The 60,948-nt window shown below is 48.8% G+C and overlaps 3 protein-coding genes and 1 pseudogene across 6 annotated transcripts; 3 read left to right on the top strand and 1 right to left on the bottom strand.

Moving 5' to 3' along the window:
- The first annotated feature begins 28,975 nt into the window (after window positions 1-28,975).
- Window positions 28,976-33,987, top strand: Coro1a (coronin 1A). 3 transcript variants are annotated; one of them, XM_041666421.1, is made up of 11 exons: window positions 28,976-29,180; window positions 30,574-30,772; window positions 31,625-31,747; window positions 31,837-31,966; window positions 32,047-32,231; window positions 32,346-32,465; window positions 32,664-32,768; window positions 32,855-33,000; window positions 33,078-33,135; window positions 33,245-33,460; window positions 33,775-33,987. In XM_041666421.1, exons 2-11 carry the CDS (start codon window positions 30,575-30,577, stop codon window positions 33,877-33,879), a joined length of 1,386 nt encoding a protein of 461 aa, XP_041522355.1. In that variant the 5' UTR covers window positions 28,976-29,180; window position 30,574; the 3' UTR covers window positions 33,880-33,987. The 3 variants fall into 3 exon arrangements, with proteins under 3 accessions (XP_041522355.1, XP_041522356.1, XP_041522357.1); XM_041666422.1 differs by lacking the exon at window positions 28,976-29,180 and adding an exon at window positions 29,289-29,396; XM_041666423.1 differs by lacking the exon at window positions 28,976-29,180 and adding an exon at window positions 29,629-29,791.
- Window positions 33,988-36,873: 2,886 nt separating this feature from the next.
- Window positions 36,874-38,111, bottom strand: Bola2b (bolA family member 2B). Of its 2 annotated transcripts, XM_041667300.1 has the most exons (4): window positions 37,972-38,111; window positions 37,453-37,830; window positions 37,274-37,371; window positions 36,874-37,012 (listed from the first exon to the last, which is right to left on the bottom strand). In XM_041667300.1, the coding sequence occupies exons 2-4, from the start codon at window positions 37,513-37,515 to the stop codon at window positions 36,913-36,915; spliced, it is 261 nt and encodes an 86-aa protein (XP_041523234.1). In that variant the 5' UTR covers window positions 37,516-37,830; window positions 37,972-38,111; the 3' UTR covers window positions 36,874-36,912. The 2 variants fall into 2 exon arrangements, with proteins under 2 accessions (XP_041523234.1, XP_041523233.1); XM_041667299.1 differs by lacking the exon at window positions 37,972-38,111 and having other exon boundaries at window positions 37,453-37,900.
- Slx1a (SLX1 homolog A, structure-specific endonuclease subunit) lies at window positions 37,778-41,157 on the top strand. The gene is made up of 6 exons (XM_041667298.1): window positions 37,778-38,108; window positions 39,801-39,852; window positions 39,958-40,296; window positions 40,580-40,707; window positions 40,865-40,949; window positions 41,024-41,157. Exons 1-6 carry the CDS (start codon window positions 37,930-37,932, stop codon window positions 41,051-41,053), a joined length of 813 nt encoding a protein of 270 aa, XP_041523232.1. The 5' UTR covers window positions 37,778-37,929; the 3' UTR covers window positions 41,054-41,157.
- Window positions 41,158-48,096: 6,939 nt separating this feature from the next.
- On the top strand, window positions 48,097-50,109 carry LOC121457666 (annotated as a pseudogene).
- Window positions 50,110-60,948: the final 10,839 nt, after the last annotated feature.

Consider the following 60,948-nt stretch of genomic DNA (forward strand, 5'->3'; position numbering starts at 1 on the left):
AAACAAACAAACAAAAAGCAGCTGGGGGCATGTGCCATTAATCCCAGCACTTGGGAGGCAGAGATAGGTGGATTTCTGTGAGTTTGAGGCCAGCCTGATCTACAGAGCAAGTTCCAGGACAGGCTAAAAGCTACAGAGAAATCCTGTCTCCAAAAACAAAAACAAAAAACAAAAACAAAAAAAAAAAACCCAAAAAACAAAAACACAACAAACTTGTGTGTGTGTGTGTGTGTGTGTGCGTGTGTGTGTGTGTGTGTGTGTGAAATGCACATGTGTGGCGGTCAGAGGACAACTTGTAGAGTTCTCCTTCTGCCCCACAGATTCCAGATACTGAACTCAGGTCATCAAGCTTGTCCTCAAGTGTCTTTACCTGTTGATCTACCTCCCTGGCTTTCCCAGTTTGTGCATAGCCTGGGCTACATAGGGAAACCCACCTCAAAACCAAAGCAAGCAATGCATGCCTCTAATCTCAGCTATAGGCTGGGGCAGGGGGACACTGTGTTGAAGGGCTGTGTGGTCTACACAGATATTGTGTGAACAAACAAAACCCCCACATTTGTGGCATAAAACAAGACTTTGTTTTTTTGTTTGATGCTCCTTGGCTCTGTGAGTGGAGTCTAGAGTGTAGAGGAGATAAACCTGCACTCTGCTCCCCAACTCAGCCTCACTGGGACCACTGAAGCCTGGAGCAAGAGGAAGGATGCCACAGCTGGGGTGGGAACCTGCTTCCTACCCGGCTTCCTGGCTGCACACTTGTGATCCGGGCTGCTGAAGGGTGGGACTGGCAGCCGTAGAGCCAGTAAGAGTTCTCCCCTGTCGGCTGTGTCAGCAGCTGTACCGTGAATATTTCTTTTTCCTCATTCTCCTCCTCCACTTCCTCCTCTTCTTGATACAGTGTCTAGCTGTGTGTCCCAAACTGTAGAACTCACTACACAGCCCAGGCCAGCCTCAAACTTACAATCCTCCTGCCTTCTCCCGAGTGACGGGGTTTTAGGTCTGTGCACTGTGCCCAGCTTAGCTGTATTTCTTCTACAGGCTGCGGGCATCCCAGACTGCAGCAGTGAGTTTGCAGAGAGCACGGTGAAGAGCCTTGAGAGTCCCATACACTGTTTCCGCCACATTCTACTCAGGGATGATCATAAGCCAGCTCAGATTCAAGGGACGCCCTGTGGACCTCTTGATGGGGAGGAGAGCCAAAAAAAAAAAAAAAAAATTACGGACCAGAATTGTCCAGCCCACCCGCTGAATTGAAAACCGAATAAAATAGATATATTGCTTTGTCATAAAAATCATGATGATACTTTATCGCTGCAGCTTTACAAATGTTTAGTCATAAAGATAAACTATGAATCATCAAAAAGCCTCCGAGTTATTTGTCAGGGATTTTTCTTTTCTACCACCTTCTTCTTTTGATAGTTAAGACTGTGTGGCCCAGGCTGGCCTCAGATTTGTGTCCTCCTGCTTCGGACTCCCAAGTGCTAGAACCACAGGCATGTGCCCTGTCAAACATGTTTTGTTTTATTGAGACAGGGTCGTTCTAATGTAGTTGGCCTGGAACTCATTGTGTAGACCTGCCTCTGCCTCCCAAGTGCTGGGATTCGCATCTGGTTTAAAATTTCTTTTTATAACAAAACAAGGGCTGGGGATTTGTCTTAGCAGTACAGTTCTTACCTAACATGTGTAAGGCCCTACACTTCAATGAAGCGCGATCGAAACTTCTGCTACACTTTAATTTTTTTTAGATTTATTTATTTATTATGTACACAGTGTTCAGCCTCCATGTATGCCTGGAGGCCAGAAGAGGGTACCAGATCTCATTACAGATGGTTGTGAGCCACCACCATGTGGTTGCTGGGAATTGAACTCAGGACCTTCGGAAGGGTAGTCAGTGCTCTTAACCCCTGAGTCATCTCTCCAGCCCTACACTTTAATTTTTTAATTATATTTCATAGGTATGGTTGTCTCGCCTGTGTGTGTGTGTGTGTGTGTGTGTGTGTGTGTGGCTGGTCTGTGGAGGCCAGGAAACAGCATGTGACCCTGGAACTAGAGTTACACATGTGGGTGCTCGGAACCAAACCTGCCGCCTGGGAGAGGGTAGCCCGTGCTCTGAACTGCCGAGCTGTCCCTCCGGACCTGAGAGTTCTCCTTCAATTTCCTTTTTTTGGACAGGGTCTCATTATGTGACCTCAAACTCACAATGATTCTGCTGCCTCGGCCTTCCAGCTGCTATTATTACAGTTGGGGCCAGCACACTCAGCTGACGTTCCCTGGTGACTGTCAAAAGCCTCCCCCTCTCTCTCTCTCTCTCTCTCTCTCTCTCTCTCTCTCTCCCTCTTCCTCCCAAGACAAGGTTTCTCTGTGTAACCTGGCTGTTCTGGAACTTGCTCTGTGGACCAGGCTGGCCTTGAACTCAGAGACCCACCTGCCTCTGCCTCCAAATGCTGGGATTAAAGGCGTGTGCACCACCACTGCCCAGCTTATTTTTATTTGCGAGTTCTGTGAAGGTAGAAATGTACATGTCAGAAATCTGTGTGGTTTAGATGAAAAAACTGGGGCTCCCCAGACAGCCATTTCCTGTTCTCTAGAAGCAGCTGGCTCAGCCCCTTTAACTTATTCGTCTGTCCTGTAGCCTCATGTGGTACTTTTGTTTTCCGGTTTGGGGCGTTATCTCTGTGTGTGTGTGTGTGTGCGCGCGCACGCGCGCACACGCTCATGTGCACACAACTCTTTGCTCCTCCAGCACACACACCTATGCAGGATATACGCACTTTGGGTCTGCCTTCCATCCCAGGCACTAAGTTGCTTTGTGTGCTATGGAACTCTGTCCTCTGGCTGACAAAGCTTCTGCACCAGGCTCTTTCTGGAGTGGGAACACTCCTTCATGGAGAGGAACAGGGTGAGTGAGGCTCCCTGGGCTCAGGAGGCTCAAGAGGCCCCTTCTCTCCCTGATAGTATGTATTCAGTTACAGTTGCGGGGGAGCTGAGACTCTTCTCTGGTAATGTCTGCCAAGCAGTTGCCAATGACTTGGTGTGTTATTTTGTGACCATTGACTCATCCATCTCAGACTTGAGTAGAAACATTCCTGGACTGCAGTTGCCCCAGATGGGGTAAATAGAAAACAACACCCCAGTAAAAGTCACATCAGGACACGGCAGGGGCAAAGGTGACTTTGGGAGGAGCAGTTGCCCTGGCCCTGCTGTGGGTGATATAAAATGGGCACCTGGAACTGTGCTGTCTGAGGGTAGAATGTCCATGGGGACAGTCTCCATGTGGCTGTTCTGCCCCATATGATCTGGAACGGCTGGCCTTCTTGGTGTAGCGGTGAGTTTATTGCCTCTGCTCTGGGTGGTGAGATCTGCAACCAAGGCTGCTTCTCATATATATGGGGATCCTAGGGTGGTCATCTTGTCTGTGGTATGGAGCGGCATGCCTCTTTGATGAATGGAATCTTCCCTGGCAGTATCGAGATATTCCCGACATTGCTGATGGACTAGAGAAAATGGCAGAAAGTAGCATCAATGGGCAGGACCCTCAGGTGCTGCTGTGCTGGCTGTGAGTCACTGGACATGCAGTTCATGCACCCGTGTAAGCCAACAGTCACGAAGCAGAAGACAGGAAAGAACCAAATGACGAGGAGGGAGAAACGAGGTAGAAGTGATGGAAGATACCCTTCAGGTCCAATCTTCAACACAGAGGAAGGGAAAATCCATACTCAGCAAACAGAAGCCCCAGTAAAGGCCTGGCACAGGACCTGTGATACTCAGGGACACTCAGCCTCTGAGCTGCCTGGATTGGGAAAGACTTTAAACACACTGGAAGAGTCTCACAATCGGGCTCATGAGGCTGCCAGACATGATGGAGATGGGAGGGGTCCGAGTGCCATCGAAGCAGACCGACCACATCACACAGTCACCCACCTTGAGACAAAGGCCCCATCATCTGAGGCAAATGAGAAAGTTAGTTCTTGAGCTTACTCGTCATTAGGAACACTTGGTTGTCACTGGCTGAGGTCACTGTGACTATGAGGGGTGGGAAACCATGGAGAAAGAACAGGAATTACTGGGCAACTGGGCATGGCAGGGTAGCATTTGTGCCCAGTTCATTGGCCAAGATAGGATTGTAAGTAGTTACCAATCCCTTCTCTTGTTTTTGTTTTGAGACAGGGTCTCGCTGCATAGACCAGGCTGGCCTGGAACTCACAGAGATCCATCTGCCTCTGCTTCTTGAGAGCCGGGACTAAAGGCGTGTGTTATCATACCTGACTAATTAGTTACTTTTTCTGTTGCTATGAGAAGACCAAAGCAACTTATAGAAGAATGAGTTTATAGCTGGGCCGTGGTTGTACACATCTTTAATCCCACCACTTGGGAGGCAGAGGCAGGTACGTCTCTGTAAGTTCAAGGACAGTTTACAAGAGCTAGTTCCAGGCTCAACAAACAAACAAAGAGTTTATTTGACTTTCAATTCCGTGGTGGTGAGGCATGAGGCATAGAGCAGGAACAGGAAGCTGAGAGCACACAGAATCTTATAGGTCTTTTCCTGGGTCTGTTTTACTTACTGTGTTTTGTGATTCCATCTCAATCACCAGTTCAAAGCAGAAAGAGCCAAATGGAAGTAGTGCAGGGCCTTAAGCTCTCAAGCCCACCCCCAGTGACTTACCTCCTCCTGTGAGGCCACACCTCCTCCTGTGAGGCCACACCTCCTCCTGTGAGGCATACCTCCTCCTGTGAGGCCATACCTCCTCCTGTGAGGCCACACCTCCTCCCAGGAGGCCATACCTCCTTCTGTGAGGCCACACCTCTTCCTGTGAGGCCACACCTCCTCCTGTGAGGCCACACCTCCTCCTGTGAGGCCATACCTCCTCCAGAGAGGCCACACCTCCTACTGTGAGGCTACACCTCCTCCAGTGAGGACACACCTCCTCCTGTGAGGCCACAACTTCTTCAGTGAAGCCACACCTCCTCCAGAGAGCCACACATCCTCCAGAGAGGCCACACCTCCTGTGAGGACACATCTCCTCTAGTGAGGTGACACCTCCTCAAGAGAGGCCATACCTCCTCCAGTGAGGCCACACCTCCTCCAGAGAAGATACGCCTCCTAAACCTTCCCAAACTCTGCCACCAACTGGGAACTCAGTGTTCAAATGCCTGAGACTATGGAGAACATTTCCATTCAAGCCACCACAAGCACTGTGTTTACCAGAGCATTGAGAAGCAGGTCAGGGGGCTGGAGAGATGGCTCAGTGGTTAAGAGCATTCCTGCTCTTCCAAAGGTCCTGAGTTCAATTCCCGGCAACCACGTGGTGGCTCACAACTATCTGTAATGAGGTCTGGTGCCCTCTTCTGGCCTGCAGACATATACACAGACAGAATATTGTATACATAATAAATAAATAAATATTTTTTTTTTAAAAAAAAGCAGGTCAGTTCAGCAGGGACCTCAGGGCTAGGCTGGGGTTTCCCGTGGCTTTCCTGAGTCCCAGGGTAGGTCATGAGCAGCTCTGGCAGGCCTCAGTAATTTAGATAGGCTTTCAAATTGGGCTTATAAAGTGCTAAAAGAGTCAGGAGGGGATAACAAAAAGTAAAAGCAGACAACGGGGTCTGTCTGGGCCACCCAGAAACAATGTCACAATAATTGTGCCAAACCAGAGTTCCTAGGGAAAAATGACAAGCCAACTCAAGTTCCCGTGAGTGCCTGGGCACCTGTCAGTGAGAGGAGTTGGAGATAGAAAGAGCAGCATGGAGACAAAGGTTAATTCTGTCCCAGGAGAGATGGCTAGTCCCCTGACCATGTACTGTGCACACTCTTCTCCTGGTGATACAGCGGTTTGCCTAGTATCCCAGCATGTGGGAGGTGGAGGCAGGAGAATCAGGAATTCAATGTCATCCTTGCCTGTATATGAGTTTGAGTGAGGCTAGCCTGGGTAATGTGAGACTCCGTCTTCTTTGTTGTTGATTTTTTTTCTTTGAGACAGGGACTCTCCATGTAGCCCTGGATGTCCTGGAACTTACTATGTAGACCATGCTGGCCTTGAACTCACAGAGATCTGCCTGCTTCTGCCTCTACCTTCTGATGGCTGGAATTAAAGGCATGTACCATGCTAAAACACAGACACACACAAACACACATGCACGTGCACACACACACACACACACATTGGTGGTGAGAAAAGAGGGCGAGGAGGGGGAGGGCAGGAGTGCGATCTTGCTCTAGGTTATGAAACCCTCTGGAAGCCTGTGGGGTCTTCCTTGCCCAGAGAATCCTCAGGTCTCGTTCTGGGTCTGTTTGACTCACTAAGCTGGCTGAGTGTATCTGGGGACTAATTTCTGTTTTTGTCTACTATTACAGAATTGGGTGTGAAGCTGTGTGAGGACGGTGCAGGAAAAGCCCAGTCTGAATTCCACTTCTCAGGAGCAGTGATGCCCATGTTCTGCTGCCACATCCGGCTGAGAGTGTCGTACAGTGAGTCAGTCAGCCTTCCCTTCCTCCCCTTTCCCCTTGAGACAGTCTCACTATGTAGACCAGGCCGGCCCGAAACTACCAGGAATCTGCTCACTCTGCCTCAGTGCTGGGGTTAAAGGCATGCACCCCTGTGTGAAGCTTTCTTCTCAACCCTGGCACAGAAACTGGGTTTCATTCGCTGCCTGCACCCTGAGAGCGGACTTCCTGGCCTCCAGAAGGGTGAGCTGCATGAATCTCCATTCTTTTTTTTTTGGATTTTTTCGAGACAGGGTTTCTCCGTAGCTTTTGGTTTCTGTCCTGGAACTAGCTCTTGTAGACCAGGCTGGCCTCGTGAATCTCCATTCTTTATAAACCATCCAGCCCCCAGTGTTCCAAACAGAGGACAGATAAAGACATTACCCCTTGGGGGAGGCAAGAGGGGAGGCTGGGGTTTTGTTAATTTGGACACATGGATTTTACATCAGATGCTTTTTTAGTGTCTGGTGACTTGGGTGTCTGCTCATACTTAGCATGGGCCTACTGGAAGCTGGGTGAATGTTTTGTAATAAGATTTTGGGGTGACCCATTGGTACTGGATAACCAGTTGAGGATCTTTTTACTTTTTAATGAAATCAAGAAAACAATTTTTATATTTCTGTCTGGGGCCAGCGAGATGGCTCAGTCAGCCATTACGACCAATTGCTGAGCTTGCAGAAGACTTGGGTTCCGTTCCCAGCACTTACCTGCTAGCTAACAGCTGCCTATAACTTCAGTTCCAGGATCCAGTGTCCTTTTCTGGCCTCTACAGATATCACAGACACACGCTACACAGATATAATACAGACAAAATACTCATATATATAAAATAAAGAGATATTTTTCAAATGTGTGTGTGTGTGTGTGTGTACATGTGCCTGGCTGTATGAGTGTACAGAGACCATAGAGGGCATTAGATCGCCCAGAACTAAAATTTCAGGCATTTGTGGACACCCCGCGTTTACATGGGTGCTGGATCCCAACTCTGGCCCTCGGGATTCTAGAGCAAATACTATTAACCACTAAACCCACCTTTCCAACCCCACGACCCTGTCTCAAACAAACAAAAAAACCCAAAACAAAAGGTCGAATCAAGTGTGTGTTGATAATACACCTTTAAACCCAGCACGCAGGAGCCAGAGACAGGTGAATCTCTGAGTTCCAGGCCAGCCTGGTCTGTACAGCAAGAGAGATCCTGTTTCAATCAATCAATCAATCAATCAATCAATCAATCACCTAGGGAGTAACACCCAGTGTTGACCTCTGACCTCCATTTGCATCTGCATATAGGTGTACCTGTGTACACGTGTCCACAAGCATACTAACACACACACACACACACACACACACACACACACACACACACACACGCAAAGTAGAAAGGCCTAGCGGGAAAACCAAGATGGCAGAGTGAGTAGCAAATGAGGCTGAAGATGGTTCTTAGTCATGGAACAAAAATATAAATAAAAATAAAATAGAAATTCCCTGTCGACTGAGCCTGTGAGGCCTTTGCTGTGGGGTCACCCTGACACAGTTTCAGGGTGCTCCTGAGGTCTTCTCAGGCTCTTCATGTCTCTTCCAAGAAGGCTAGCCTTGATTGAAGGGGCCAATGTCTATCTTTTGAAAAGAAAATCAGGAGCTGGGCTTGCCGATGCACACCTTTTACCTCAGTCCCCAGGAGGTGAGGCAGGAGGATCTCTGAGTTCCAGTCAAGCTTGGCCTATGGAGAGGTTCCGGGATAGCCAGGGCTACACAGAGAGACCCTGTCTTGAAAACAGAAAGAAATCTGTCAGGTCCTTCCCGGCTCTGACGTCATAGGAGCTCGATTTTGTTTCTCGGTCTTGTAAATAACTCCCCCTACGTTGGTCAGCTACCTGACTCTAAAGGGTTCCTTCGGGGTCAATGAATGTCCCGAAAGGAAGGAATTAAGATTTATGAGCTGCGAGGAGGCCACGGAGAGCTAGGATGAGGAGGCCAGGGCCTCTGTTGGTAGCAACGGGAACAGTGAAGATGCCAGTCAGCTCCTGGGTGTCACAGTGACACATTTACACATTCCAGTGCTGATGAAGACATCTACAAATATAGACAAAATGTGGCAATTCGTGCTGTTTCCTGATAAGAGCCTCAGCTGGTGTCGGTGATGTCACAAGATCCCACCAGTCACGGTGGGTGTAAAACGTAGACACTGCCAAGACGATACCCGATGTTTGAACAGTGGATGTGAGTTTTAAGGAGAAAGAAACTATGATCTCAGGCGCAACCATGCTGGGAACAGCAACGTGGACCCTTTCACCTGTCATGGTTTGGATACAAAGTGTCCCTGTGTCCCTCGAAGGACTGTGTGATGAGGACGTGGTTCTGAGCCATGAGCTATAGAGCAGCATTTGGATCATCAAACCGCTAAACTCATCAACGAAAGTCATAGCTGGGTGGGTTGTTAGGAGGCGGGACCTAGTGGGAGGAAGTAGGTCACTAGCTGGTGCCCTGGAGGAGTAGGTCATATTTGGGCCCCTTTGCTCTCTGTTACCTGGTTGCTGTGAGGCGAGCAGCCTATTCTGCCACGCCCTTTCTGTCTCTCCATCAAGTGAGAAAGCAATTGTGTCAGCTGACCGTGATGGAGGCTTTCCTCCTGTAACTGCGCCCCTCCTGCATCTCAAGAGTATTTCTCACAGAGACAAGCAGCGACAGACCACACAACAGATTTGAGACAGAACTAGCTGGATGCTCATTTATTGGAAGGGTGGAGTTGGCAGGACAAAGTACACAGTTACTTGTAGGCCGGCCTTCATCACAGATTAACAAGGAGCTCTGGCTGCCCTGCCTTCAGGCCCCACCATGATGAAGGGGACCATGAGGTTCACAAGATCCTGGTCCTGGTTCCTGAGAGCTGAGGTCAGGCCTGCAGGGACAGATTGTTCCCTCAGCTCAGTCTTTGGAGTAGAAGCCTCCAGAGAAAACCAGGTCTAGGAATGTTGGCGAGGTCAATACAAACATTTCAAGATGGTGCCATGGAACATAAAGACATTTCCAAGTTATATTTAGTATAGAAACTTCCAGAAGTATTGCTTTAAAAAAAAAACTCCGGTAGAAGGAAGATACAAAGTTGTATTGGCAGCCAGTGAGTGGCATATCCCTGTAATCCTAACCTTTGAGACATGGAGGCAGGAGGATCGTTAATGTTTTAGGTCTTCCTTCACTACATGGTGAGTTTGAAGCCAGCCTGGGCTACATGAGACCGTCTCAGAGAGAGAGAGAGAGAGAGAGAGAGAGAGAGAGAGAGAGAGAGAGAGAGAGAGACTTTTTCACAATTTTCACAGTTTGAAGGAACAGAGGAGAAAGACAGGGAGTGGGAAGTCTCATAAACTCTGAGTGTCAGGTTTGGCTGACGGGAGACATGGATGAGGGAGCAGTAGCTCTCACCGGACTCACTAAGTAAATCCTCATAATTATTAAAACACACTGTACAGTCCTGAAGAGATGGCTCAGTCACTAAGAGTATTTGCTGCTCTTGCAGAAGGCCAGAGTTCAGATCCAGCATCCACAGTGGAAGTCTTAAAGCTGCCTGTAATTCCAGTCTAGGGGGTCCAACACCCTCTTCTGGACTCTGAATGACCCCCACACACAAACAAAATAAATTTTTAAGGCTGGGTGGTGGTGGCACACACCTGTAATCCCAACACTCAGGAGGCAGAGGCAGGTAGATCTGAGTTCAAGGCCAGCCTCGTCTATAGACAGAGTTCAGGAAAGCCAATGCTACACAGAGAAACACTGGAACCCTGTCTCAAAAAACCAAAACCAAAACGAAAATATAAATAATAAATAAAAATAAAATAAAACGCTTCACTGTTCTTTAAAAAAATTTTGTTTTTGTGTTAGAATGTGTATTTATGTGTGGACTCACATGCCCCACAGTGCATGCACGTGTGTGTGTGTGTGTGTGTGTGTGTGTGTGTGTATGTGTGCGTGTGTATCACAGAACAACTTTTGGGAGTTGATTCTCTCCTTCCACCATGTGTGTCCAAGGGATCAAACTGAGCCATCTTGCTAGCCCACTGAGCTAATTTTTGTTTCTACAGATTTACCTATTTTAGATAGTCTATATGTGAGCTCTCTCCTAAGACATGTGAGCTAATTTTTAGTTACTGTAGTTTGACAGCTAACGTTTCACTGAGTAAGAAATGACATTTAGATCTGGGCACAGTGGCGAATGTGCACGATGCTGGCATTTGGGAGGCTGAGACAGAGGGCAGAGCAAGGGTAGCGTGGACAACATATGAGCCTAGAGAGAGAGAGAGAGAGAGAGAGAGAGAGAGAGAGGAGGAAATTAAATAGTACCTGGATTCAAGTGATTTATTTCTACTACCACTTAATAAAAGTAATTTTCTTTTAGAGACCAGGTCTCACTATGCAGTCCTGGTGGGCTTGGAATTTGCTATCTAGGTCAGGGTGGCCTTGAATTTACAAAGATCTGACTGCCTCTGCCTCCCAATTTCTGGGATTAAAGGCATTTCCACACCTGGCAAGATGATGATTTATTTCCTTCCTTCCTTCCTTCCTTCCTTCCTTCCTTCCTTCTTTCCTCCCTCCTTCCCTCCCTCCCTCCCTCCCTTCCTCCCTCTTTCTCTCCTTCTTTCCTTCCTTGCCTGGAGATCAGAGGGCAGAGCTAGCCACTACTTAACCATAGAGGTGTGGAGGTCTGTACAAACAGTGACAACTTGGAGTGGAAACAGGAAGTGATAAGGCGGACGTAGACAGGATCTCAGCCCCTTCAAGCATAGGATTCAGAGAGGTAAGAGGTGAGGATGGTTGCTCCTTTGCTTCTCCCTTTCAAGTTTTACCCCATAAGTGACTCCGGGATTTTATTGATAAAAGACCAATTAGGCTTGTGCTTCACTGGCCCTGGGAGTGAGTAGTGCAGGAAGATGAGGTGAGAGCCCTCACCAAGGCAGGAGCAGGCCTCACTCAAAAGCACCCACTAGCCAGTTGGTGGTAGTGCATCAAGCATTTAATCCCAGCACTGGGGAGGCAGAGACAGGCAGATCTCTATGAGTTTGAGACCAGCCTGGTCTACAGAGCGAGTTTCAGGACAGTCAGTACTATTACACAGAGAAACTGTGTCTTGAAAAACCAAACCAAACCAAACCAAACCAAAACAAAACAAAAGCAACCACTACACTCAAACGGGTAAGATACTTTGACTCTTCACCTCTCCTCTTCCTTCTTTCCTTCTTTCCTCCAAATCCAATCCCACAGTCTCATCCCTAGCTCTGCAGCAGACCACCTGCTGTGGCCTCTCCTGTCTGCCCCTAACTCCTGCTGATCTTTTCCTCCAACCTTCCACCCTACTCAGCCTATTATCTCAGCCCCCAACTCCAGCAGGCCTTCCCAGGGGACCTGGCCCAGCCAGTAGCCAAGCTTCAGCTCTCCACTCTCCCCCAAATCCAGACCCCAGTCTCACCCCCAGCTCTGCAGCAAACCACCAGTTGTGGCCTCTCCTCACTGCCTGTCCCCATTGCCAGGGAACTAATCTGGTGGAACACCCTGCTTTTCTCCTTCCCACCTCAGCCTATCCCTGTTCCTAGGGTCAGCTGCCAGTACCCAGAACTGCTACTGGCTACACCTAGCAGGAATCCAGAATTTTCTACCAGGAACACACAGCTAACACACCCTTCCAAGAGAGTGCAAAAGAAACCAAAGAACAAAACACCCACCAAACAAAGACAAGACCAATTATCAGCACTTAGAATTCAATCTTCCCAAACCTGGAAGCCAGGGTAAAAGCCCAATCAATAATACCCAGACAAAATGTCGCCTTTAGAGCACAGCAGGTCCTGAATATCCTAACACAGCTGACATACTCGACAAAGACCTTAAAACAGCCTGTGTGGCAGTGAGAGAGATCCTTAAGAAGAAATTAATAAATCCCTTAAAGAAATCTATGAAAATACAAACAATGGAACGAAATGAATAAAACGGTTCAAGACCTGAAAGTGGAAATAGAATCAATAAAGAAACCCGCCGGGCAGTGGTGTCGCACGCCTTTAATCCCAGCACTCGGGAGGCAGAGGCAGGCGGATCTCTGGGAGTTCGAGGCCAGCCTGGTCTACAGAGTGAGTTCCAGGACAGGCACCAAAGCTACAGAGAAACCCTGTCTCGAAAAACCAAAACCAAACAAACAAGAAACCCAAACTGAGGGAAATCTGAAAATGAAAAATGTAGGCTTTCAACAGGAACCTCAAAGGTTGTAACCTAACAGGATACAAGAAACAGAAGAGAGAATCTCAGGCATTGAATTCAGGATAGAAGAAATGGATACCTCAGTCAAAGAAAATGTTAAATCTAAAAAGTTCTGGGGCTGGAGAGATAGCTCAGCGGTTAAGAGCATTGCCTGCTCTTCCAAAGGTCCTGAGTTCAATTCCCAGCAACCACATGGTGGCTCACAACCATCTGTAAAGAGGTCTGGTGCCCTCTTCTGGCCTGCAGACATGCACACAGACAGAATATTGTATGCATAATAAATAAAAATTAAAAAAAACAAAAAAAGATTAACCACCGCACCCAGAAAAACACAAGGAATAAATAATCCCAGAGAAAAAAATCAAGAGAAGAAACACTCTTTCTTTCTCTCCCTTTCCACCACTGCTACCACCACAACAAAATAACAGGAATCAGCAAACATTGCTCATTGATGTCTCTTTACATCAATGGTCTTGATCTCCCAAGAAGAAGACAGACAATAGAATGGATTAAAAAACAAGATCCATCCCTCTGCTGTATCCAAGAAACAAATCTTAATGTCAAGGATGGACATTACATGGGTAAAAGGACGGGAAAAGATATTTCAAGCATAATGGTGTAGCCATTTTAATATTTGATAAAATAGATTTCAAACCAAAGATAGGGAAAGACACTACATACTCATCAAAGAAAAAATTCACCAAAAGGATATTGTAGTTCATAACATCCATGCACCAAAAACAAGGGCACCCCAGTTAATAAAAAACAAACAAAACAAACAAAAAACACTACTGCTACAGCTTAAATCACATATTGATCCTCACACACCAATGATGAAACCCCACTCTTACCAATAGACAGGTCATCCAGACAAAAATGAAACAGAGAAATGCTGGAACTAATTGATGTTATAAACCAAGTGAGCCTAACAGATATTTACAGAATATTTCACCCAGACACAAAAGAATATACCTTCTCAGCATCTCATGGAACTTTCTCCAAAATTGACCACATAATTGGACACAAAGCAAGTCTCAAAAGGTACAAGAAAATGGTAGTAAAATAACACCCTGTCTTCTAACTGACTGCCGCAGATTAAAGCTGAATATCAACAACAACAGAAGAAACAGAAAGCTTATAAACTCATGGAAACTGAACAACTCTCTACTGAGCGAAAATAGGTCATTACAAAATTTAAGAAAGAAATTAAAATTGAATGAAGATGGATATTCATACTTAAACAATCACATGGTTCTAAGAAGCAAGTTCATAGCATTAAGTGCATGAATCAAAGAAATTGGGGAGATCTCATACTAACAGCACACCTGAAAGCTCTAGAACAGAAAGAAGAAATCACACCCAACAAAAGTAGAAGGCAAGAAATAAACTCAGACCTGAAACTGATAAAATAGAAACACACACACACACACACACACACACACACACACACACACACACACACAAAATTGCAAAGACTCAATGAAACGAAGAGTTGGTTCTTTGGGAAAATCAATAAGATTGACAAATCCTTATCCAAATGAACTACAAGGCAGAGATAGAGGACCCGAGTTAACAAGATTAGAAATGAAAGTGGGGGACATAAGAGACACAGAGGAAATCCAGAGAACCGTAAGGACATACTTTAAAAATCTCTACCAGATTGACAGACAATAGTTTTTGGTCAGACAATATTTAGATACCTTGGACTGGAGCAATGTCAGCAGTTAAGAGCACTGGCTGCTCTTCCAGAGGTCCTGAGTTCAGTTCCCAGCACCCACATGGCGGCTCACAGCCGTCTGTAATGGGGTCTGGCAGAGGGACCCGGGGTGAACCTTCATGGATGCAGAAGTATCTGATCTCCACCCTGCCCTTCTTTAAGTAGTTTCCTTTTGTGATTTTTTAGTGATTATTGTGTGTGTGCACAATGCATGTGTGTCCGTGTGCGTGCCGGGGTGTCAGACAGCTGTGTGGAGTCAGTTCTCTCCTGCCACCTTCATATAGGTTCCAGGAATCCAGCATGGGTCTCCTGGTGTGCAGGGCCACCGCCATCACTAGCTGGCTCATCTTGCTGTCCCCCGATTCTTTTACAATTGTATTTAGTCTCTGGTTGTAGACGTTGAGCAAAGGAAAAGAGAGGGGTTTGTTTTGTTTTAAAGTAAGGGGTGGTTGGCTTTCCTGGAGGGCTGTGCCGAGGTGGGATATTTTTTTAAGGCAGCACACACTGCCAAATGATGCCATCTTTGTGGTTCTGGGTCACCAACCCACAGTTCTGTTTTGTTACAGACTGGAATCCAGAAAAAAACTTAGGGAATTGTTCTTCTGCCAACCCTGGAGAATGCCATGTTTTTATAAAACACTTTGGCAGATGGATATATTTTCTCACTCTCTTAAAAATATCTACTTTATTTTTGTGTATGTGTGATGTGCACATGCGTGGAGGTGCCTGTTGAGGCCAGCAGAGGGTGTTAGATTTCCTGGAGCCAGTTACAGGCAGTTGGGAGTCACCCAACATGGATACTGGGAGACAGATTCTGGTCCTCTGCAAGAGCAGCACGTGTTCTTAACCAGTGAGCCATCTCTCTGGCCCGCCCTCCCTTCTTTCTTTTTCTTTCCTTTTCTTTCTCTATCTCCCTCCCTCCCCTCACTCTTCCTTTCTTTCAACAACGCCTCACTTTGTAGTCCTAGATGGCTTGGAACTCACTCTGTAGACTAGGCTGGCCTTGAACTCACAGAGATCCATCTGCTTCTGCCTCCCAAGTGCTGGAATTAAAGACCTGTGCCACTACACTTGCCGTCAGTCTTTTTTTAAAGGAGATAATGTTTACTGGGTTTGAACCTCCAGATTGGATCTCAGTGAAGATGCTGTTTTTGCTGTTGATAGGAGTAAAGATTTAACCCTGTCTAAGTTAGAGAATGAAAGATTCTCCTCTAGGCTCGAGGAGAAAAGCCACCCGTGCTCTTCCCCAGGGGCGAGTCCTGCAGGCAAGATATGCCCAGTGGTGCAATGGTGGCATGACCATTCTGGGGGCAACCAAATGCTTTCTGATTGGATTTGAAGCCTACTTCACAGAGGGGAATTCTTTATTTTTTTTTTTAAGTGCATGAGTATTCTGCCTGCATGTATTTATGTGTATCACATGCATAAAGTCCTGCAGAGCCCAGGAGTCAGAGCCCCTGGGACCAGTATTAAAAACTAGCACACACGAGTGCTGGGAACCAAACCCGGAACTCATGACCAGAAAGTGCTCTTTAAAAAAAAAAAAATTATTTATTTATTTATTATGTATGCAGTGTTCTGCCAGCATGTATCCCTGCAGCCCAGAAGAGGGCACCAGATCTCATTATAGATGGTTGTGAGCCACCATGTGGTTGCTGGGAATTGAACTCAGGACCTCTGGAAGAGCAGCCAGTACTCTTAAACTCTGAGCCATCTCTCCAGCCCCCAGAAAGTGCTCTTAACCACTGGACAATTTCTCCAGGCCCAGGAGGAACTTCTTCCTCATCTGTAAACCTGGTTGAAAGCCATGGCCCTGGACTTCATAGGCTCTAGGTGGAGGGAACCTACCTCGAACCTCGAACTCACAGAGATCCGCCTGCCTCTGCCTCCCGAGTGCTGGGATTAAAGGCGTGCGCCACCATCGCCCGGCCGGCAGGTGGATTTCTGTGAGTCTGAGGCCAGCCTGATCTACAAGACCTAGTTCCAAGACAGGCTCCAAAGCTACAGAGAAAACCTGTATCAAAAAACTAAAAAAAGAAAAAGAAAAAAGTTGAGGTGAATTATTGAAAAATAAATTCTATCTAGGAAAACTAAAGAAGAAAATGATGCAAAAGGTGCCTAAGAATGAAAAGCACCGCTTGCCTAGCGTGCACAAGACCCTATGTCTACACCACAGAAAGGAAAATAAGGCACCTATACTGGAAAAGAAGTAAAACTACATTTGCAAATGACTTGATTTCATACACAGAAAATCCTAGGTAATCCACTGAAGATCAGTTATTGTGGAAAAGACCTGCTGATATTTCACCTCACAGCTGTTAGGATGACTACGATAAGCATGAATGGACAAAATCAGAAAACCTAAGTGTTGGCAAGAATGTAAAAAAATCTGGGCATGGTGGTAGCACCCACGCCTTTAATCCCAGCACTCAGGAAGCAGAGGCAGGTGGATCTCTGAGTTTGAGGTCAGCATGACCTACAGAACAAATTACAGGACAGCCAGGGCTACACAGAGAAACCTTGTCTTGAAAAGAGTGTAAAGACACATAAACCTTTGGACCAATGAGATGGCTCAGTGGGCAAGTGTGCTCTACTCCAAGCCTGAGGATCCATGTTCAATCCACATGACCACACCGGTGACAGGAGAGGCATTGACCCCTGAAAGTTGTTGTCTTTTGACTTCTACACATGTATGGTGCCCCCTCCATGGACACTAAACAAATACCATGATTTTTTTTTTTAAATTCAAGTACCGTTGTTGGGAATGTAAGCTGTAGTCATAGTCGCAGGCTGGGAGAGACTGGCTAGAGCCCAATGCTGTGCAAGAGTCTGAGCCCAGGTAAGCGTGGGTGCGGTAGGGCCTCTGTAACTCCAGCACTCCCACAGCAAGACTGAGGTGGAGACAGCAGAATTCTCAGAAGTACACAGGCCAGCTAGGCTTAAACACAGAGCAACAGACAGCAGCAGAGAGACCCCGCCACAGATAAGATGGAAGATCGGAAGATCGGGACCCCTGTCCTCTCCATACGAGCCTCCATGTGCCCATTCTCACGTGAACATGCACACACAGACGTTCTTTCAGTGTGCATGTAGGTCAGAAGTCAGCTCATGAGAGTCTGTGCTCTTCTTCCTCCCCGTGGAACCCCGGGATCAAACTCCGGTCATCGGGCTTAGTGACAAGCACCTTTACCTTCTGAACCGTCTTGAAGGTCCACCAGAATAAAATTTTAAGAAGTGTAGTTGTCCTGGAGAGAAGTGTAGTGGTTGCTTCTAAAGGTAAAAGCAGAACAGCATCTGCTCCAGAAATCCCCCTTCAAAGGGCTCGGAAGAACTGAGCTCAGGGTCTCCAATCGCTCAGAGGTGGAAACAGCCTACCTGACTACCGGCAGATGAATAAAGCGTGGGGTTGGGGCGGTGGCTCAGTGAGTTAAGTGCTTGCCAGGTAAGCCTGACAACCTGGGTTCAGTTCCCCAGAATCCCTGTAAAACTGGACATGGTGGGGTGTGCCCGTAATGCCAGCACCCCTAAAAGAAGATGGACAAGCAGCGACAGGAGAATTGTTGGACACACATGGGCTAGCCTGGTATATGTGGCAGTGAACAAGAAAGACCCCAGCTTAAACAAGGTAGGAGGTAAGGACTGGCACCCATGGATGCCCTCTGACCTCCACAGATGTGCTGCTGTGGCATGCATGTGTGTCACACACACACACACACACACACATCTTGAACAAGGAATTGTGATACTTATGTACACATACGCTATTATTACTCAGCTACAAAGAGAATTTTTATCATGTGCTACCATGTACCAAGCCTTGAAAACATTGTATCTATTGAAGTAAGTCAGACACAGGATGATAAGCACCACAGGTTCTATTTACCTGAGGCATCTAAAACAGTTACACTCAGAAACAGAAACTAGAATAGTGGTTTCCAGGGTTTGAGGAGCTGCTGTCCTCTGGGTATAGAGTTTCAATCACAGAAGATGGAAAAGGCTGGATTTGTGCTACACTTAAACCCTGATTACAAAGGTACACACACACTCCCATACACACACACACACACACACGCACGCACACACACGCACACACAGAGGTATGAACTATCTAAATCATCCCATAGTCACCTTATTTTATTTTCTTCCTCATTTTTTTCTTTTATTTGATTTATTTTGAGACATCTCACTATGTAGCCCTGGTTGGCCTGAAACTCTCTATGAAGACCAGGCTAGCCTTGAGCCCATGAAAATCTGCCCATCCCTCCTAGGGGCTAAGATTAAAGGCATGAGCCGCTGTGATGGTTTGAGTGAGGATGTCCCCAGAGCCTCCACTATTTGAACGCTTGGTCCCCAGCTGGTGATGTTTGGGGAGTCTGCGGAGGAATCTTGCTGGAGGAAGTGCATCACTGGGGCGGGCTTTGAGTGTTTAGAGTCTCACTCCACTTCCTGCTTGCAGTCAGGGATGTGACCATTCACTGTCTGCACGTGCCAGCACACCTGCTGCTTGCCTCTCTGCCACCGTGAGCTCCAATACCCCGGAAGCATAGCCCAAAGTCATCCTTCTACAAACTGCTTTCGATCATGGTTCTTTAGCAGAAAGCGACTGACACAGCCACCAAGCTAGGCTCTTGCAAACAAACAATCTGAGCCAGACATGGTGCACACCCTTAATCCCAGCACTTGGGAGGCAGAGGCAGGTGAATCTCTGTGAGTTTGGGGCCAGCCTGGTCTACAAAGTGAATTCCACGACAACCAGGGCTCTGTTACACAGAGAAATCCTGTCTCAGAAAAAAAAAATCTGGAGTGTATGCTGTATGTGTGTGCATGTATGCAAGCATGTTCATGCTATGCCGTGGTGTGGGTGCAGAAGCCGAGGACAACCTGGATGTATGAAGTATTCACGCATGTTCATGCTATGCCGTGGCGTGGGTGCAGAAGTCAGAGGACAACCTGGATGTATGAAGTATTCACGCATGTTCATGCTATGCCGTGGCGTGGGCGCAGAAGTCAGAGGACAACCTGGATGTATGAAGGATTCACGCATGTCCATGCTATGCCGTGGCGTGGGTGCAGAAGCAGAGGACAACCTGGATGTATGAAGGATTCACGCATGTTCATGCTATGCCGTGGCGTGGGTGCAGAAGCAGAGGACAACCTGGATGTATGAAGTATTCACGCATGTTCATGCTATGCCATGGCGTGGGTGCAGAAGCAGAGGACAACCTGGATGTATGAAGTATTCACGCATGTTCATGCTATACTGTGGCGTGGGTGCAGAAGTCAGAGGACAACCTGGATGTATGAAGTATTCACGCATGTTCATGCTATGCCGTGGCGTGGGCGCAGAAGTCAGAGGACAACCTGGATGCTAGTTCTGCTTTCCACCTTGCTGTCCCTTGCTCCTCTCGGGATATGCCAGGATTCTCTTGTCTGTGTCCCACATTCTGCTGCTTGAGCTCTGAGACCACAAACCACGCTCGTCTTCTGCTTTCCATAAATCCTAGGGATCCGAACTCAGGCCCTCATATTCGCCTGGTGAGCGCTGTCCCCTCAGATCTCTCTCCCAGTTCCTTCATCGTCTTCTTTCTTTTCTTTAAAAAGGTATCTGTCTCTCTTTTTTAAAAAAATATCTATTTATTTATTATGTATACAATATTCTGTCTGCGTGCATGTCTGCAAGCCAGAAGAGGGCACCAGACCTCTTTACAGATGGTTGTGCACCACCATGTGATTGCCGGGAATTGAACTCAGGACCTTTGGAAGAGCAGGCAATGCTCTTAACCACTGAGCCACCTCTCCAGCCCCCAAGTATCTATGTCTTATGTGTTTGAATGCATGCATGCATGTATGTGCACCTTGAGTGTGCCTCACGCTCAAAGAGACCAGAAGGGGGTGTCAGATCCCCTGGAACTGGGGTTACAGGCAATGATGAGCTACCATGTGGGTGCTGGGAAACAAACCTAGGTCCTCTGCAAGAGCAGCAAGTGCTCTCACGCACTGAGCCATCTCTCCAGCCCCATCTCCTTCTCCCCCTTTTTTTAAAATATTTATTTATTTATTTATTATGTATACAGTATTCTTTCTGCGTGTATGCCTGAAGGCCAGAAGAGGGCACCAGACCTCATTTCAGATGGTTGTGAGCCACCATGTGGTTGCTGGGAATTGAACTCAGGACCTTTGGAAGAGCAGGCAATGCTCTTAACCGCTGAGCCATCTCTCCAGCCCCCTCCTTCTCCCTTTTTTGAGACACGACTTTACTCTGTAGTCCAGGCTGACCTAAAAGCCATGGTGACCTCCTAGCCTCCACTTCCCGAGTGCTGGGATTACAGATGTAACCTGCCCTGTCCAGGCCACAATAGTAATCTTGAAAAGGAATAAAGTTGACAGATTTATGCTTCTTATCTTTAAAAGTTAACAACTTAGCCACAGATATGAATACCTGGTGGCACTGGCTTGAGAATGGACCCACAAGCTAGGCATGTTCGTACACACCTTTAATCCCAGTCCTCGGGAAGCAGAGGGCAGGCGAATCACTGTGAGTTCAAGGTTTAGTTAACATAGCAAGTTCCAGGCCAGCCAGGGCTACATAGTAAAAATTTGTCTCAAAAACAGAACACACAGAAAGAGGCTCTCCATAGACAGATGAAATAGAATAGAGAGTTCGGGAAGAAACCCACAGTACTAAAGTCAATTGTTTTTGGACAAGGACGTCAAGATAATTCCATGGAAGAACGAACAGCCTTTGAATAGATGGTGTTGGAATAGTCAGAGATAAAGCACGCACACATTAAAAATAAATCTGGAGTTGTGACTTTACGTCATATATAAAACCCAATTAAACAGACGAAACCCCAAAAGCTGAAGTGGTTAAAAACTCGTCAAAGAAAACTGAGGCTGAGTCTCTATAGCCTCGAGCTTGACAGCGTCTTCTCCCACGTGTCACCAAGGGCACGGGGGGGGGGGGGGACATGAAGCTGGACTTCATCAGGACCTTAAAGGTTTATTCTTATTTTCTCCAAGATTTACTTTATTTTCAACTTTTCCTTGACATGGTGGAGTCAAGGAGGCAGAAACTTGGGCACACTGAAGATTTAGCTTCACCCGAAACACCCCACAGCCCACCGCTGTGTCTGAGGAAGGCATTGCTGCTCAACATAAAGGACATCAGTACTGCTTCTCAAGAGTTGACGAAGGGCCCAACCATGGTGGAGCCAAATCTTAAAAGAGTTAAGCCCAGTCTCAGGTCCTTGCATCAGAGTGTGATGAGCCAATGCAGAGAGGCCCTTTGTGGTGAGCCCGAGACACCCTAATTAGGGCTGAAAACAAACAGAAGCCAGGAGGATGGGCAGGGCTCACTGACAGAAAGGGGAAACCCTGCACCGTGGCTGACTGCAGCTCGTAGAGTGGTTAAGGGCTGTGGGAAGAGAATCGCAGGCCCAGGATGTCTTTGAAGAGTACTTCAAATACAAGAGAGAAATAAGTTTTAAAAATATTATTCTTGCTGGGTGATGGTGGTACACACCTTTAATCCCAGCACTCAGGAGGGAGAGGCAGGCCGATCTCTATGAGTTTGAGGCCAGCCTGGTCTACAAGAGCTAGTTCCAGGACAGGCTCCAAAGCTGCAGAGAAACCTTGTCTCGAAAAACAAATACTATACTCAAAGCAGGAGCATAACATAGCTTAGGGTGATGGAGTTTTCCAGTGTAGGCATAAGTAAAATAAATAAATAAATAAATAAATAAATAAATAAAAATCCGCATGGTAGTACACCCCTGAGGTTCTAAAACTTGGAACACTGAGGCAGGGGGATCATGAACTTGAAGCTTGTCTAGGCTGTATAGAAACCTAGTAGAAAACAAAATTGGAAAACCAACCAAACAAGGCCATGGTGATTCCATTTGCCTCTTAAGAAGTGGTTCTGGTAATGTTATAATGGGCCGTGTATCACGGGAAGGGAAGGTGGGTAGCCAACAGACTGGTCAGGAGTCTAGTGCAACAGACTCAACTCAGGTAGCCCTGGTAGAGATGGAGAAAAAGGGAGAGAGAGATTCAAGGTCAAGACTTCCTTCTCCCCAAGATGGAAGCACCCTGAGGTGCTATTGGGACATATGAGTCAGAGCCACAGGGGCAAGGGGTTGAGTCAGACACAGGCTGGAGGTGGCCAACCAAAGGTGATACCTGAGGCTACAGGTGTGGATGAGACACTGTGGCATGCTGGGACACCACAAGAAAGGGTAGTGCTCTACAGAAGGCTTGGTTATGGCACCAAGTGAAGGAAGCCAGTGGAGCAGTTGGAGGGGTGGCTCAGGGGACACCTGCCCAGCACATACAGTTTTGTTCCCCGAACCACAGAGAAAGCCAAGTGTTTCATTTGCTGCTCACAGGATTATGGATGGCCTTTTCCAGGCCAAGTCCATGTGGCACGCCAGAGGCAGAAGCCTCAAGCAGGAAGAAAGGAGGGGAAGAGGAAGGGAAAACAAGGAGAAACGAGTCAGTCACAAACCCTGAGTGTGAACGGGGGAGGGATGGGAAGTGGTTTGGGCTGCAGGTTCTCCTGACACATGGGACACTTACTATGTTTTGACAGGTTGACAGGTTTTTGCTATGTAGTCCAGGCTGACTTTGCTTAACTTTTCCCCCCTGTGGTTCTAGGGATGTAGCTTAGGGCCTGTATGTGTTAGGTTATTGCTTCACCGCTGAATTACACCCCACCCTTTAAGTGGTTTTTTTACTTCTCTTTCTGTGTGTGTGTGTGTGTGTGTGTGTGTGTGTGTGTGTGTGAGAGAGAGAGAGAGAGAGAGAGAGAGAGAGAGAGAGAGAGACTGTGTACAGAGGACAAAGGACAATTAGCAGGAATCACTTCTTTCTGCCATGTAGGTTTTGGGGCTCATGCACACTCAGATGGGCAGGCTAGGCAGCAAGTCACCTTACTCACCGAGCCATCTCACAGGCCTGTTTTAAAAGAATAGAATTTGCAGCCGGGCGGTGGTGGCACACGCCTTTAATCCCAGCACTCGGGAGGTAGAGGCAGGCGGATCTCTGTGAGTTCGAGACCAGCCTGGTCTAAAAGAGCTAGTTCCAGGACAGGCTCCAAAACTACAGAGAAACCCTGTCTCGAAAAACCAAAAAAAAAAAAAAAAAAAAAAAAAGAATAGAATTTGTTTGGAATGAGCACACTATGTCAGAAGCATAGGTAGGCTGGGGGTGGTGACACACACCTTTAATCCTAGCACTTGGGAGGCTGCGCCAGGTTGAGCTCTGTAAGTGTGAGGCCAGTCTGGTCTACATAGTGAGTTCTAGTCAAGTCAGAGTTACACGGTTAGATCCCATCTCTAAAGGAAGGGGGGGAGAGTCTGTCTTTCCACAATGTCAAGATTTACTGAATAACAATAAGTTCACAAAGAAGGGTTGTGTCAATGGCAGCAATTTCCTAGGTAATTCTGCATTTCCTTGGTAACCCTGGAGAAGTAAACATAGGCTCTTTTTTTTTAAAAAAAAATTTATTTATTTTTATTTTATGTGCATAGCATTTTGTCTGCATTTCTCTCTGTGAGCAACATGTGCACAGTGTCCATGGAGGCCAGAAGAGGGAGTTGGATCCCCTGGAACTGTAGTGTTCTCCTCCTCTTTTTTGTTTTGTTTTGAAACAGGTTCTCTTTCCGTAGCCCTGGCTGTCCTGGAACTCACTCCGTAGACCAGGCTGGCCTCGAACTCACAGAGCTCCATCTGCCTCTGACTCCCAAGTGCTGGGATTAAAGGCGTTCTCCACCCTTCCTCCACTAAGTCGATTTCTGCCAGGTGTCTGGTCACGGTGGAGAGAAAAGGAATGAAAATGCATTACTGTGCTTGGAGAACGGAGTAGCTACATCCTTGGCCACAGGGGCAAACCCTGCTCAAGCTGAGCTGAAACCCTCCACCCTTACAAGTACAGCCTACCCTTCCCCCACTTGCTTCTTCTGCCATTTATTTGTCAAAGTCAGGTCATGTGTCCTATGAAATTTCCCACATTGAAGATTCATGTAATTGCTTCCTATAGCATTGTCTATTCGTCTATCTTTCTTATTTCCTAAACACCAATAGTTATATTTAGAGGCATGATTGGATTCAAGATGATGATGATGATGATGATTTTCTTAACATTAATACTCCCAAGGTGTTGCTGTATATTCATAGCATGAGCACAGTGTTTGGCCGTCTAATTCTTGGTAACACTGGGAAGAAGTGATATGAGCCAGGCACCTGTAATGGGTGATCTGGAAGACCAGGTAAGTGAGGCCAGCCTAGGATGCAATAGCAAGATGGAGAAGAAGGAGGAGGGAGGGAGAAGGAGGGAGGGAGGGAAGGGAGATGGTGGTTTGAAAGGGAATAGTACCCATAGGCTCATATATAGGTTGGTCCTCAGTGGTGGAACTGTTTGGGAAAGATTAAGAGGTGTGGCCTTGTATAGGGGGTGTGTCACTGGTGGTGGGCTTGAGATTTTAAAAAAGCTATGCCATTCCCAGTGTTCTATCTGCCTCCTGCTTGAGGAGCAAGCCATGAGCTCTCAGCTGGTCCTGCCGCCACGCCTTTGCTCTGCCATCGTGGATTTTAGCCCTCTGAAACTGTAAACCCAAGGAACCACGTTCTTTTATAAGCTGCCTTGGTCATGGCGTCTTATCACAGCAGCAGAGAAGTGACACTTTTAGAGGTAGGTAATTTGTTGTTTCACAGAAATGGAACATCCTTCCTTCAAGTATAGCTGGGTCCAGGATGGGTCTGGTATACTGATCCAGACACTCCACTCCAGTGATGTTTAGGATCTGTCTTTGTATCCTGCCTCTGCAGTTCTCTGCATGGACTGTTCTGAAGAGTTTTTTCTACATGGGGACAAGCTACTCTATTACGGTTGTGTTTACATTTTCACATGTGGTTACTTACCAGAATGCAAAGAGGATTTCCCCACCTCCTGCCGCTCCAAGATGAACCTCTTTCTCACAGCACAGACTTGAGTCAAATCAGTGGAGCTAAAGCAGTGAGAAGGGGTTTCACAGGACAGGAAGCACAGCCACATGCTGAATCCCAGACGGTCTGTAATGGGATGCTTCATCCCTGAAAGACATTCAAGGTGATGCCACAGACAAGGGCTGGTGGGACAGCCTAGTGGCAGAATGCTTGCCTGGCACGCTCAAGTTCCTGGGTTTGGTCTCCAGCACCCGCACGCACGCACACTCGCACGCACGCATGCGTTAGTGAGATGCTGGGCCAACCCGCCACTGAGCTAACTCATTCTTGCGTTCTGTAGACTTCTGCTTTGGAGAAGTCCCTCCCACAGGTGTCTGTCCTCTGACAGCCCCATGCCATCCTCTCCCCACATTGCAGACGGCTGCCTAGCTTTCTCTCTCTAGCCCAAATGCTCACTGTCCCAAAGGCATGGGTTTTATCAATGTGCTGGTTCTCTGTATGAGTGTGAGTGTTAGGCCCTCCAGGGGTGACGGTGGTGTATGCCTACATACTCCCCGAGAAATGAAGCGTCCCACCAAGTGCTAGCCGCTCTCAGGTGTTTCTTGTTCATTTGTCTTTGAGATTCAGTCTTGCTGTGTAGCCTAGGCTGCCATCTTGCCTCAGGCTCCAGCGTATTGGAACTGCAGATATGCACTTCCATGCCCAGTGAGCATTTAAGTCTATAATGCTTAGATCAGTACAGTACATAGTAGCTCACAATACACACTAGCTATTAGTACTTGCAGGGAAGGTTTGAGCCAGCATCTCTTGTAGGCCAGGCTGGCCTTGAACTCTTGATGTAGCCGAGCACAGTGCTGGATTTCTGAGCCTGCTACCTCTCTGCTGCTCACGTGTTTACATTATAGCCATGCACCATCATACCTGCTTTTGTTTCTAGATTTTTCATTTCTTTTCTGAGACAGGGTTTCTGTGTATCCCTGGCTGTTCTGGAACTCGCTCTGTAGATCAGGCTGGCTTCAAACTCAGAGATCTGCCTGCCTCTGCCTCCCGAGTGCTGGGATTAAAGGCGTGCACCACCATCACCTGGCTTAGATTTTTAATTTTTTTTTTTTTTGGTTTTTCGAGACAGGGTTTCTCTGTGGTTTTGGAGCCTGTCCTGGAACTAGCTCTTGTAGACCAGGCTGGTCTTGAACTCACAGAGATCTGCCTGCCTCTGCCTCCCAAGTGCTAGGATTAAAGGCATGCGCCACCACCACCCGGCTAGATTTTTAATTTTTTTTAAAAGATTTATTTATTATGTACACAGTGTTCAGCCTCCATGTATGTCTGTAGGCCAGAAGAGGGCACCAGACCTCATTACAGATAGTTGTGAGCCAGCATGTGGTTGCTGGGAATTGAACTCAGGACCTCCTGAAGAGCAGCCATTGCTCTTAACCTCTGAGCCATCTCTCCAGCCTCAGATTTTTAATTTTTATGTGGGGTGACTTGAATGAGAATGGGCCCCATAGGCTCCTGGGTTTGAATGCTAGGCTCCCAGCTGGCGAACTGTTTGGGGTGAAGAGGTGTGACCTCGTTGGAATAGATGTTAGAGGAGCTTGTCACTGGGAGTGGACTTTGAGATTTCAAAAGCCCACAGCAGGCCCAGTCAGTCAGTCTGTCTGCCTATCTGTCTGTCTCTTTCTGCCTGACTGTGGATGAGAAGGTAAAACTCTCAGAACCATGCCTGTTTCCCACTATGATGATCATGGACTAACCCTCTACAACTGAAAGCAAGCTCCCAACTGAATGCTTTTTTTTAGCCGGGTGGTGGTGGCACACACCTTTAATCCCAACACTCAGGAGGCAGAGGCAGGCGGATCTCAGAGTCCAAGGCCAGGCTGGTCTACAGAATGAGTTCCAGGACAGCCAGAACTACACTGTCTTGAAAAACAAAACAAAACAAAACAAAAGATTGAATGCTTTCTTTTATAAGAATTGCCTTGGTCATGGTGTCTCTTCACAGCAACAGACCAGTAACCAAGGCAACGTGTATGGCTGTTTTGCTTGCCTGTATGCATATGCATCACAAACATGCCTACAGAGGGGTGTGAGCCACCATGTGGATGCGGGGAGTGAACCCAGATCCTCTGCAAGAACAGCAAGAACTCAGCCATCTCACCAGCACCAACACCTAGTTTATGTGGTGCTGGAGATCCTGGCTTTATGCGTGCAATGTAGGCACTCTGCCAACTGAGCCACATTCTCAGCCCTGCTAATGCTAACTCACACTTTAGCTGGAGACTCTGCAGTCCCTGCCCACAGTCACAGACGCGCAGGCACAATACAGCCCTGCACCGAGTGACTGAGCACTTCAATCGCCATTACGGTCCTGTGAACCGTGAGGTGGGCACGACACTTTTGCTTGTTCCTTATCTAAAGAAACTGAAGTTTGGAGAGGTTGGGCCTCTTGCCCAAGATCACACAGCTAACCAGTAGAACTGGAGCCAGGCCCTTCTTGCTTTGAACTTCTTCTTCCTTGAAGAACAAGTTTCTTCTGACAGAGTCTTGCTATGTAGTCCAGGGTGGCCTCCTGCCTCAGCCTCCTGAGTGCTCAGATTACAGATTATAGGTGACTATCAGCACACCCGCTTTCTTGAACTTGGCTGAAACTGTGCCTCCCCAAAGTCATGGCTGGTGTTTCCTCACCCTCTCAGGACAGCCCCAAACCTTGGCAAGTGACAATAATGAAAAGAACCTTTTGTTTTTTTTGAAGCAGGGTCTCATATGTAGCCCTGGCCTGGAACTTATATGTGGACCAGGCTGGCCTTGAAGTCACTGTGATCCTTTTGCTTGTCTCTCCTGTGATGGATTTGCAGGTGTGGGCCACCACATCTGGCTGTAAGACCTAACTTTCCTTAGTACCTGCCAGTCTGTAGATGTGTGTCCAGCTCTCCATGTAAGGGGGGGGGGGATAAGACCATTATAGAGGGGAAATTGGGCTGAGATGAAATTAAAGTGTCCTGCCAAAGGTCACACGGAGGAGTGACAGTCAGGAGTCAGAACTGTGATTCTAGCAAAGGCCTTTCTTGCCCTGCCCTTGCTTTTTTGACAACCCACTACCCACTAACTGAGGGTCAGTTGTGTGCCCGCTGTCAGACCTGTCTGTACTCAGTGGCCTCGAAACTGTGGCAGAGTACCCCACCCTACCCCAGGCTGAGAGCCCTATAGAGGGGAGAGCCTGGCTCACTTGTCCTCTCAGTCCGGAGCACAAAACAGGAGCTCCATACTGCCCAATTCTTTTACTGCTTCCGGGTCTCAACCCTGTGAAGCAGAGGGCGGGTGTCTCCTTTGAAGCCCTGAGCCCCGAGAGAGAAATGATTCCCACGGCCACCCAGGAGTCCGTTTCGGGGCAGCGACAAGAGCAGTGCTCCTGTGGCCGACAAGGCTCTCGAGCTGGTCGCAGCCCTTCGGGAGCTTTCTCCGATGCCAGGGAAAGGACCTCGAGCAGGCTGCAGGCGGCCGGGGGAGGGATGAAGGAACGGGATATTTTTGCGTTTTGACATTAAAAGAAGAGCAGATTCGCGTCAGCATCTGTTGGGGAGTAGGGGGTTGGAGCTGACGGCGTGGAGAGCGGGTTGTCCGGGAGCGAAGGGCCGGGCCTCTATGAGCTCCGCCCCAAAGGGGCGCTGCCACCGGGAGGAGGCCGGCGCTCGGCCGCTGCTCATTCATTGTCTTGACAGAGCATCCTCGGCGGCCAGCCTGCGGCTCCTCCATCCTCCTCTCCTTCCTCCTCCACTTGCGGGGGTCACGTTCAGCTCCCCGCAGCAGGTGAGACTGGGCGCTGGGGGAGGGCTGGTCACAAGGGCCCGGCATCGCTGCCAAGGGCCACCTGTGGGGCCAGCGCCAGCGTGGGAGCAGGGCTGTGGGGGCGGGCGAGCTGTCAGGGCCACCAGGCTGTGGTCAGGGAGCCTGTGCAGGAGCCTAGCCGGGAGGGCCCGGGACCAAGGAGTGCGAAGCAGCAAGCAGGTCCCAGAGTGCTTCAAGGTGAGGGCGAAGGACCATCGTGACCAAGATGGAGGTGGGCGCGCTGGGAGCGACCGCAGCTGGTCTCGGGACCTATGTCCCCGGGAGGGAGCTTCTGGGCGGTGAGGGTGGGGTGAGCCAAGTAGCTGCCCGGAGCTTTGAGACAGGAAGGGGTTGAGTGCAAAACAAGAAAAGACCAAGTTCCCCTTTCCGTGGTTTCCGGGCTTGGTACCTGGGTGGGGGAGGAGGTCGGGTGGGGCACATCTTCCTGCCCTTACCTCTAGATTGGGGTTTCCTTCTTCCAAATCTAGACTGCTCACTGCTGGGGCTTATGTCCCCTTCTTGTCTTGGAGACTTCACTCGTGCATTTCGCCTGCTTTCTGTGTAGACCTGGGAGCCTCCTTAGGGTTAGCAGGGTGGGTAAGGCTGGGAAAGTGGGCAGAGGCTCTGGGCAGGATGCTTCCCACAGGGCAGCCCAGGCTCCTTCATTGAGTAGGAAGGTGGAGGGATTGAACCCAAGGATGGGGCTTCGGAACACTAGGATACAGGCAGTCCCTGGGCTTCACTGGCTGGCTGCCCAGCCACAGTGGGTAACCATTTTAGTGAGCCTCAGGGCAATCGTGGTGGGCCTCTCCTTCCTTAGCGGAAGTGGAGACAGCACAGAACACCTGCTTTTCCTGAGCAGAGGCTGAGAGGCAGAGGTATGGGGAGATGCTGGGACCCAAGCCATTGCTACTTCTTGTGGCCAGAAACCTGGGGAAGCCATCCTGCTACTTCATTCCCTCCTGGGCAAGCTGGCACACATCTCCCTGTGTGCCATCCCTGAGCTGGAAGGCTAGGCAGTGGCAGCCCTGCCCTGCCTTTAGGAAGCTCTATGTGGGTGTGAGGGATGTAGGCTCTGCAAGAGGTCCTTAGGACGGAACAGCCTTGAGAGTGTCAGGACCACTATGAAGGGGACCCTGGTGCCTGCCCCATATCGGGCTATGGTAGGGGCTGATGGTGCAGAATTGAGGGTGTGGCTTGAAATGTTGGGGTTGACAGAAGAAAAACTGGGGAGGATAAGCAGACTGTCACTCATGGAGAGTAGGTCAGGGTGCCTCAGACAGGACGCTGGAACCCCAAAAGGCAGGCCAAGGACTGCTCTAGGGCTGACAGTGTTTGGCCAGAATTGAGAAAGTTTACAATCTGTGTCCCTCAGGATGAGCCGGCAGGTGGTTCGCTCCAGTAAATTCCGCCATGTGTTTGGACAGCCAGCCAAAGCTGACCAGTGCTACGAGGATGTGCGCGTCTCACAGACCACCTGGGACAGCGGCTTCTGTGCCGTCAACCCCAAGTTCATGGCTCTGATCTGTGAGGCCAGTGGGGGAGGGGCCTTCCTGGTGCTGCCCCTAGGCAAGGTGAGCTTCTGGTGCAACAGCTCTCCTGAGGAGGCTCCTGCCGTCCACTGAGACTGTGCGGGCCTGAGGAGGCGCCCGGTACCAAGCCTTCCTCGGCGCGTTGTCATCTGTAAAGCGGGACAGGACCATTCACTTAAGCTCTCTGGGGACAAAACAAGGGGGTAGGGGAAAGGCCTCCCAAGTCTCAGCCTGGGGTTTTCTGCTCAGGGATGACTGCTCCAGGGTTCTCAGGAATAAGGATTCCAGGGCTGACCTGTGAGGAACTGAGCCTCACAGGTGGAGATGAAGCAAAAAGCCTTTTCCTACTCTCTAAGCTTGCAGCCCCAGTACTCTCCTGAACTCTTCAGGGGGTGAAACAGGAAGGGGAGATAGGCCCCGAGTTGTTACCTTAAAAGGGCCGATGGAAGCCGAGGAGAAGAGGAAGTGGTTGTCGGGGTGAAGCTGGGCCTGCACCCTGCGCAGCTCTCTACACAGGAAGCAGTTGGCCCTCGAAGAGGCCATTTTCAAACTGCTACTGTCCAGGGGCATGGGGACAGATTACCAGGCGTCTATCTATCCAACAGGACACAGGACACATCCCATAGCCCCCTGGTCACACACTCTCCTCTTGGGGACCCCAACCCTGTTTGTCCTAGGCCCAGGGCCTGTGCCGTCCACAGATGACACGGAGTTAGAGGAATCAGAATCTCAGGCAGCTTGGTGCTAGCCTTCCTGGGACTGGGACAAACCCTCACCTCAGTGCTCCTGGGGACCCCACACTTTCCTGTGTGTCCCTCTGCAGGGGTGTGGGGGAGGTTGGATTGGGTTTGGAGGTAAAAACACCTCCATCAGAAGCCTTGCTGTGCTCTCCAGACTGGACGAGTGGACAAGAACGTGCCCCTGGTCTGCGGCCACACTGCTCCTGTGCTAGACATCGCCTGGTGCCCACACAATGACAATGTCATTGCCAGTGGCTCTGAGGACTGCACAGTTATGGTGAGTCTTGGTAGGACGGTGAGCCAGGAGGGGTCTCCAGAGGAACCTGGCTTTTGAAGCCCCAGCAACTCACGTGCCCCTCTCTGCAGGTGTGGGAGATCCCTGATGGGGGCCTGGTGCTGCCCCTGAGGGAGCCTGTTGTCACTCTGGAAGGTCACACCAAGCGGGTGGGCATCGTGGCCTGGCACCCCACAGCCCAGAATGTGCTACTCAGCGCAGGTGCCGTAAGGGTGCGGAGGGGAAGCCTGGGGGCCTGACGGGGGCACACGCTCACAGTTCCACGATGGACAATTGTGCAGGTTGTGACAATGTGATCCTGGTGTGGGATGTGGGCACTGGGGAAGCTGTGCTGACACTGGGTCCCGACGTGCACCCGGACACGATCTACAGTGTGGACTGGAGCCGGGACGGCGGTCTCATCTGTACCTCCTGCCGCGACAAGCGTGTTCGCATCATTGAGCCTCGGAAAGGCACTGTGGTGGCTGTAAGTTGAACCTTAAACCTTGGCCCCAGGATGTTGATCTCCCTGCACCCACCGAGGTTCTAGTCTCTTGGTGAGACCGAGAGAAGCTGACTGACCACAATGCTTGTCTCTCAGGAAAAGGACCGTCCTCATGAGGGAACTCGGCCAGTGCACGCTGTGTTTGTATCAGAAGGGAAGATCCTAACCACGGGTTTCAGTCGCATGAGTGAGCGGCAGGTGGCGCTGTGGGACACAGTGAGTGCTCAGAAATGGGACCCTTTAGACTGGAACCAAGGCGGAGGGAGGCTAAGTCACAACCCTACCACATGACCATGGCCTCAGTTTACCTATTAGATGGGAAGTTTCTACTGCTTAGTCTGAGGGCCCTTGACTGCTTGCTGTCTAGTGAAGACTTGTCATGGCTCAGCCCTGCTACCCCCTTTGTCTCTACAGAAGCACCTAGAAGAGCCGCTGTCCCTGCAGGAGCTGGACACAAGCAGCGGAGTTCTGCTGCCTTTTTTTGACCCTGACACCAACATTGTCTACCTCTGTGGCAAGGTGACTGGGGGCAGGGAAGTGGGTAAGTGAGCACAAAGGCTGGTGGCCCGTGCTGGCACTGACTCTCTTGCCCGCACCACCTACAGGGTGACAGCTCTATCCGGTATTTTGAGATCACTTCTGAGGCTCCGTTCCTGCACTATCTTTCCATGTTCAGTTCCAAGGAGTCCCAGCGTGGTATGGGCTACATGCCCAAACGTGGCCTGGAAGTGAATAAGTGTGAGATTGCCAGGTGAGTGCCCCAATTCCGACCAGACCTTCAGTGCCCACTCATGCTGCACAGTGCCGCTCACCTTCCTGTTTCTGCAGGTTCTACAAGCTTCATGAGCGGAAATGTGAGCCCATCGCCATGACAGTGCCTAGAAAGGTGATGTTCCTATGCTCCTCCCTGGGCCAGGGTAGGAACTGACCACTGGGCTTGTAAGGAGGGGCAGGAATATAAACACTCTCGTGACCAGCTCTGGCCTTGCCCACAGTCGGACCTGTTCCAGGAGGACCTGTATCCACCCACTGCAGGACCAGACCCTGCCCTCACAGCTGAGGAGTGGCTGGGTGGTCGGGATGCTGGCCCCCTCCTCATCTCCCTCAAGGATGGCTACGTGCCCCCAAAGAGCCGGGAGCTGAGAGTCAACAGGGGCTTGGACAGTGTACGCAAGAGAGCCACACCAGAGGCCAGTGGCGCTCCCAGCTCGGTAGGGCTGGTGGGGAGCTGGGGAGCTAGGGTAGAAGGGCAGAAGACAGATTAGGGCAAAGGCTGCATGGGTGTGCTCAGTGTCTCATCGGGACAGAGATGTATTTGTGGAGATGTCTGAGCTCCGAATGGCAGGAAATTCTGGGAGGACAAGGAGTGGGTGACCCTGTGGCCTTAGAAATCAAATGCATTGATCTGAGTAGTAGCTGCTGGGACCAAAGGGGGCCAAGCTTTGGGGTTCTTGGAAAGGCTAGCTGATGTCAGAGGAAGGGAATATATAGAAAAGTGGGGTCTAATGCAGTCTGGCTCCCCTAGGACACTGTGTCTCGGCTGGAGGAAGAGATGAGGAACCTGCAGGCCACGGTACAAGAGCTACAGAAGCGCATGGACAGGCTGGAGGAGACTGTTCAGGCCAAGTAGAGCACCCCAGAGCCTTCAGCAGGGCCAGCCATTCACTCTGCTCCCACCCCACCCTCAGGCCATACGGTGAATAAGACGAAAATAATAAAATGGCTTTATTTTCTGGTACCTCTCTGACTCTGGTGAACTGACCAGCCGCACGGCTTCCCCTTGATGGTTCTGAATGCACTATCCCATGCAGGATTGCAGGTCACTCCCAAATGCACTGTAGCAAATGAATGGGGCCTTGGATGGAAGGATGGCTACCCAGCGATGGAGCTGAGAGCTGTTCTGCTTCCTAGCTCCATCTCGGAGTGGAAGGTCTGAGTCATCCAAATCCCTATCTTAGGGCCCCAGATTTTCCAAATCTACCCAAGTCTTTTCTTGTGTTTTCTATGGCAGTGCTGGGGACCAAAGCTATGACCACTCACATGCGAGGTGAGCTCTCTATCACTCTAGCTATACCCCTAGCCCTGACCCCAAATTAGCATTTCCTGATCAACTCTGTGCACAAACTGCATACAACTATACTGACACTGGTGCTTATGGCAAAACCAACCAGCATATGGTGACGTTTTTCAAACTATAGACTCAAAGAACAAAAACAAGACTTCTGATCGGACCTGACTCACACCTGTAATCCAAACCCTTGGGAGACTGAGCAACTGCTGGGGGTTTCAAGCCAGAAACTCAGTTGAAAGCGGTGATAAATTGAGATACTGCCTCAAAAACCAAACCAAACCAGAAATAGAGCTTGGGATGTACCCTGATTGGCAGCATGTGCCAGGTCCTGGGTTTGATCCCAGCACTGCAGAAATCAGGTGTGGAAACCTACACCTGTAATCTCAGCACTTGGGAGGTGATGGCAGGAGAATCAGAAGTTCAAAGACAGCCTAAGATGGAGACCCTGTCTCAAAACAACTGTAATAAGACAACAATAACAACAACAACAACAAAAGGCCAGAAAGATGACTTAGTGGGTTAGTGTTTGCTCTGCGATCGTGAGGGATGACAACCAAATCCCAGCACCCACATAACAGCCTGGGTGTTCCCGCAAACGCCTGTAACCCCAGTAGGTCTGATGTGGATAGAGACAGGACTGTGGGGCTGGCTGGCTTCCAGCCTAACAGAGATAGATACAAGCACCAGTTTCAGGGAGAGAGCCTGCCTCAAAGGATAAGTAGAAAGTGACAGAAGACATCTGACATCCTCTTCTGGCCTCCATTCACATGTACAGGCATGTACACCTTGCATACACACACATTACTACACACACATAAGTAAAAATAACTCTTGTGCTAGACATGTAGATCAGTGGCCCTTTCAGAGGACCGGAGTTCAGGTCCCCACATCCACATCAGGTGGTCCACAACCACCTGCAATCCAGCTTCATGAAACTTGACGCCCTCTGCAAGCAACTACAGGCAAGTCCACAAAGACAAATAAGCCAGACCTGGTGAACTGTGCTGTTAGCTGTGGTAGCAGAGGCAAGCAGATCTCTAAGTTCCAGGACAGCCAGGGCTACACTGAGAGACCCCGTCTCAAACAAACACACACACAAACAAAAACTACCTAACAAAACAAAGACAAAATCCCATAAAGGCAAAGCTTAGAAACCAGGAAACAGCCTGACCCTGGACTAAAACACAGAGACAAGGGCTGGCTGAAGGGCAGTTCTGAGGTTCCAGTTTAAGAAACCCCCTTCCATTCACAACATTCTGCAGCCTTGGAGCATTTCCTGTGGATTTCACAGGACCTGGAGTCTGAGGAAGACAGGGAAGAACAGATCTCTTATACCCTGTCTATAGGAGGGAGTGTTTGTTTTTGTGTGTTTCTGACTGTCTCACACAGCCTAGGATGGCCTTGAACTCCTAACTCTTCTGCCTCTACCTCTCAAGTGCTATTTCAAGGGTGCATCACGATGCCTGGTTTATGTGGCCCTGAGGATTGAACCTAGGGCTTCACATGTGCTAGGCAAGCACTCCACCAACAGCTATATCCTCGGCATGGGAGTAGCTTTTGGTGCCTAGTGGATGGGAGACTCCAGAGCTGCAATGATATAGAAGGGCTCAGGAGGGTATCGTGGCTGTGCCAAGGCTGAATCCATACAGTCCAGAGAACGTCCAGAACCCCAGCCCCAGCCCTTTCCTCTTCATGCCACAAAATTATCTGGATATAGAGAATGGCACACAAACAGGCCTGCCTGCCCAGCTGTGTTTCACCCTCTGGCAGGACATGTGATCCTGGGCAAGTCCCTTCTCCCCTATAAACTGGAGGGCCGTCACTGGGGAATGAAGGGGTCACTCCTCTAGAGATATAGTCTAGGCATCTTTCCTGTGACTGAATCACTGCCTCTCCAGAGGAAGAAAAAACGTTCAGGAAATGATCCTGGGGATGGAGAAGGCCTGACCAGCGACGACTATGACTCCAGTTGGACCAATTTCTTTGATGGAAGAATGAGAAGGTGGAGGCGGAGGTAACTGAGCGCTAAGTGTCAGAGACAGGCTTTGACAATATGGAGAGGAACTGAGTGTGGTGACAGACATCTGAGTCACGGCTGCATGAAGACTGAGGTGAGAGAACCATCTGAGTTCATGAATCTAAGAACAGTCTGGAAAACACATTGAGAGCCCGTCTCAAAGACAAAACAAGACAAAACCAAAGATTAGATGTGGAGGAACTGGACTGAATACCATGTCCCCTGAGAAGAGACTGACAGCATGACAGGACTCGTGTATCTTGTCTCTCCCTCTCTCTGATACCTCCAGGAGCCTGGAGAGGAGACTGTAAGAAAAGGCTGAGGGCTCCTGGTCCTGGGCGGTTGGCAGAGCAGGAACACCCTGCTTTCTGAGGGCGGACCTTGGTGACAGTACAGAGACCACACAGGTAGACAGACACCCTTGGCAGAGACTAAAGGACAGGACAATGCCAAACAATGATGGAGGAGGGGGAGGGGATAGCCAAGTACCTGACTCAGCCTCAGAGACCTCAAACAGCACACTGACACCAAATGGACCTGATTTACAGTTTAATGGCTGTTCAGGCCCGGGTCCCTCATTTCAGCCGCTCTCGGGTCCACTGCTCTGGGGTCAGAGTTTTCTGCTCAAAGGCATGGATGTGCGGGAGCTCTTCAGCTAGGCATTCATTCACCAGCCTGGGCGAGAGATGGGAATGAGAAATGTCCGCCCTCGGCTGGGGTGGTGGGCTCCGAGGCGAGCATGATCAGGGAGATCGGAGATGTCTCCAGGAAGTGGGGATTGGAGAGGACGGATGCCCAATCACAAAGGCAGGCGCACCCTCGGGTTATGGGCCACATCGCGGAGCTTGGGGTGAGTTAGTCCCCACCCAAGCAGTCAGAGACTGGGGCTATCGCCCCGAGCCCAAAGCGCTGGGCGAGGGGCTCCCGGGGGCTCACCGATGTCTCTGGAGCAATGGCTTTCCCACGAACTTAGCGGACACCACCAGGACTCGGAAGCTGGTCGCGCAACGGTTGAGAGTCGTGTCCTCCACCTCCTAGCCGGCAGAAGACCCGGACGATGGGCCGCTTGCCCTGGAGCCCTTCCCTGCCGCCCGAGTCCCCGTCCCCGCACTTACCACATGCTCTGCCTCCAGGTCCCGCCGCAGCTTCTCGCGGAGGTACTCCGCGCTGAGTTCCATAGCCACAGCCCGGCGGGGGAACAGGCAGGCGTGCCCAGAGCCCCGCCTTCCGCCCTCACTGAAGCCACTTCCTCCCACGCCGCTCACTTCCGCCCTCCCTGAGGCGGTCTGGAAAGCAGCACTTCCGTCTCCTAGCACAGGTGAAGTCGCAACGCTTGGGAGGCTCCGCCCCAGCTGTTAGCCAATCGGAGCCGGGCTGGGGGGCCGCGGGCGCTGCGACCGCGTTTGCACATCCTCCTCCTGCCAGCAGGCGGCGCACCAAGCGGCGCTGCCGGGTTTCCAGCGCGCTGGACGATCACCCTCGAGTGCTTTTTCCTAAACAAACGTTTTGCAGTCCTGGCTACCCAGCCCTTTCCGAGGTCCGAGGTCCCAGAAACCACCCCCCACTTCGGACCTCCAACCCAGAAAGTTCCGATGGGACATACAGCAAGACCGGGGCGCTTCTACGGTGTCTACCTGCTCTACTGCCAGAACCCTCGGCATCGGGGCCGCGTGTACGTGGGATTCACTGTCAATCCTGCTCGTCGCGTCCGGCAACACAACGCCGGTCGCAAAAAAGGTGGCGCCTGGAGGACCAGCGGGCGAGGACCCTGGTAAGAGGGCGCCGAAGTCTTGCCGGAAGGCTCCGGATTGGAGGCGGGCCGCCTGGACAGCAGCCCGAAGACAGAGGCGGGACCATTTCTGTGATCACGGGCGGTGCTGAGTCCCTGGCCTGTCACCCGGGCGAGCGTAGCGGGAGGGCGGCACCTTGTGGACTCTGAACGCTGGGTTAAGATTTGGGATGGTTAATTGGGGAACGAGATCAGAAACTAAGGGATGGTCTGTAACTCCAGTACCAAGGGTATGGAATGCCCTCTTCTGACCTCTGCATCCACCAGGTGCGCACGTGGTGCACTTAACATAAATACATACATAGAGGCAAAGACACTCATATACATAAAATATTAAAATAAATCCAAGAAAAAATTAAATACAAAAGATAAATTATGGAGTCAGCCAAAGTGCTTGTCTTAGGGTTACTATTGCTGTGATGAAACACCGTGACCAAAAAGCTTCCTGGGGAGGAAAGCATTTATTTGGCTTACTCTCCCAAGCACTGTTCATCATTGGAGGAAGTCAGGACAAACAAGAAAGAGCTGGCGCAGAGGCCATGAACCTAGGACCACCAGCCCAGGGATGGCACCACCCACAAAGGTCTAGGCCCCTCCCATCAATCACTAATTAATAAAATGCCCTACAGGCTTGCATACAGCTCGATCTTATGGACGAATTTTCTCAGTTGAGATTCCTTCTTCTCTGATGACGACACCTTGTGTCAAGTTGACATAAAACTATCCAGCACAAGCCCATTAACAGGGGAGTGGGAGAAGAAAGAAAACGTGACATATACAGGATGTAGTTTTTAAAAACCGGTTTATTTTTATTTGATTCATATTGAGTGTTTTGCCTTCATCCTAAGTGCAACATGTTCATGCAGTGCCCGCAGAGGTCAGAAGAGGGCGCCAGATCCCCTGGATTGGGAGTTACAGACAGTTCAGAGCCCAGGTTCTATGCGAGAGCAAGTGCTCCTAACTCTCAGCCATAATGGTAAATGAAATTATACCCCTTGAAAGAAAGTGGATGGAACTGGACATCACCGTGTTAAGTTATATAACAATATCTCAACTTTTTTCCCATGCGGAATTTAAAGAAAAAGTTATGAAAGTAGGAAGGTAACTATTTGGAATGAGGAAGAAGGCCAAAAAAAATGGGGAAGTGGTTATAATAAGTAATGTCAGAATACATTACATAAGTAGGAAAATGTCGATGCAACTGTTACTTTGTACAGTTAATATACACCAGTAAAAATTGTTTTAAAGACTGGACTCAGGAAAAACAAAACAAAACAAAAAGACCGGGCGGTGGTAGTGCACGCTTTTAATCTCATCTATTGGAAGGCGGATCTCTGTGAGTTCGAGGTTAACCTGGTCTGCAGAGCAACTTCCAGGACAGCCAGGGTTATACAGAGAAGACCTGTCTGGAGTGGGGGGGAGAAGACTGGAATCAAGGGCGTTGGTCAGCAAGGCTGGGGCCAGAACACTACTACTTAGAAAGGACAGGAATCAAGGACTGGCCGAGGTGCAGGTGCGTGGGATTTACATCTCCATGAAAGGTTCAAGCCCTAATGACCAGGTGTGAAGTGCTGTGAACTGGAACACAGGCCGGGGTGGGGTGGGGCATTGAGCTGCTAGTGGGATTGAGGTGGGATAGGGACTCACGCATTGGCCTTGCCCTCTCCTCCCAAGGGACATGGTGCTGATCCTGCACGGTTTTCCGTCTGCTGTAGCCGCCCTTCGGGTAAGAAAGGTGTCTTAAGGACGGGCTGGCCCGGGGGTTTAGAGTTTGTCTAGAGGACCTTGCCCAGGGCCGCCCTGACTTTGTTGTCTGTGTCCCTTCCTATAGTTTGAATGGGCCTGGCAGCATCCTCAAGCCTCACGCCGCCTGACTCACGTGGGGCCGCGCCTGCGCAGCGAGGCATCCTTCGCCTTCCACCTGCGTGTGTTGGCACACATGCTCCGAGTTCCTCCGTGGGTGCGCCTCCCTCTAACACTGCGCTGGTTGCGACCTGACTTCCGCCATGAACTTTCTCCAGTGCCACCACCACACATGCCCATTGCCTTTGGGCCGGTACCACCCCAGCCCTTGGTCCCCAAGCGACTCACTGCAAGTGAGACTGACAGCGAGCGCCAGCTGGATGGAGGCGCCAAGGGCAGCTGCATGCTGTGTGCACGCATGCTGCAGGTAGGGGCACATCGGGGCTGAGACCCCAGAGTTTGCCTACCCTGACCAGTCTCATGAGGACGATGGTACTTGCGGCTGTGTCCTGGCCCATCAGTATCTACCACGGGCCGTTAGCGCCTCTGACTGGGCAACCAGCCACCATGTAGATCTTTCCTGGCCTCCTGAAGTCATAGCTCTTCTGTGTGCTTCCTGTTTTTTCCGTCTCTTTCTTGTCTCACGAGCTGCGTGCTGCTCTTGGTTACTTCAAGTTCTTCCCATGTCTCCTTACCACCATCTCTGACAGGATGAAGAAGGCCCCCTGTGCTGCCCCCACCCCGGTTGTCCCCTCAGAGCCCATATCATCTGCCTGGCAGCGGAGTTCCTGCGGGAAGAGCCGGGGCAGCTTTTGCCCCTAGAGGGTCATTGTCCTAGGTGAGTCCAGGCTTCTTCCCAGCCTGTGTAGGTCTGGAAAGAAGGTGCCTCCTGTTTCAGTCCTGGCTAGGGAACCTCACCTTGACACTCAGGGCCTAGGTGGAGGGGCCTGGGGATGTCTGACTCTGCCATCTCTACCAACTGTACCCTTTGGCAGCTGTAAGAAGTCTCTGCTCTGGGGAAGCCTGATCGGGCAGCACCACGTGGACACTGAGGAGGAAGAGGACTTGGAATTAGAAGAGGTGAGAGCAGGCTCTGGCCCCACCCTCCCCCAGTCCTCCTAGATGACCTCTGACCTACCCTTTTGTCCTTCCAGGAGCACTGGACAGACTTGCTAGAGACCTGATACCACGTGTCCCCAACTTTCACCCCGGTCCTTTTCTGCCTCTCTCTTCAGTGTTTGTTAGCTTTTACTTGAGCGTAATAAAAAAAGCTGAGTTCAGTGCCACATCCACGGCTGTCTCGCCTGTGTGACAAAATGCCTCTCAGGTGGTGGCCGTCTCAAAATCAGGGGCTCATGCTTCCTGGAGCTCCCCCCCCCTCCCCGCGCGGTTCCCTGGCAGTCTGCTTAGGTGCCTGATGAGCCTCAATGACCTCGTTCACTTTGTTCCTGGCGATGGTTTCTTGCATTGACTCTGCTATCCTTTCTTCTGTTCTATTTTTCTCTTGACAAAAACTTAATCTGTTCAAGGAACCAGAAAACATTTCCAACGGCTCCTTGAATACGGAGGAACTGATGCGGCAGTTCCTTCCCTTGATTCAGGCCATTAATGTTATGATTAAGACTCTAGCTCGCTCTCTGGGGGAATTTACAGATACCCTAGAACAGAAAGAGCTCATGATAGGAGATTTGGTAGAAGATGGGCAAATTATGAAGGAAAATGTATGGAATGGTATGAGTTACCATTTATGGAGAGGCTAGCCAGAATGAGAAACCCCTGGTACATTTTATTTTATTTTATTTTTTTTAAATATTTATTTATTATGTATACAGTATTCTGTCTGTATGCCTGAAGGCCAGATGAGGGCGCCAGACGTCCTTACAGATGGTTGTGAGCCACCATGTGGTTGCTGGGAATTGAACTCAGGACCTTTGGAAGAGCAGGCAATGCTCTTAACCACTGAGCCATCTCTCCAGCCCCCCCTGGTACATTTTAGATAGGAAAAAAAGGCAAGCTATTCTTGATAACATGAAGCCAGCCATTCAATATTGGAACAAACCCTGGGGGTGGAATCCTGAAGAATGGTGTTTGGGTTACCTTGGTTACCTTGAGGGCAGATTTGATTTAGGGCCATGAGAAAGCACAGTTAGTTAGTGGTGTGAGACAAATTTCAAAGAACAGCTCTGCCCACCTGGCCCTGACCACAAGACTTGCTGAGAATAATGAATTGTCTGTAATCATTTTTCTATGGAAACTTTTATGTCTGCCAACTTCCTTCTGTAATCTCTTAAAAGTGATGCTTGAATTTTAGTAAAGTTGCAGCAGATTCAAATCTCATTAGAGTTGTGTCTGTCTGTCATTCGCCGAATCCTGGGTTCTCCTAAGCCTTCACCCCTGTTCTCCCTCGGTCTTCGATCTCCAAGAGAGTCAGTCCACGGCAGTTCAGGGTACCTTCTGGTGTTTTCTCGGAGAAGGGCAGGAAGGGATGAAGTGAAGCCGAGGCTCTGGACCTGACCATGTGGCCTTGCTACTCCCTTGCTTTTCTCAGAGGTAACAGTTACTGTGTTCATTCGCTTTCCCGTGACTGTGATAAACCCTGGGACTTGGGGAGAAAGGAGCTTGTTTCCTCTTATGCTTCCAGGTAACGGCCCATCGGTGAGGCACCTGGAGCAGACCCTGGGAGAAGGCTGCTTACCGGCTCAGTCTTTCTGGTGGTGCTTTCGGGACTCTTACACAACCCAGGACCACCTGCCTAGGGGTGGCACTGTTCACAGTGAGCTGGACCCTCTCAGCTCAATCAACAATCAAGAAAACACCCTCACAGACATGCCCCTAGGTCCATCTGGCTGAGGCAGTCCCCCATCGAGAATCCCTCAGGTAAGGCTGGGCTATGCAAAGCTGACAGCCAAAGCCCAGGAGACCAGCGCCTGTGGCTTGGAGCGTGCGCACCTCTGTTGAGAGCACACAGGTCCTGTGCTCACAGAGAAGCACCAGGGGAGCCAGGTTATGCACGCATGGTTGCCTTTGCAATGGAAGATATGTATGTTTTCTGCCCAGAAGCCTGGGAATGGAGGTGGCTAACAGGCTGGGTAGCCACTGTCCTATCTGTAGGGTCACTCCGTCCCTGGCTCCCCCAAAACTCCCACAACCAGTACCAGAGGTGGCTACTAGCCCAGATGACCTCTATGCTATCTGTATGACCGAGACCACGACAGATCCTCCCCTCGGCTGAAGATACTGCAGCAGCAGCCTACCGACCTCATCTTCATGAAGTGTCAGGTACTTTGAGAAGACTTTCTGTGTAATCATGTCTCCTTGCGCATACAGGGTTGTGTTACACCAGGAGACTTTCTCCAGCATTGTACTGCACTTTAATATGTGTACAGTGAGCTGCCTGTTGTAAAACTCTTGAAGTTTGAACCCACAGCAGCTACTGAGTTGTGCTGAGCCATATGTTTCCTCCTGGTCTCACGTGCCATTCCTCGCCAACCCTGATGTTTGCAGGGAGCCCCGCAAGCCCTCAGAGCAAAGCTTGCTGCGAGCTCTCAATCCAGGTGTTACTGAACCAGTGAGTCCCAACCTATACCACATCGGTCTGACCACCCGTCCTCAGTAATCCAACCAGAAGAGCCAAAGTAAAAGTTCAGAGCAGAAAAGGGAAATTTATAGTGGGAAGAGGGATAAAGAGGTCCAGCAAACCCCTTGAGTCCATCTTCAAGGTCCTTCACTGAGTTTAAATAGATGTCTAAGGATATGCATACCCACGCAGTCCCTGTCAAGGTCTGGTCACACCCACCACTGACATCTCATCCTGTCAGGAAGTTGGACAAGGTCTTGGACTATGTGAGATCTCTTTCAGGGAGACAACTTGTCCCTCTTGCTGGGCTCCTTTCTTTTCCCAGCATGATATTTCTGGAGGAAATTTCCATTTCTTCAGGGTCCATTGTTTCAATAGTCTAAGAGACGGTTTGAGAGACACAAGAGTCTACTAGGTCTATCATGTCTGCCAGGCCAGTTACATAAACACTGAGACCAAAATGGTGGAAGAGGCTTCCTGCTCTCCACAGAGCCCTGTAGTTCACCTACATGTTGCTCTCTGGCTCCCTTCCAGGGATCATGAGGTGGGGCTCCCTTCTAGGGCCTTCTGTTCTAATGAGGGTCCTTGTAGGACCCTTAGATGCCTGTAATTTCCTCAGCTTCCCCCTGCTCTAAACCACCTATGGGCCCTTCATGAGGTCCACCCTGTAATGCTTTAAATAAGATGCTGTAGGTCCCCGAGTGGCAGCAGTGGTCAGTGGGCCATGAGACCATGCTGAAGGTCCCTGAGCAGCAGCAGGCAGTGGGCAGCGGGTCCCGAGACCATGGTGGGCCACGAAGGCAGCCGGGTCCCAGGCAGGAAGTTGTGTGATGGGTGAGAGACTGAGATGGTTAGGCACACCATGCAGAGTGAAGTTGGATATTTATTTAGTTGGTTATAGAAGGAAGGGAAGGGGAGAAGGGGGAAGAGCAGAAAGAGAGGCAGAGAGAGAGAGAGAGGAGCAGAGAAGGGGAAAAGGGAGAAGTTGGGAGAAGAGAGAAACAGAAGTTGCCTCTTCAAGAGAGATGGAAAGGGAGGGACTCAAGCTAGAAGCTGAAGATCAGCTTGCCTCGGTGGTGGAGGTGGGCGTGGCTTGTCTCTTAAAGAGACAGGACAGACCATTATATTCCCATCTCTTTTATAATAAAAAGGTGGGAGGTTAGACACAGCAAGTTAAAGGAATTGAGGCGGCAGATTATCAAGACCGCTTCCTGCTTATTTGTGGGCATTGTCTTGGGGAATCTGAGAAAGCTGGGTGCTGGTCACATCCTGGGGTAGCTGGTCTCTTTGTTCCTGTCCAGTGTTTGTGGTATGGAAATGTCTGGTGTCTCTTATACCTGTTTAAGGTATTTGCAGAACAGAGGATAAAGTTAAGTTTAGGAAAATTTTTAGGACTAGGGAATCGATAAGGGTATATCTGACCTGTTTGAGGTGGATCCTTCTATTCGACTCCCTGGAACTCACAAGAATTCTTTGGGTTTGTGAAAACAGAAGTTTTAGACAGCAGCAGAATGATTGTGACAGATGTTTACACACCTATCACTCTGGTTTCAAATTCTCACAAACCAGGAAGTCCTTAGAAAAACCTGAGGAAACCCTACCCTCAGCTCTTGTTTTCCTCACTGCTGGTCTGCAGCCAACTGAAAGGAAACTAGCCCCACCCATCTTGCCCTTTCATTCTCTCCCTTGACCTGGTGTGTTAGAAAAGGACCTGTCCTGCAGCAGTGGAGTTTCCAGAGCCAACCCAGGTGTAGAGCACTGTTGGTGAAGCGAAACAGCCCACCCGTGGGTGCACTCAACAAAACAGTCCACCCGTGGGTGCACTCTACAAAACAGCCCACCCGTGGGTGCATTCTACAAAACAGCCCACCCGTGGGTGCACTCTACAATAAACAGCCCACCCGTGGGTGCACTCTACAAAACAGCCCACCATGGGTGCATCCTACAAAACAGCCCACCCGTGGGTGCACTCTACAAAACAGCCTACTCGTGGGTGCATCCTACAAAACAGCCCACCCGTGGGTGCATCCTACAAAACAGCTCACCCGTGGGTGCATCCTACAAAACAGCTCACCCATGGGTGCACTCTACAAAACAGCCCATCCGTGGGTGCATCCTACAAAACAGCTCACCCGTGGGTGCATCCTACAAAACAGCTCACCCGTGGGTGCACTCTATGAAACAGCCCATCCGTGGCTGCACTCTACAAAACAGCCCACCCGTGGGTGCATCCTACAAAACAGCCCACCCGTGGGTGCACTCTACAAAACAGCCCACCCGTGGGTGCATCCTACAAAATAGCTCACCCGTGGGTGCATCCTACAAAACAGCCCACCCGTGGGTGCACTCTACAAAACAGCCCACCCGTGGGTGCATCCTACAAAATAGCTCACCCGTGGGTGCATCCTACAAAACAGCCCACCCGTGGGTGCATCCTACAAAACAGCCCACCCGTGGGTGCACTCTACAAAACAACCCACCCGTGGGTACATTCCACAAAACAAACAGGTGAAAGAGCCTGCACTCCCCAGGCTGTGTACCCAATAAGCTGTGTGCCCAGGAGGCCACAAGCCAGATCCTCTTTAAGTCAGGTGAGTGCCTGCATGAGGTGGGTGGACAAGACAGACGGCCTTTGCCCTGCCTAACACCTTGCTCCATCATGTTCCTCAGGCTGGCTCTCTGGTTATATGGGCAGCTCCTATCTGACCTCCACCAGGACTTTTCCCGTCTATGCTCTTTCTTCATGCTTATCCCAGCTCAGCGGGGCAACCCCAGTGAACCATCAATTTTGCTTATGCACACAGAAGCCTCTGACCTCCAAACAAGCTCAGTGCCCCAACTAATTATATCTGTCCTAATGCCAAGTTGAAAACGGGCTGGGCAGGTGGGATCTAAGAAGTGCATCCTAAACTGGATGTCAACATGTAGAAGAATGCAAATAGATCCATATCTGTCGCCACGCACAAAACTCAAGTCCAAATGGATCAAAGACCTCAACAAAAATCCAACCACACTGAACCTCTAGAAGAGAAAGTAGGAAGTACACTTGAACACATTGGCACAGGAGACCACTTCCTAAGTATAACCTCAGTAGCACAGACATTGAGGGAAACAATAAATGGGGCCTCCTGAAACTGAGAAACTTCTGTAAAGCAGAGGACATTATCAACAAGAAAAAATGGCAACCTACACAATCAGAAAAGATCTTTACCAACCCAACATCAGATCTCCAAAATATACAAAGAACTCAAGAAACTAGACAACTCAAAGAAATTAGACATCAAACTACCAAATAACCCAATTAAAAAAATGGGGTACATTTCTAAACAAAATTCTCAATAGAAGAATCTCAAATGGCCAAAAGACACTTAAAGAAATTCTCAACATCCTTAGCCCTCAGAGAAATGCGAATCAAAACAATTCTTAGATGCTGTGGGACAATGGTCTTTTATCCTGTCACTTGTATTATTTTTAATAAAATGCTGACTGGCCAGTAGCCAGACAGGAAGTAAAGGCGGGGCAACAAGAACAGGAGAATTCTGGGAAGAGGAAAGCTCAGTCTGCGGTTGTCACCCAGACACAGAGGACACAGATGAGAATGCCACGTGGCTAACACAGACAAGAATTATGGGTTAAGATGTAAGAATTAAGTAATAATTTGTAGGAATTAATTAAAAGAAGCCTGAGCTTACTAGGCCAACCAGTTTATGATTAATGTAGACCTCTGTGTATTTCTTTGGGACTGAAAGACTGTGGGACCTGGTGAGGCAGAAACCTCTGTCAACACTTAGATTCCATATTACACCATTCATAATGGCTAAGGTAAAAAACAGTGATGACAACTTCTGCTGGAGAGGATGTGGAGTAAGGGGAACACTGCTCCATTGCTGGTGGGAGTGCAAACTTGCACAGCAGCTGTGGAAATCAGTATGGCCATTTCTCAGAAAATTAGCAATCAGTCTACCTCAAGACCCAGCAATATCACTCTTGGGCATATACCCAAAGGATGTTCAATCATACCATAAGGATACTTGCTCAACTATATTCAAAGCAGCATTATTCATAATAGTCAGAACCTAGAAACAACCTAGATGCCCCTCAACTGAAGAATGGATAAAGAAAATGTGGTACATTTATACAATGGAGTACAACTCAGCAGTAAAACAATGACATCTTGAAATTTGCAGGCAAATGGATGGAACTAGGAAAAAAAAATTCTGAATGCAGTAACCCAGACCCAGACAAATGTAGTATGTACTTACTCATAAGTGCTTATTAGACATAAAGCAAAGGATAACAGTCTACAGTCCACAGTCCCAGGGAAGCCAGAACCCTCATTCAGAAACAGATGGAAGCAGATGCAGAGATCCACAACTAACCTCTGGGCCGAGTGCGTGGAATGCAATTGAAGAGAGGGAGGAGTGATAATATGAACAAAAGTGAACTGCTGTACAGCCAGATGGTACCCACTGCCCTCGAGTTAGATCAGCCTTCCAGTCACACGGCCCTAGCACTTGCTGGCTCCATGATCTCCAGCTGAGTGTTCGGCACCCCAATGCCTCCTGCTCCTTATGTTCAGGTAGGAGTGCCTTAGGTGGCGGTAGGGATGTGTTGCTAACAGAAGTGGGCTGACTGTTTTGGACCATCCTGATGGTCAAATAATTTGCCAAGGGGATGGCTGAACAGCAAAACTTGCAAGCCCTTCCTGATGAGCTCATCAGCCCACACCCAAAGTCTGGGAAGCCAGAAGAGTCTCTTCACCAGGCCTGCAGCTTCCACCTGGAGCAGGCAGAGCTGAGCCCTCAGCCCTGTTCACCTTCCACTTTCTCCTCTCCAGGTACCGCCTGGGTCAGTGTGATACTTGACATGATCTATCAGGATGTTAACCCAGAGAAATGTCAGTGGACCTCATCTATATCTGGGTGCCCTTCCTAGAGTTCAAAAGCCCCAGTGTCCCCTCAGGTATGTGAGGGAACCCTGGGGAAATGAAGCCCCGAGGGTCCTGATCACCAGCCCTCTCCTATGCACACTTAGGTCTTGAAGCTCTGGGAAACATGCCAGCCCCACAACAGCCTCAAGACAAACTTGCCCATGTCTCTGATCCCCCATAGCTTGCTGAATGAGGTCAAGGTGAGAAGCCAGGGCAGTGTTAGTCCTGGATAGACCTTGGTCCTGTGTTGCCGAGGTCTCAGCTGGTTCATTAAGGGAGAGACCATCTTTCAGTGTTGTGGGTTCAGAGTGCAGATCTAAGAGAAGGGGGCCACAGAACAAGGTTCTCCCAGAGCATGGGAGAGAGCTGGCAAGACCGACGCCTGGGGACTAACCTGGCTTTAGACCTTTGTGTTAGCTTGTTTATCCTCAATGTGAATAAAAGAGAACTCTGGGTCTGTCTGACTCATGGTTTCAGGACACAGTGAATCTTTTTTCTGGGTTGTGGGGGGGCAGGATGCCATGATGGAAGTGCATGGGGAATCAGTAAGGTTCCACAACAGCATTGATGCTGCACATCTTTCCTGCCAAGCCAACCTCCTGGCACACAGCACCTCCCAGGAATGCCACAAAACATGTAGGACCAATCCCTGCATTAGGTCAGCCTTCACCAGCTAGTCACTTCCCAGTGCTGCTGCGCAGCTACAACCAAGCCTTCCACAAGAGAGCTTTGGGGGAATGCGCCCTCATAACCAACCCATGCCAGGAACAAGCACTGGATAAATCCCGGGGCAGTGGTACCCATGCTACAAGATAGCAACAGTCCAGCCTGTTTCTCCTTTGCCACCTCGGGAGACGATTCCCCCATTGGGTGCTGTGAAGGGTGACAGGAACACAGGATGGGCCAGGCATGGTGTCACATGCCTTTAATCTCAGCACTGTGGAAGCAAATAGGTCTTCATGAGTTCAAGGTCAACCTGGTCTACATAGTGAGTTCCAGGTCAGCCATGGTTACATAGAAAGACACTGTTTACCCGCCTTTTCCCAAAACAAAACGACAGCCAGACATGGTGATACATGCATTTAATCCCAGCATTAAGAAATCAGAGACAGGCAGATCTCTGTAAGGTTAAGCCCAGCTTGATCTACAGAGTGAATTCCAGGACAGCCAGGACTACATAGGGAGATTCTGTCCCTCCCTGAATAAAACAATAAAACGAAGCAAAAGAAATATACCAATCCCTTTCTAGTAAAACACACACATACACACACACCACATGGTGGCACCAGGATTAGGGTAGGGTTTGGTGTGTGAGGATTGGTACTTAGGGTGTGGGACTGTCTGCCTCTGCAGGTGATCTACATTGCCAGAAATGCAAAGGATGTGGCCGTCTCCTATTATAACTTCTACAACATGGCCAAGGTGCACCCTGATCCAGGCACCTGGAACAGCTTCCTGGAGAACTTCATGGAGGGGAAAGGTGAACCTGAGTCTGTAGCACGGAGCGGGCTGGAGCTGAGGGCACAGCTGGAGCTGACAGGCGTGTCTGTGCCCCATTCCCTTCCCCAGTGTCCTATGGGTCGTGGTACCAGCACGTGAAGGAGTGGTGGGAGCTGACACGCTCTCACCCTGTTCTCTATCTCTTCTATGAAGACATGAAGGAGGTGAGACTGCCTGCTGCCACTTCTTTCTGTGTCACAGGCAGGAGCATCACTCACCTGGTCCTGTCCTGATCCCAGCCCTATCCCAGCCCCACCCCAGACCAGCCCCTCCCATCCTACCTCCTGGCTAGACCCTCAGTGCAGCTCATCAGAGGGCGCTGCACAGCCTTTATCTTGGAGCAGGTGTCACTCATGCGCCACTGTTGATCTGGTGGTTTGCTGCTCTTGCTTCTCCCTGCTCCAAGTCTGGACACCAGAGATCAAAGTCTGTCCCTGTCCTTATTATAGTCAGGGGCCTCATCCCAGCCCCTGGCATCCATCTTTGGAATGCTGGGCAGGAGGTTCCATTTCAAGCCCCCTCCCCTGGGAGTTGCCTTAGTCTAAACTCCACCGTAGTGGGAGGCTGCTTGTTGGTTCCAGGCCGCCCAGCTAGCTTAGACCTGAAATAATCACACAGAAACTATATTAATTAAATCACTGCTTTACCCATTAGCTCTAACTTCTTATTGGCTAACTCTTACATATTGATTTAGCCCATCTCAATTAATCTGTGCTTCACCACATGGCTTTGGTTTACCAGGTAAAGTTCTGGTGTCTGTCTCTGGCAGGGCTTCATGGCGTCTTTCTCTCTCCGCCTTCCTTCTCCCAGCATTCAGTCCAGTTTTTCCCCACTTACCTAAGTTCTGCCCTATCAACAGGCCAAGGCAGTTTCTTTATTCATTAACCAATAAAAGCAACACATAAACAGAATGACCTCCCATACCATTTCCCTTTTTCTGTTTAAACAAAAAGGAAGGCTTTAACTTTAACAGTAAAATCACATATAACAAAACATATATCAAGCAAGAATTACAGTTACAATATTTATACATACTTTATCTTTTATCATAACTAAGGAAAACTATAACTATAAATTCTTCAACTCCATCAAAGACTCCAGAAGGATATATATTAACTAAGTAAGCAGGAAGTACATTGTAAGCAACTTTCAAACCTCTAGAATTGACAGAGACATCTCACTGCCTGGACAGTCACCCAAAGTTCTTCTGTACCATTGGGGCATCCATTTTCAGCCCACAGGCCCATAGTATCCAGCAGACTTTTCCATGAAGCAGGAAATTTCAAAGACAGTTCCACCTATGTTAGCAGTTTGTCCGTCACATTTTTCTGTGTCCTGCAGAATTTCTAGCAGGAAACCCAAAGATCGTCTCACCTTTAGGCAACTTTAGCAATCTCTGTGGATTCTGCATGTTCAGTTCAAACAGTCAGGCAAGAGCAGTTTCTTGCCCAAATGGCTAACAAACTCCACGAGGAGCCTCTTTGATGCCCATCTTCCTCTTGAAGTAGATTGATGCTGCCAGGAGCAGATGTGTCTCACTGTCATGAAAAGTCCTAAGTTCATAAAACACTTAAATGCCATATTCTGAAGGTCTCTGAAAGATTTGAAGAATACCTAACTAACTGAAATATATCTCTATCTATCTAGAAAACCTAACTAACATGACTACAATCTTGACTATTATAGATGATTATCTATTAATGTATATTTCTTAATTATAAATTACTTTTTTTTGGTTTTTTTTTTTTTTTTTTTAAATATTTATTTATTTATTATGTATACAATATTCTGTCTGTGTGTATGTCTGCAGGCCAGAAGAGGGCGCCAGACCTCATTACAGTTGGTTGTGAGCCACCATGTGGTTGCTGGGAATTGAACTCAGGACCTTTGGAAGAGCAGGCAATGCTCTTAACCACTGAGCCATCTCTCCAGCCCTTTTTTTGGTTTTTTGAGACAGAGTTTCTCTGTAGCTTTGGAGCCTGTCCTGGAACTAGCTTTGTAGACCAGGCTGGCCTCAAACTCACAGAGATCCACCTGCCTCTGCCTCCTGAGTGCTGGGATTAAAGGCATGAGCCACCACTGCCTGGCTATACATTACATTTTTAAATGAACTGCACAAACACAATAAGTTAATCAAGAGCAAAAATATACATATAACAAAATTGACCTAAAACTTGTATCAATAAACCAAGATCCATACCAATGCAAAGTATCCATCTCTATAGCATATCCCCCTTTAAATGTAAAGAAACATTTATAAATAATATTTGAAAAAATGGGCATAGTTTCTCCAAATTGATTCCTGATGTTTATTGGGCAAAGTATTTTCTTTGGGGGACTGTTCACAGCGAACTTTTGGGGGCTCTTGTTCTATCATACCACATTAGTCTGGAAACAATCCACAGGTTCTCATCCTCTGTGGAAACAAAAGAAGAACCTCTTTTTCAAAGCAACATATCCTTAGACCCAAATTTGGAAGTCATGATACCTTTATAATATACACACTGGTTTAGCTCAGCAGACCATACAATGAAATGTCTCTCTGTACTTAGCTCATTCACATTCAAAAAATTCAAAGATAACACAATAACATACATAATCCAGACTCTCTGTGAATTTTCCATTTTTATGTGGCTTATTTTTCTTTACTCCTTTTAATCTGTGACTACCTGTCTTTAAAGACTTATTTAAAAATGATTTACTTCTTTCCCAACTCTCTATACTCTTTTTCTTCTCTCTCCAAAGCCTATGTACATTTTATCCAACACTCATTTAGAGGTCTTTGATACCTGGATTTGTCTTTATTGCATATATGTTACTATTTTGTGTCTTGAAGAGCTTTTAAAATGGTAAGCAGCTTGGTTCCAGCAACTCTGAGTGCTGGCTCCACCTCTCTCCACTTTCAAAATGGTGGAAGCACCATTATTGCCAGCTCTGGGGCCGCTAGGTAGGAGCCACGCTCAGCACTCTAACTCTGAGAATGAGTGTGCAGCACATAAACCTTTTTCATCTGAGTGATAGCTAAATCTGCCATGCGGAGCACTGCGCAGCCTGGAAATATCTCTGTGTATGGCAGCAGGAATCTGCCATGCTCTCCTGCCTGTGCAAGCCTGGTAGACCTGATTCCGCCACCTGCCCAGGCGGGGAGTGCTGAGCCATGGGCATGGTCTCAGCTACTTTCCTCCTGACTCCGAGTGGGCACACAAACACCCGGGGCCCACAAATGCCATTCAAATGCTCCATAGCGCCGGGTGATTGTGGCGCATGCCTTTAATCCCAGCACTCGGGAGGCAGAGGCAGGCGGATCTCTGGGAGTTCGAGGCCAGCCTGGTCTACAAGAGCTAGTTCCAGGACAGGCTCCAAAGCCACAGAGAAAACCTGTCTCGAAAAAAAAAATCAAATGCTCCATAACCAGAGTTTGCGCTGGCAGCACAGCCCAGGAAGCTGCGTTTTAAAACCGCATGGCTTGCCTTTAGGTTTGGCAAAGCCACCCACACAGCAAAAAGTGGCCTTCCACCTCTTCAGCTTCCTGGATGCCACCTGGGGAATTGATCTTCTCATCCTGCCAAGACAGTAGACTAAATCTTCCCCCTACAGGAAAATATCTGGTCCTTTTGTACTCAGCAAACACTGCTTTTAGGCTGATGTTCTCCAAGGACAAAGGAAAGGGGAGACCACATGAAACCTGGAGACCATGTGTTCATTCTCTGGGAGGCAGTTTAAATAGCCTGTGGGTGCGGTCTTGACCTTCCCTGGGTCACTGCTTGGTGGACCCTCTCAGAGGTGGAATTTGGACTAAGGCAACTCCAGCGGAGGGGCCTTGAAATGGAACTTTCCACCCAACATTCCAAAGATGGGTGCCAGGGGCTGGGATGAGGCTCCCAAGGGAGTCACAACCCACAATTTGACAACTGCTGCTTTAGACAAATATAAAAAGCGGAGGGAGAGCTGGGTGGTGGTTGCATATACTCTTAATCCCAGCCCTTGGGAGGCAGAGACAGATGGATCTCTGAGCTAGCCTGGTCTACAGAGTCAGTTCTAGGACAGCTGGGGCTGTTACACAGAGAAACCTGTCTCAAAAAAGACTTGGGGGGGTGGAGAGGAAGAAGAAGCAGGAGGAGGAGGAGGAAGAGGAGGAGGAGCGAGAGGAATCACCAGACAGTAAACTCTAAAACCAAATAAAGCCTAAGCCCCATGGCATGGAGAGACAGCTTAGCAATTAAGAGTACTTGCTGCTCTAGTAAAGCACCTGACTTCTGTCCAGTATACACGTTGGGCACTACACAACAGTGTGTAACACTAGCTTCAGGGAACAGACACCTCTGTCCTTCACAGTCGCCTGCACTTACAGGCACAACCACACACACATACATAATTAAAAATAACAAAAATCTTGGTGGGGTTAAGAGCACTGGCTGCTCTTTCTAGAGGTTCTGAGTTCTATTCCCAGCACCCACATAGAGACTCCCAACCATCTGTAATAAGATCTGATGTCTTGGGGGCTGGAGAGATGGCTCAGTGGTTAAGAGCATTGCCTGCTCTTCCAAAGGTCCTGAGTTCAATTCCCAGCAACCACATGGTGGCTCACAACCATCTGTAATAAGGTCTGGTGCCCTCTTCTGGCCTTCAGGCATACACACAGACAGAATATTGTATATATAATAAAGAAAGAAAGAAAGAAAGAAAGAAAGAAAGAAAGAAAGTTATTCTCGGCCGGGTGGTGATGGCGCACGCCTTTAATCCCAGCACTCATAGAGGCAGGCGGATCTCTGTGAGTTCGAGGCCAGCCTGGTCTACAGAGCTAGTTCCAGGACAGGCTCCAAAGCTACAGAGAAACCCTATCTCAAAAACAAACAAACAAACAAACAAACAAACAAAAAAAAAGATCTGATGTCTTCTGTCATGCAGGCAGAACATTCAAATATATAAGTAAATAAAACTCTTAAAAGTAGTAAAATAACAATAGAAATACAGTTCTTTAAAAGAAAAAGAAAGGACTAGCAAGATGATTCAGAGGGTGAGAGCACTTGCTGCTTTTCTAGAGGACTTCAGTTCAGTTCCCAGCACCCACCTCAGGTGGGTCACCACTGTCTGTGAGAGCAGCCTCAGGGGTCAGATGCAAGTGGTCTCCACAGACACCTTCACTCGTGTGCAATGCCCATATGCAGACATATACACCTACACATAAATAAAAATAATAAAATAAGTATTTAAATAAAAGGAAAAGCAGCTGGATGGTGGTGACACAGACCTTTAACCCCAGCACTCAGGAGGCAGAGGCAGGAGGCCAGCCTGGGCTACAGAGCAAGTTCCAGGACAGTCACAGCTACACAGAGAAGCTCTTGTCTCGAAAAACAAACAACAAAAGATAAGGAAAAGCAAAAGTTGGGATTAACTGGGTGAAGGAAGGGAACTGGTTGTGGGAGAACCACAGGGGGTAATACGAGAGAGAGAAGCACATGAGGAAAAAAAGTATAATGGCATCATTATGACAATATATGATAAAATCTATGACTTGTGTACCAGCCTGAAAAAAACCAATTAATCTGTAATCTCAGCACTTGTCATAGCAGGGCAGGAGGGTCCACAGTTCAAAGCCATCCTCAACTACAGATAATGAGACTGTGTCCTTTTTTTTAAAAGGATTTTTTATGATTTATTTAACTTTATTTTATGTGCATTGGTGTGAAGGTGTCAGATCCCCTGGGACTGGATTTACAGACAGTTGTGAGTATTGTGGGTACTGGAAATTGAACCCAGGTCCTCTGGAAGAATAGTCACTGCTCTTAACCACCAAGCCATCTCTCTAGCCCGGAGACTGTGTCTTAAAATTCCCTTCTGAAGTGAAGACTGAAGCTCATAAGACTCAGAATGTACATGAAGCTTAACAGGAGCAGGATACCCACACCCTATACGGCACAAGGCTTCCATGAGACTATACACACAGTACCAACTGCCTGGGGACAGAGACTGACAGCTGGGACAGCAGCAGCAGCAAGCGGTGCTGGCAGCTCCAGGGATTTGGCTGCCTTGTCACCTAAGCTTCTGTAACTCACCCCAGGTGACTCCCTAGCTCATTAAGCTGGAACCTGGTGGAACTGTTTCTTTACTCTGTCCTTGGCGCCCTTTCTGGGCCAAACAACTGTTTGGCAATATCTCTCACGGAGAAGGCACCCAAATGTTCACATCCCCTGTGACTGAGCAGCCCACGGTTCTACCCCGGGGCAACTGTGGCCACGTCAAACCTAAGGGTGTGGAGATCTGAGCTCCACGGGGTTGCCTCCCACGGGCCAGAAAACCGCACTCCACGTGAGGAGTGAGACTCAACATTGCCTCCTGTGAGACCTGTAGAACCTGCCAGAAGTCCGTGTCTTGTGATTCACTGTGGTGCTGAGGAGAGAGGCATGTGTAGTTAGTGTTTGGGGTCTGAAAGTCTGAGCCCTCCCTCCCTCCTAGAGGGCTGGCAGCAGGACACCCTGTGGTCTGGGGGCTACAGGGGTGGTGCAGCGCAGACCAGGAGCAGACAGAGAGGGCTTGCCAGCCACCTTAGCCGGGACTTAGGACAGAACTTTCCTTCCTTCCTTCCTTCCTTCCTCCCTCCCTCCCTTCCTTCCTTTCCTTCCTCCTTTGCCGTTTCTCTCTCTCTCTCTCTCTCTCTCTTAGTTGGGATCTAAAAGACCTAGGTAGGGAGAGGAATCCATCCAAGTGTACTAAACCCAATGGTTGGAGGGGATGTAGGAAAAGCCAAGTCCCTTAGTTACCTCAGAGCCCCTCCACACACAAGGTGCTATACAGCTGACCTGATTTACAGTTTAATGGCTGTTCAGGCCCGGGTCCCTCATTTCAGCCGCTCTCGGGTCCACTGCTCTGGGGTCAGAGTTTTCTGCTCAAAGGCATGGATGTGCGGGAGCTCTTCAGCTAGGCATTCATTCACCAGCCTGGGCGAGAGATGGGAATGAGAAATGTCCGCCCTCGGCTGGGGTGGTGGGCTCCGAGGCGAGCATGATCAGGGAGATTGGAGATGTCTCCAGGAAGTGGGGATTGGAGGAGAGGACGGATGCCCAACCACAAAGGCAGGCGCACCCTCGGGTTATGGGCCACATCGCGAGGCTTGGGGGTGAGTTAGTCCCCACTAGGGAGGCCAGAGACCAGGGCTGCAGTCTGGAGGACCCAGAAGAGGGTGAAAAACAAAACAAAACAAAACAAAAAAACCCTGGAACTACAGTTATAGATGGCTGTGAGCTCCCAAGAGGGTGCTAGTGCTCTTAATTACTCTTGCTCAAGCCTTAAGCCCCCTTTTCCTCAAACATAGCCCCTCCTTTTAAAGCACAGTTTCACTATGTAGCCCAGGCTGACCTTAACTCAGGTTATCAGATTGCATGGCAGGTGGGTGCCTTTACCCACTGAATCATCCCACTGGAACCTTATTTTATTAATAAACTTCAACAGATTGATAAAGTGAAAATTGGCTACAGAGAAAATGTATTTTTCTTTTTCTTTCTTTCCTTCCTTCCTCTTTCTTTCTTTCTTTCTTTCTCTCAAGACAGGGTTTCTCTGTGTAATAGTTCTAGCTGTCCTGGAACTTGCTCTTGTAGGCCAGGCTGATCTCAAACTCACAGAGATCCGCCTGCCTCAGCCTCCCGAGTGCCTGGATTAAAGGCGTGTGCCACCACTGCCCAGCTGAAAATGTATTTTTCTAAAGACATCCCAAACAAGGATATGAAAACCAAAATGGCCCATGCTTACTTAGGACTAGGATGTTTTGTAACCCTGACCCTTACTGCATCAACACCCCTCATTCCCAAGTCTAACCCGACTACTTCAGGTAACCATCAGACAACTTTTCGAGACAGGCTTTCTTTGTGTAGCCTTGAATATCTTGGAACTCACTCTGTAGTCTGCTTGCCTCTGCCTCCAGAGTTCTGGGATCAAAGGTGTGCACCACCACCCCTGCCACCTTACAACTTTTAACAAAGGGAAATCTTCAAGAAAGGTAAATAGTCAAGCAGTGGTGATTGGTGGATCTCTGTGAAATTGAGGCCAGCCTTGTCTACAAAGCAAGTACCAGAACAGCCAGCACTGTTACACAAAGAAACTCTGTCTCATAAAAGTAAAAAAAAAAAAAACCACTTTTAAAAGATTTATTTTATGTGGAGTACTCTATCTGCATGTATGTCTGCACACCAGAAGAGGGCATCAGATCATTACAGATGGTTGTGAGCCACCATGTGGTTGCTGGGAACTCAACTTAAGCACTCTGAATTGCTGAGCTGTCTCTCTAGCACCATGATCCTCCTCCACCTCCTGCTCCTCCTCCTCTTCTTCTTCTTTCTTCCTTCCTTCCTTCTCCTCCTTTTTATTTTGAGACAGGGTTTCTCTGTGTAACCCTGGTTGTTCTGGAACTCACTCTGTAGAACTGGCTGGTCTCGAACTGAGGCAGGCAGCATAAAGAAACAGAAGACAGAATGAGTCTGGGCTCAGACAAGACTGTTTATTAGCACACACAGAGAGGGGCAGCCTCTCTCCCTCGGGGACATGGAGGGGTCTGCGAGGGAGATGAGGACATCGCTGCAGCTGCGGGGTTGTGTTGGGGCTTGACATCTCTCTTTCTCGGAGTTGTTTGCTTTGAACAAGACATTATCTTGGGACTTGGGTTCTCTGTGCAAGCATTCCTCTGGGTTGAGGCAGGTTGAGCAAGGTCAGCTGTAATTTCCGAGAATCCTGTTTTTACAAAGCAGGTGGTACTCTACAAAGTGAGTTTGCTCTTTGCCTGAGCGTGGCCATATCAAAGACTCATGGGAGAGGCAAAGTCTTTCCCAGGGTGAGGTTCAGCGGGAATGTTTGCAGAAAATGTCCACCCCCACCTGTTTACTGCCTGCAGACCAATCCAGCCATGATTAGCTAAACCTGCCTCCTTATTTGACGTAACTACCCCACCTCCTAGTTCAACTGGAATCAACAGGCTGCACTTCTGGAGTGCTTCAGGGAGATCCAATCCCAGCTTTTCTGGACTTGTTTCCATGTGTCATTTATTTCCTCGAAGGTGTTCAGGGACTGAAGCTGTGCAGGACGCGGCAGCATCCTTTCAGGAATGTGACTTGGAAAACCACAGGATCATATAGCCACTGTAAAGAAATCTACACATGACTATTCTTTAAGTAGACCACGCCCAGGTCATGGGATGTATATTGTCCTTTTCCTATGTGATTGCCTCAATCCATAATAAGCTCACTAACCGCCTCACCCTAACTCATCCTACAATTCTTCCCTGGAGCAGGCATGGATCTGACCTTACCTAGTGGCTGTCCCCAAGGCCGATAGGAGCACGGTAGGCTGCTGGTGGCTGTGTTGGGATATCCTCTACCACTACCGAAAAATCTTCAATTTTACTTGACCCTTCTGTTTCTCTTGACTTGTATGACTAACAATGTCAGTCTTCTCTTTCCACAACCAACCCATGGCAGGTTCATTGACCCTGTGTTTTTCCAGGCTCTATCTATTTAATTCCTGTCCTGTTCTTCTCATCTACTCGTTTGTGGGTGGACTTTCTTCTAAGCCCTGCGATGCACAGCCTCATGAATGCTAGGCAAGAACTCCACCAGTTAGCCATACCCCCAGCCCCAATTCCTAGGAGTTTTTAAATAGCCTTGTTCTGTTGGAACCTCCAGCTTGCTCCTGCAGAATCAGGAAAGCCCCATTCCTGTCTCTTCCTCTAAACCTCACCCATTCAGCCTCTGAAGGAAAGGTGCCAAAAAGTCCAGTTCCCCATTTTTACCAGCTACTGCATCTTCCTCCCTGATGTTTCCAGCTGCCCAAGTGCCTGCCTAAAATGCTCAGCCCTTGACCATACTTGGCCACAACCCCCGCTTGTGGTGGACGTCATCACCTCTCGCCTACAACCTATAAAGTCTCCCTGCTTTCTTTTGTGGGGGTGGCTTCTCCAGCCTTGATCTCTGGGACTGAAGAACCCACGTGGGAGTTGCTTTGCTCAAATAAACCTGTTGTTATACTTTTTCAATTAGTCTTGATCCCATTCAATGCATCAGCAGAGAAACCTATTAGCCCTCTCTGATTTCTTCAATGCACACTGGTTTTTCTAAAATCTATTGTTCAATCTCCATGTATCTGTGTAGTACCTTTGTTTGAGACAGGGTCTCTCTAAGGCAGTATTGGAACTTGATACATAGCTCAGACTGGTCATGAACTCAGAGATCTATCTACAGTGCCTCCCAAGAACTAGAATAAAAGGCATACACCACCTCACCTGCCTGTACAGTTTTTGTAAGCTCTTGTCATTTATCTTGCTTTATTCCAGTCTGATCTTATAAGATACAAAAAACCAAAAACTCCAATTAACCAGATAAAAAAAACAGGTCACTGAGATGGCTTATTGGGTGAATGCACTTGTCTCAAGCCAAACAACCTGACCTCAACCCCATGACCCACATGGTGGAAGAGAACCAAGTCCTGCAAGGCGTCCTGACCTCTTGCATGATGGCATGTGCTCTCGTGCTGGCCTGCGTGCACATACTCACGCAATGTAGTAAGACTGACTTTGAGAGACAGAAAAATTTATTCTAATTATTTTGTTATTTGTGAAAGCTAGCTTTTGGACTAAGATGTGACCAGTTTTAGAGATGATCCCATGTATCTGAGAACATGTCTTCTATAGCTTTGGGTGGGAATTTTGTATAGATGTCATTTAAACGTAACCCTGAATTTTCTTGTTTTTAGTCTGGATGCCATACCTATTGGGACGACTGGGTATCGAAAGCATCTACTATTATTGTATCTGGACCCATCTGTCCGTTTATACCCACTACTATTTATAAAACCGGAAAACCCAACATTTGGTGCATATATATTTACAACTGTTCTGTTTCCTTTATTAATACATACTGGCCTCTTGACTTCCATCCCTTCCTGTTCAGTCTGTGTGTCATTGCCAATGAGGTGTTTCTTAGAAACCAAATTTATTTATTTATTTAAAGACAGCCTCAGACAGGCACGCAACTTTAATACCAGCACTTGGGAGGCAGGCAGATCTCTGTGAGTTTGGGGGCAGCCTTGTC

This window comes from Microtus oregoni, unplaced genomic scaffold, assembly GCF_018167655.1.
Source record: "Microtus oregoni isolate MIOR12 unplaced genomic scaffold, Mior012 000016F_ref0000370, whole genome shotgun sequence".
Classification (NCBI taxonomy): domain Eukaryota; kingdom Metazoa; phylum Chordata; class Mammalia; order Rodentia; family Cricetidae; genus Microtus; species Microtus oregoni.

Bases quoted from the DNA above. Each gene is read 5' to 3' on its own strand.
- Coro1a (XM_041666421.1), top strand. From the start codon at position 30,575: ATGAGCCGGCAGGTGGTTCGCTCCAGTAAATTCCGCCATGTGTTTGGA. The intron at 32,232-32,345 runs GTAAGTTGAACC...CTTGTCTCTCAG, and splicing joins GGAAAGGCACTGTGGTGGCT to GAAAAGGACCGTCCTCATGA. The intron at 33,001-33,077 runs GTGAGTGCCCCA...CTGTTTCTGCAG, and splicing joins AATAAGTGTGAGATTGCCAG to GTTCTACAAGCTTCATGAGC.
- Bola2b (XM_041667300.1), bottom strand. From the start codon at position 37,515: ATGGAACTCAGCGCGGAGTACCTCCGCGAGAAGCTGCGGCGGGACCTG. The intron at 37,372-37,452 runs GTAAGTGCGGGG...TCTGCCGGCTAG, and splicing joins ACCTGGAGGCAGAGCATGTG to GAGGTGGAGGACACGACTCT. The intron at 37,013-37,273 runs GTGAGCCCCCGG...TCTCTCGCCCAG, and splicing joins CCATTGCTCCAGAGACATCG to GCTGGTGAATGAATGCCTAG.
- Slx1a (XM_041667298.1), top strand. From the start codon at position 37,930: ATGGGACATACAGCAAGACCGGGGCGCTTCTACGGTGTCTACCTGCTC. The intron at 38,109-39,800 runs GTAAGAGGGCGC...TCTCCTCCCAAG, and splicing joins ACCAGCGGGCGAGGACCCTG to GGACATGGTGCTGATCCTGC. The intron at 40,708-40,864 runs GTGAGTCCAGGC...ACCCTTTGGCAG, and splicing joins CTAGAGGGTCATTGTCCTAG to CTGTAAGAAGTCTCTGCTCT.